Below are 72,089 nucleotides of genomic sequence, written 5' to 3' on the forward strand. Positions count from 1 at the left end.
AACTATTTTAGATTAATAATAAATAAATTAAAAATTTAAATAACTTAAAGTTAACTATTTCACATATTTTACAAGTCCGGAGTAGTCAATAAGTTGAGTCACTACCTCGAAATAACAGTTTTTGAAATTTTAGGTTCCTTTGGGAGTTGTAGCAGTATATTTTATTGGATTTCACGACTGGACCCCAAAACAAGTAAACATTACTGGTATAGGTATCCCTTCAGAATATTAGTGAACTCATATCCATGAGTTTCTTTCTCATAGATATATGGTCACCAAATAGCCAGTTAGGATCATATCACAAAATTATATACAATGGAGAATCATGATAATGATTACAAAATGTGCAATAAACTCACTGAAGCGCATGTAAAAAATTAAAAAAAAAAATGAAAGTTTCATTCGCAGCACAAATATTCAGTGGAAGAGTTGCTGCAGCAATGAAGATGTTAGCAACACACAGTAAGTATATACTACTAGTAAAAGCAAGTCACTTAACGAAAAAATTAGGTATTAAAAGATAATTTACAATAAAATATATCCTTAAATGTTACATTTCCAGTAACATATGGTCTGAATTATTTTTAAAAGATTATTTGAATAGCTCCCTGTGTAAGCGTCAATTTTAAAATTTTTCAGGAAGCAAACAATAATCGTATTTAACAATTGTTTTTGAAAATATCAATTTTCTTTTTTTTTTGTTTTGCACATTTTATGCATTTTCAATATTGTATTAAAAAGAAAATATTTTTAGAACACTATAGGTTAGTGCATTAGAATTATTTTTTTATTATAAGACCACTGGTTAATAAATGGTGTTTGCAACATTCTTTTTATAAACATTAATAAAACATTCATTCTTGTTATACTCTGTAAAAACGTGTTAATTTTGTACTTGTCTATTTTAGGTTCTGATATGCAAAAGGAAGCTCTTCACACTGCAGAGTTTATTTTATTTATGGACAAAGTTTTTGACAGTGTGAATGGAGCAAAAGTGTTACCGGAAGGGGGAAAAGGACTAAGAGTAGCCGTTACTAATAGATCGGAACATGAACATTTTTGGACAGAAGCAATAAAAGTATTTGAAACATTTAAATTTATAAATAGTAATCGTCAACCTCCTTCTGTAAAGAACTGGATTCACACTATCAAAGCTCTAAAATATTTGTGGAACAAATTGAATAAAGATAGATTTAAATTTTTAGCAATAAGAAATTTAAGTCAAGATCCTCTAGAGAACTTCTTTGGATCCATTAGGTCTCATGGTATTAGGAATATCAATCCATCTTGCTTTTCTTTTGTAAATTCTTTTAAATCATTGATAATAAATAATTATGAAGCATCACATTCAACTTCAGCATTCAACTTCATTGTCAAATTTAAAAGCTTTTTTAACAAAAACTCATGAACCAGTTAGTGATGCTAAAAATATAATAATTCTAAATCAAATAAACAATTTTCCAAATTTAAATGACATTGAAAAAGGTAAATTAACATATATATCTGGATATGTAGCAAAAAAATTATTAAAAAAAATCAAAAGATGTAAAATATGCAGGGCAGACCTAGTTGGAAAAAAAGAAGATCTGAGTACATATAGCAGAATCTAGATTTATTGATGCAAGAGCATATTGCTGCAATGCATTGTTATATCCAAACTCTTCATATAATCAGTTAGTCATTAAATCAATACAGATTTTAATGGTAATAATACCTCAGATTTGTACAATTAAAGATATTAAATTTAATTTAGTATATCAATTAACAACTCAATTGGAATTTTGTTATGTCTTTAATTGTACGAATCCCAATATGTTGCAATTGTTTGCTGAATTTTTATGTTCTTTTCATATTTTTACTTGATGTGCAAATATTAACAAAATATTAAAAGGAAAGACAGCAAAAAGAACATATGCAGGCAGTATAAATCAATTGGCGCAAAAAAAATATTTAAAGTTGATTTCATGTAATCGAATGAACTATCTTATATTAAAGTCGTCCCAGGAACGCAACTTACCAATATTGGCAATATCATTTTAAAAGTCTTCTACTCTTAAATGTATAATATGGGTCTGAATTGTCAATATGATTGAGTCAGATAAAATTAAATTATTAGAAGAATTTTTTTCACTAAGTAACAAAAACAAAATTTGTATTTTGAGAACGATTTCCGAAGTGGAAATTGAAACGTCAATAAACTTATTTTTAACTTTATTGTGGCTTATTTCCCAACAAAATATTAATTAGTATTTCAAGTCTCACAAGATTAATTTTTCTATGATAAAATAACAGTGGTTTATTTGTGAGCCTAGATATATGAACTCCCTTACTCCTTCGAAAGTATATTTTCCAACCATTAGATCTTCAGGTTTTTCTACTTGATTATTATTTGTGACCTTCATATACTCTTCATGTATATCATATATCTATTAGTGTTAACATGTAGTCTCTTTCTTTCTGCTGCTGCTTCCAATGCTGTGAACGATTGAACCAGGTCCACCCTTCTTCTTGTTATGATATCAAGGTCGTCTGCATATGCTAGTATTTGTACACTCCCATTAATAATCGTCACTCTTGTTGTTATTCCAGATTCTCTAATAGCTTTCACTAAGAACAATCTTGAATACATGGCATGATAGGCTATCTCTCTGTCAAAGACCTATTTATGTCTGGAAAGTTCTTGATATTCCGTTCTGCACTCTAACCTTACACTCAACTGTTGAGAGGGTTGCTTTCACCAACCTCACTAAGTGTATTGGGATATTAAATTCTACCATGGCTGTGTATAGTGCGTTTCTGTCTACATTTTCCTAGGCACATCTAAAATATACATACAAATGATAAGTATCAATTCCATAATCATATGTTTTTTCTAAAGCTTGTCTTAAAAGGAATATTTGATGGATATTTTCCTGAAACCCACACTAATATTTTCCTATTATGCTTTCACAATATCGCGACAGTCGATTGTAAAGAATGTAGGTCACATTTAGCAGGGTAATGCATCTCTAGTTATCACAAACTGTTTAGTTCCCTTTCTTGTGTATAGGTACAATTATACCTATGTTCCAGTATTCAGGTAGTTTCACCTGCCTCCATATCAGTTTTACTAGTCTATGTATACTATAGGTCAGATTTTTTGTGCCATGTTTTAAAAGTTAAGATGGTATGCCATCTAATCCAGGAGCTTTGTTTTCTTTCAGTTTTTGTATTGCTTTGATGACTTTTTCCTCTGTTAGGATATTATCTTTCTCTCTTTCATCTTCCATTTCTTCTAGCTGTATTTCTGCTTCTTGCAACCTCATCTCACTAATTTGCTTTAAAAGTTGTAAATAAATGGGATGTTAAATAAATAAAAATCATGAGCTATGTAAATTCATGATATGTTATTCAGTTATAGAATTTTATTATTAAATGATCAAAGTATATTATACCAATGTAATAAATATATTTTATATCTATTTTATCAGAAACAGCAAATTAATACACATATATTTAGAAAAAAAAAATTGTATAATTTTTTTATATGTCCTTTTCCTTATAACCACATTTGACAGAAGAAATAATAAAAACTTATATATTTTGCAACTTGAGAATATTATTAATATACTCACATTTCCAGTTTGTCTTGTTGCAAATAATTTATGAGTATTACTTACAAGCTTAGTAAGTTATGATATTTTATTTTAATAATATTATATAGTCAGTGATTTGGCAATATCTCTATTTGCTTTTTCATGAGTTTTGTAGGAGAGACACAAAACTTTTTTTAGGGTCACCTCCTGTTTTTATATGTAAGTTTTGACTTGTTTTGTAGTAAATTCTATGACTTTACTACAAAACAAGTCAAAAAAATATCATATGAAAACAGGAGGTGACTCTAAATAAAGTTTTTCGTCTCCCTACAAAACTTGTGAAAAAGCAGATAGGTATTGTCACATCACTCACAATATGTGAGATTATTCCATTGGAAAATAATAAAATATTTTGAATTTCCCATTAAATTTTAATTAGTACCGAAATGACCCACCAGAGGCGCTAAAGGGATAAAGTTAATACTTGACCATTTGAACAAATTTTCACCTATACATACAGTACACTATATGTACAGTAACTTTTAAATTTTTAGAAATTTTAACACTACTTAATATCTTTAGACCAATGTCATATGAGTCACTACATTCTTGAATGTTTAAAAAATAAAAATATACACTGTCATTCGTCACTTTTTAATTCCACTCATTTAAAGTAATCTTCATGCTGCATTTGTTAATAAAGTTATCAAACGAGTCTATTAAATCTTGTTTGAGAAAGTCTTTTTCCAGTTGTTCCAATTTGTGGTTCTCTTTATCAAAGTTATGTTGTCTTTCACATGGATCACTTCTGTCTATAGGTTTAGGAATAGACATATATGCTGGAAGATTGGGGAAAATCCTATGAATAGCATTTAATTCCAATTTTAGTTTTTCAGACACAACACTCTTTGTCTTTCCATGTATGATGAAGTACTATATCTTCAGAATGAAAATGCTTAGCACACAGAACAGAAGATTTTGTTGGGGTATAATTGTCTTCTTTGATAGCTTTTAATCACTTATTACATAATTGTTTATCTATTCGGAAAGAACATGAGCTTACAGGCCCTTCCAACTTCAGAAGCTTGTGTAATTAGTTTTGCATCGAGGTACACAACAATGTCTTGACATCTGTAACTGAAAAGAACAATATATTTAAGCTTTTGTGGCATTTCAACTATTACGATATTAACCGGAGAATAAACCCACAATTGTCGCAAAAACTGTGATTTCATTGCCCAAAGAGTTAATATAACAAAAGAATTAAAAATTACCTAATAAATACTGAGAATAATGAAATTCCACACCTAACCTAACAACGTTTATACTTACATTTGAGTTTATTTCAACCTGTAGTACAATATCAATAATTAGTCGAATAAACGACTAACTTAAGTAACTGACTAGACACATAAAAGCACTTAATATTAATTTAAAAAATAGAATATACAAATAGTTATGGATTCATTTGTAAACAACTGTTTAAATTCAAACAGGGTCCTGATTCTAATTGAGATTTCGACTCAAAACTAAAACATGTCGAAATTAATATGGCGACGTCGAAATGAGACTTTGCGAACCTTGTGGATTTCAGCTGAACTAACCAAACGACGTCACTAGTTTTTGACTTATCGAAATTAATTTCAACTTCAAGAAAGTGGTTGAAATTTCATTTCGAGTCGAAATTAATCTGACATGACTGACTGGGTGACTGGACTGGGAGAAGTGAACTTAGGTTCAGTTTAAGTAGGCGGTGTTTTGATCCTTGCAAGGAAAACTGAGGCAAAAAGTATCAATATGGCTGTGTTTTACGGACATTTGCTAGTTTTGGAGGAATTAGAGAGGTTAGATATCCGACGTTCATAACGGAGGATAAGAAGAATGTTACGGGATACTCAAAATTCTTTTTCACTAAGTGATGCTCAATTTAGGCAGCAATTCCGGATTAATAAACAAGCTGCGAATTATTTAATAAGGGTATTAGAACCATATTTGGAAGAAGGTATTTATGCCTCTAGGATACCCAAAATGTTTAGGGTTAGTATTACTAAGCTGCAGTAAATTTAAAAATATATTAGAATATAACCACTAAGTCAAATCTTAGTGGTTATAACTTAAGGATCTCCCACATCGCCTTTTTTTTTCTTGCCATCTTTTCTTTCAATTCAAAATATAATTGAGAATGGCCAATATTTATGATTTAACAACTCAAACAAGAAAAAAAAAGACGTTCACGTAACGTAAACAAAACAAACATTCAACAAAACAAGCGTAGTGCAGCCAATAAACAACAGGGCCAACCCAAATTTTCAGCAGTGTCAAAATGATAAAGTAAATATCCCCAGTTGTAACTACAATCGAAATGAATGAGAATGGCTAGCGATTGCGACTGTCATGGCGTAGTCGCTTTTAAATTTCGACATCGAAATGAAATAGAATCAGGGCCCGGGACTACCTTTAGATGTTGCCAAATTTCTACTTCATGGCTTGTAACTTAAGGACTTAAGGTGGGTGTGACCACGGTTCCTAGACTTACTACGGTTGCCTCTTCCGACTAGGGTGGGGATGCTTGAGTTACGTCACCAGAGTACACAAGGGGCCTTATTCTTGAATCGAGAGAAAATTTTACTCCCCACTAAGCTAACTCGCTTTTCTACTCCATCATAATTTCTCTCGATTTTAAAAAGCTGTATTCTTGAATACGGGGAGTAGAAAGGAAAAGGAATGAGAGAAACTATGAACAGTGTTGCCGGGTTTTCGATGAAAATTTTAACCAATCACAAAAGGTAATTATTGACAAAAGACAAGATACTGTCAACCATCAACCTGATCACTATTCAGGGGGGTTCAACTTCAATCCGTAAAATGTAATCATTGAATTACTTACAGAACACACCACCAAGCGCTATTTTCGATAGATTCTGTAGATCACAAAACATTATTAATGTTTTGTGCTAAAATAACTGTCGTCTGTCGACTCGAATGTCGAATATTAATTGATGTTGATGACTAATGATTGTTTAGTATAGGCAAAGAATATAGACGCTTATAGAAGAGCAGTTCAAATGGGCGATTTGGTTACGGTTTATACTTTAAAAGAGGGTGGCTGCATAAACTCACAGCGTGGTGCCGTGGCCGTCGGCTTAAAACTATCATGAAAATTTCATAATGAAATATGTAGTTAGGGGGAAGTGGGAAAGGAGTACGAACGGGTAACTTTGCATCTACGCCTAAACAAATTTCGATGCCATTGATTTGCAAACTGTCTTTTTTTTGTTTTTTCACAATAAAATCTTTATTTTCAATATATTAAATTGTTAAATTTTTAATTTTAAAACTTAAAAATGTATGATATTTACAATATTCAAAGTATTTATTTTTTTAATTGTATAACTTTGAATTAAAAATTGGTTTGTTCCAACACAACGAAAAACCGTCACATAACTTTTTATTATACTGTTTTTCTGCCCAGAAATTAACGAAACAATTTTAAAAAATTTCAATTTAAAAAAAAAGTATTCAATGAAACTTTTTACTAAATTATGAAATTTTCCATTTCGCCAAAACTTCCATTTCATCCATAATTTTTCAATAACAACAAAAAGCATTCCTGATTTATTTTTGAAATAACAAAATAAACTTTAACAGTACATTTTAATGAATAGTACCTATATGTGAAAGTTTTTACGCTGTATGGGTACTATTTAATCTTGTTTTAAAATAACAACTAATAGTATCTAAAACATAATTTTCACAATGAATGAATATTGGTGAAATTATTACAATATAGTCTTAAACTGATTTATACTTAAGATTTGTACATATTTCAATTAAAAATTTGAATTATAATAATTTTTCTAAAAAGATTAATTTATTAAAAGTTAAAATAATATTATTTTCTTTAAACAATTTTATAAAACGCAAAAATTTAATCCTATTCTACGACCACGCGGCATCTACATATAAAAATATCTAAACTTGCATTTATTGCCCCACTCTTTCATATTTTAGAAGCAAACCGCTCCTTAGTGGTACCACGTGCAACACGTGCGTTCCACTCGTCCCACTTTTCTTTATCTATGTCACATCTTTTGCTATGCTCAAAAATAACAGTGAAAAATTCTTCTATAAGCGTCTATATTCTTTGACCTAACCCTCAATTTTAGTACAGAAATGTCATGAATGACATTTCTCTCAACATGTTGGATGACAAGCGTCTATTCATACCTTATTACAATTCGTCTTCGATGCTCGCGCATCCATGTAATGTCAAATATTTTATTAGTTTATGCCTGTCAGAGGTTTGTTGTTCATAAAATTTATTCCTAGATAAGGTTCTGATATATGATTTAATTCGTTTTTGTGTTTTGTAATTATTGTAATTAAAATTTATTGTTAACGTTTAATTTTAATAAACTTTATTGTTAAAGTAAAGTTAATAATTTAGTTTAGAATTTCAGTTTAAAATTTTAACCAAAGGGATAGAATATAGTAGTAATCAGTCTTAATTTAAATTTTAAATATTTGCAACGTACAGAGGGCACAATAAGCCGAGTTCATGTTAGAACAATTGCGATTTTATTTTCATGATTTCCCAAGTCGGCGATAAAAAAATCGAACACAAAACCATAGAAAACATTCATAAAAAAACAACGTAAAAATGTAATATCAAAAATTGCGGAAATCGCAATTGAACTTTTCTAGTAAAATCTAGGCAATATTTTTAATCGCATATTTTCTATCATTATCGTTCTAACTCTGATTTAAACGAATGAAATCATTAAGTAGCCTGTAATTTCAAAATATTAACAAATCAAATCTGGTAAGTATGTATAACCTAATAAAATATTTGACATTACATGGATGCGCGAGCATCGAAGACGAATTGTAACAAGGTATGAATAGACGCTTGTGTTGGATGGAGGTAGCGATCAATGACGTATAATATATAGACTAAGCGGTCCCGTATTCTCGCTATATAATCGGGTGTCCGAAAGATCTCCGCTCAAGGTTGAAGGTATGTTTACCAGAACAGCGGCGTGCTCATTTATATTTTAATGACAATAATTATTTTTTTAATTAAAATTAAATATTTATAATTTTTTTTTGTTCTCGTCTATAAGAGAAAAAATTATTTTTATAATGTTTGTAAAGTACATTACCTGAATTTTAATCATTTTACCAATAGGAAATATTGAAGTTTTGCGTAAAGATTAAAAATTCTAATTTTTTAAATTGTATTAAGGACTATTAATTATTATTTAGTGTGAAGGAAATTTTGATATATAAATCTAATCAGTTTTGCATTTCCATTAAGAGTTGGAGTCTATTTAGAGAGTCGAAAGATGGCTGGAAATCTATAAATAGTAAGGAAAAATTATATCACTTTTAAATCAGCTGTATTAGGAAGTGAATGGCATCTATGGGTGATTTTCTTTTTCTAAAGCCGGGTTGATATTGCTCTAATGTATTTTCGGTAATTTATCTATTTCCCAATATGCTTGACAACATATTGTATATGGTCTATGTGGTGTTCAGTAACATGATTCCTCTGTAGTTACTTATATCTTTCTGTCTCCTGTTTTTAATATCCTTATTAGATGACCCTTTCTCCACTCCATCGGTATATTTTTTGAGTTCCCTATATTCTTACTAGTTTAAGAATCCGGTGCATCAGTTCGTCTCCTCCATTTTTTATTAATTCATATCTCATTTAATTCATGTTTCATCCGTTCCTGGTGTTTTTCACTGTTGCAATAATTTCTTTGTATGTAGCAAATTTTGAAGTTTATATTAGGGAATTAGGAAGGAAATTAATAGGTTACTTGAGTGCAAACAAACAACAAACTTTTGAATTCTAATTTTGTATTTTGTTGTAATGAATTAAATACAAACAAAAAAACATCAAATCGATTATAAATTTTTAACAAAAACCATACAAAAGAAATAATCATAAAACATTTTGCAAAATAATTAGTAGTTTAATTAAGGCATTAATGCATAACTTAATAAATACTGTTTCATTTATTTTCTAAGATACAATATGTTATAAATAAGTTGTATACCAAAGGCATGGATAACTGTAATGGTGGAGTGCATATACAAAATAGGACAAGATAATGTCCTGCCTAAATCGCACAGGCCGATCAGTCTTACATCATTTTTGTTGAAGGCAATAGAAAAAATTCTTGATAGGCATATTAAGGAAAGACACTTGGGGAATCATTTTCTCAATGGCAACCAGCATGCATATATAGAAGGAAATCAACAGAAACATCAGTCGACGAAGTAGTTCAGAAAATCGGTCACTCAATTAATAATGGAGAGAAGATACAGAAGGTACATTTAATAATGCCCTGTCAAATAGATCCACTATCACTGTGTGTAACTGGATCAAAGCAATGCTGGAAAATATATTGTTGAATAGAAGATTCTCACAGAGGTGCAAGGAGAGATTTTGTTCAAAACAGCTAAGGGGTGCCCACAGGGGGAGTGTTTTCTCCCCTCTTCTGGTCACTCCTGGTGGATCACTTGATGTCGCTTCTTGACGCACACGGAGGAAGAAGTACATGCCTAGAGGGATGATCTAGTAATTATGGTAAGTGGAAAATATGGTAATTTTCTATCCAGCACACTCCAAAGAACATTAAATATCCTTAGTAGGTAGCACGACATGGAAAAATTCTCTATCAATCTTAGTAAAACATCTAGGAGTAATATTAGATGTGCAGCTTACATGTAACGCCCAGTTGGAAAGAATAACCAACAAGGCAAAGGTTTCACTTTCCACATGTCAAAGAATATGTGGGAAAACATGGGGTTTGAAACCCAAACCGATGTACTGGCTATATATGACTACAGCCAGACTTATGATTACGTATGACGCACTTATATGGTAGTTTAAATAAAAACAAAAGACCACCAAATAGAAGCTGAATAAGCTTCAACGACAAGCATGCTTAATCATAACACGAGCCATGTTGACTACCCCAACTGCCTCATGGAGGTCATGCTTGATCTCTCTTCATTACATAGGTATATGGATGGAGAAGGATGCGAAGATAAGGTGGATAAGATGTTAGGAAGCAGGGCAAAAGGATACCTGGATCAAATCTGGAGAGATAATTAAAAATTACCTAGATTTGGAAATAGTACCAGATACAATGCAACCTAAATATAATTTCTAAAAGTCGTTTACCATCCTCTTTATAGGGAGGTACAAAAGGGATTTAAATAAAACAAATCTCATAATGGCAGATCAATGCTGGTATACAGACGGCTTTATCCTGACAGTGGTCTTGCGATTTCTCCCACATAGAAATTGTTGCATTCACAGAGTATTTTATAAATGCAGTTCTTTGATCTCCCTTGTACCTTGTTAGGTTTGGTTTTGACAGGATAGATTTCAGTGTATTGGTTGTTTTGATATACTTATTAACTATCTATACTAACTAACTATATTACTAAATCTTGTTCATGAAGAAACATTAGACATCCTTGAAAAAATGGGTGGACCAATTGAACTTTTTATAAGGCGGTATTATAAGAACAAAAAGAAGGCTTAACAATAAAATATGTTGTAGAATTCAAGGCATTTGCTCTTACACTCCATTTTTATTCGCCTTCTGCATATAATTATGTTAGAAGGACATTTTAATAAATGCTTTCCTCATACTAGAACACTCAGTAGGTGGTTTCAGAGTGTTGATGGTGAACCTGGATTCAATAAAGAATTTGATGTTCTTCGTTTAAAATCTATGAACTTTGAAGCACCATTTGTATGTAGTAGAATTATGAATGAAATGCACATCCATCAACAAGAGTGGGTTCCCGAAAGAAACAAATGTTACGGATACATTGATTTTGGCACAGGATCAACTGTATAAACATTAAGGAAAACAGCGCTGGCTTTTTTGCTAAATTTTGTTAATGTTATTAAGGTTGTAAGTTTAACTTTTGATGGTGCTCCAGTGAATTTGAAAATGGGTTAACTAACGGTTAGGTTGTAATTTGAACCATAATACCTTAAAAACTACATTTAAACACCCTTGTACAAATACCAACATTGTCCAGCATCGTAATAATTCTGATATCCATTTGATTAAATTGTTTGGGAATACTATAGGTGAGAAGTATGATCATGTGGATAGTAATAATGACATTTTAGCATGGATATATTTTAAAGAATTAAACAACTTGCAAGAGAATGAACGTTTTCATTTAGCTAATAAATTGCGAAGCCAACATATTCATTTTCATAAACAAAAAATGAAATTAAACTTTGCTTCTCAATTATTTAGTAAAAATGTTTCAACTGCATTTGACAGTACATGTGTCAATGTACAATTGAGACACATAGCAGTCGAGACACATATTTCGAAATAAAAAAAAATCCTATAAAACCTATTGCAACTAGGAAACAAAAAACCATTGGGTTTAAATAATTTTAGAAATAAAGACTTTTAAAAACAGCCAATCACTATAAGTAATTTAAAACTACATATAACTGGTAATTCAATTTTAAATTCTGAGAGATAAAAAGGATTTTTAGATTTTAAAATATATATCGCAAGTTTGAAAATTTTTGTCCAGGCTTTAATTATAAGCGAAATTTTAAAATTCTTGCCATTTTATAAATGCGCTTTTAACATTTTATAATGTACTATTCCGCTTGTCCCGTTCATTAGGGATGGTACAAGCTATAGTTGTACATGTTTGTATTTATATGTGGTTAAAAATAAATAATTAATAAAACATATATTCAATAAATAAATTTAAAAACTCGAACATCGAAGTAAAAAACTTCTGTTGTAAGTGGTATATTTAATTAAAAAATTAAATTAAAAATCCAAATGAATTATAATAAAGTTCAGAACGTTTTCGGATTAATCAGTCCATCTTCAGTGAAGCTAAAAAGCAAATTCCACTCAGTTAAGAAAAACGTTAAGGTAAAATTATATCTGTCAAATGCAAAAATGTGGTTTAGATTACTTACTTGTGGAGTACTTGCGTAACTAAACGCAAAACAAAAACAGTAGATGGGTTTACATTGAAGAAAACATACTTAAAAGTATTAAAATTATACGGCAAAATGCCGACGCAATTGAATTACTAACTGGGAATCATCAGTGTTGATTAACTTCCCGCTATGGGATTTTACTATCGACTTTCGTAGAATTGAATTGACAACTAGGATATAACATGTGTTTTTTGTTTGACTTTCGGATTTACAATACCATGTTTCAACGACTGTTATGAATTAGGCGGACGTACAAACTTCGCATGGGCGGTTGCCACGTCTGTCTTTAAATACAAATAAAACTGTTTTTAACAATAAGTCCCTACCCGAAGTAAAATATTTCTACATCCGAAATTTCGTACGGGAGTTTGCCTACTAACTTGAGATTCCGCAAGTAATAAATTAAAGGTAAAAAGTAAAAAAATAGTTATAAAAGAAACTACAACTACATACATCAACTACATATAGGTTACTGAAACCTAAAAAAACAGATACAACAAAGAAGTGTAACGATACGGAATAGAGCTTTAAATAAGGTGGGCATAAAAATAAACAAGGTAAAATCAATAGTGATTTTACCTTGTGTGGAATGATCTTTTCTATTCATGTCTAAACAGTATCCTTTTAGTCAACAAACTTCTCATACGATTCTGCCTATCTACATCTAATTTTTTTTTGGCTTCATGATGAAGTCTTAGCGTGAAATACTTTTTTAAAATTAAATTTAATAATTGAATGCAATGATTGTTGAGTAGTTCACTGTCATAAATGTGATCACCAAAACTATCCATGATGTCACGAGGCAAATTATTCATTGTGGCGTTTATTAATTTATTTAATAAATTTTTTGAACTACTTTCAATTTTGTTTATATACATTCTAAAATTTTTCTCTGCCTCCTTGCATATTTTTATAACTAAATTCGAAGCATTAGTTAAATTTTTATATTGTTTTACTAACTGTAATTTTGAAAATGTTTCTTCACTTTCTAATATTATTATGCATTTTGTACATTTAATGATTTTTTTAAAATTTCTAACTATAAAGCCAGAAATATATCCAATTACATCTTCTACATAAACACTTAAATTTAAAACATCTTTTTGAAAATAGTCATGCTCATAAAAAATTGTTGTCTTTTGTGTAAAATCTTCTAAATTTTCTTCTATGTTTACTAAACTAGTAATAGGTTGTGCAGATGTTGCGGTTAAAATGCCAACATTATTTATATTTTTAACATTCCCTGTATTAGGTCCTGATATTTCTGTGTGAATAAGCAATCTTTTAAAAGCTGCTTCAAATTGTCGAGCAGTTGGATTATTGTTATAACCCCCTTTACCCCTTACAGCCCCAAAAAATAATTCTAAATGGTCTTGCGACAGTTTGTAAGAAAGTAAATATTTTAAATATTTTTTTTCTTTAACCAAAAGATTAAATAATCCTTTCAAACTTGCGATATTTGAAATGAAACCCAAAAAACCCACTTTTCTTTGTGAAGATATGATACTTATATCATTTAATTTTAAATCACATATATACCTCTCAGCCATTTTTAAATATTCAAAAGTTTCCTTCTCATTATTAATATTTAAAGAATTTTTAAACGAGTATTTAGAATAATATGTCATACTATTAAATATATCAAATAAATTATTAAAAATCATGATAAATTCCGAAGTAGCTTCTGAATTTTTAAATTGACTAAAGTTTTTTTCTTTGTTACAATATGTCAAAGCGTCTGCCACACTTTTACTTAGGGTTTGAACAGCTAAGTTTACCCTCATCTTTTCCTGTCCCCATCTCAAATGGCGATACCTCAATTTATTGGCAGAATGTAATTTTTCATCATATTGCAAGTCAACAAGATTTTTTAAATACTGCCATTCAATTTTTTCATTTTTTACGTTACTCAAAACAAATGTACCCATACAATTACGAACCAACTTAATCATGTGGCACGCATCTAAAAATATAAAAACTTTCTCCTTAGTTATTGGATGTAGAAAAAAAGGCTCAATATTTGTTGCAGATATTTTAGCACCTAAAGCATTGGCCATTGATAAATTGTTGGCAGCACCATCAAAAGTTAATGAATAGACTTTTATGCCTGAATCATAAATAAAATTTAAACAAAGATTTACTAAGGATGCTTTTTCTGATCCACAAAAACTGTCAATTAAAAAATATGCAACTGGCACTTTAAAATTGTCATTTAAGGCTACTAACATAAACACCAGTCACCAGTGCCTCTTTTGCTTCTGGTACATTATCAGATTCTATATCTGTACCAAAATCTACATAGCCAGTAAATTTTTTTCCATCCCATTCCACTTGCTTACGAATAGACATTTCATCCAGCACTAAATTACACACAAGTGTTTTATTTTGCTTCCCTGCTTCTTCAACTTTGTTTTTCAAAGCATTTAAAGCTTCTTTGGAAAATCCAGGTGCACCATCAACAGTTTGGTACCATTTTGTTATGGTTGATGGGTGTGGTAATGAATTATTAAAAGCTCTTCTTACAAAATCATAGGCTTTTGCTGAATAAAAATTTAAAGTCAGTGCAAATGACCTTAATTCTGGAGAATATTTGGCACATTTGGAACCCTTTAAAAATCGTTGAAACAATGCTTTGGCTGATTCTGGTAAAGAGGCCTAAAACAATAAAAAATAAAAAAATAATTATAAAAATAAAATATAATAATAATTTAATTTTATACAGAAGTAAAACACTTAACATTTGTATGTAGGTATAAAACATTTAATTTAAAACTTTTTTAAAAAGTGTTGTATCAAAATTGACACAGGTGCATTACATGACGTTTTCGATCTCATTCAGATAATCCTCAGTGCCTGCTTTTGTAATTGAAAACACTAAAAAAATAGCTGTGACATCAATATATGGTTTTACATGTTTCAAAATTTAAATTCTAATGTGACCATATGTCGATGACATTGGATAAAGATTTAATACTTAAAGAGCAACATGTTTCTTTGCTCGACTTAAACATGTGATTCTTGTCAGTTAAAACGACAAATACCAACTGGCTGAGGTGACAGGAAATATAATTCAAGAAGAATTATATCTTCACAGTGTTAGCTTCAATTACAAAAGAAGGCACTGAGGATGATCTGAACGAGATTGAAAACATCACATTATGCACCTGTGTAAATTTTGATGACACTTTTTAAAAATGTTTTAAATTAAATGTTTTATACCTACATACAAATGTGAAGTGTTTTGCTTCTGTATAAGTTTTTTAAACAATGGTATACAGCCAACTACTGGGAGTTTCCCATTAATTTTTTAATTTAATTTTGTTCTTTATGGAATATGTGAAAGAAAACTTACCAACAACACAGATTCAGCATTTTCTGTAACATACAGTTTTTCTTTTAATGATTTCACCAATGCGTTTAATGTTGTTGCTCGTTGTTTCCATCTTTTGGTAGATTTTCTTAGGGTGTCAATTTGTGTATTTTTTTTTTGTTATATACATGTCTACTGATTCCATGTACCTTTTTCTTTTTCTTGAGCAGTCCAAGTCCGACATGGAAAAATCCCCCACATAATGCTTCCTAAAAATAAAATGATTAATGAAAGAAAAATTGCTTATTCAAGTTTATAATAATGCAAACGAAAAATTAAATGAATTTTACCTCTTGTTAATTTTTTTAGCTACTAATTCTCTATCTGCAGCATGCCCTTCGATATTTTCCTTGCCCAAGAATTCATCAGTTTCTGAGGCAGACAAAGTTCGTTCACTGCTAGCAGTTTGTGTTGTTGAGCTGCTGGATATTTGTCTGAAAAAATATTTAATACACTTTGAATGTAACACATTGCAAATATAAATTTGAATTTGAATAAGCTTAAAATATGATTAACCTGTATACAGTTGGTTTAGAATTATTACATACCTTCCAGTAAGAAATTCTCTAGTTTTGAAATTTAAATTGTGGCTGTCTGATGGACTAGGACAAGCTTTAGTTCCTACCACCTCTTTAACATCTTTAGAAGACCTGTATGCAAAGAGAAAACAATATAGAAGAAACAATAAACAGAAAATTTATATAAATATTAAATACCAATGTAAAAATTTAATAAAAGTATTACCCACCTTGGTATAGCTAATGGTTTTGCATTTTCTTTTAGAGGAACAAAGCCAGATTTCGTGATAAGATCATTTGGATCAAAATGATCACAACAAATACGTGACCATCTGGAAAGCTTGTTTTTATTTAATTGTAATATGTTTATCCAAATTTCTTGTTTTTCTTCCCCAAAAGGAAATCTATGAAAAAAAAATTAGTAAGAAAAATTCTATGCAACGATTTTAATAAAAAAAAAACAAAAAATTTAATGGAAATTGTTAGTATTCAGTATAATGCATAATAATTTATTTATTTATTAAATAAATAACAACTATAACGCCTCCACTGGCTATCACCACATAACCTAATATTTATAAAACATACATATAAAAAATAACTTACTTGAAAAGTGATAACGTTTCGCTCTTCGAACTTCCGCGACCACAGACAAGACACTTAAATGGCATTTTACTAAAATAGTAGGTAAATGACTCTTAAAAATTTAAAATAAAATTTGCTTGTCACATAAAATATTATCTAAACACACAAAATGGCGAAAATGAAAATATTTTCAAACACAACAAGATCAACTTCGTAATGCTTCGTAAGAAATCATGAACTTCGTGCAACTTCGTATCAAAACAATAACAAAGGTATTTCATGTTGCGGACACTTTTTAAAGCGTTCACCGAGTCTATATATTATACGTCATTGGTAGCGATACATTTTTACGTTACGCTACCAAATTTGACAGGCCGCTCCGGAAGTAGCGTATCGGTAGCGGTTTGATTTTGCAGACTTTTACTCAACAGTTGTGGACTGTGGAGCAGCTCCGTCTGCTGAACGCGCCCAATGGTAGAGCCACAGCTGACATGACCGCTCCTTAGTGGTACCACGTGCAACACGTGCGTTCCACTCGTCCCACTTTTCTTTACCTATGTCCCACTTTTTGCTACCTTTCAAAAATAACTGAAAAATTCTTCTATAAGCGTCTATATTCTTTGGTATAGACGTGGGTAGAAAGATATTATTTGTTTTAGTTAAAAGTGGTGTTAGATCAAGGAATATCGTATTTATAATTAGAATATTGAAATATCATATTTGGGATTAGAATATTAATTGTTTAGTTAAGGCGTGGTATAAGGATATTTGTTTTTTTTTTAAGTTAAGTTAGAAGTTATTGTTACATTAGGAAATTTCATTTACTACAGCTGTTTAATATCCAGGTATGTAATATGATTCTAATAATATATAATCAAATATTAAATTACCCTAGTTCGGTTTGGGTTCTTGGATATATTTAAGTGTCCTACCCTGACTTAAAACTGCTGAGCCATCTGGGTTGTTTTGTTCTAATACAGTTTTGTGTCTTAGTCCAAAACTTTGCAACAATCATAGGTAAAACTTGATAGTTCCAGTTCCGAAATATAAAAACTCGTTTAAAAATATTTACTTGAGTAATTGTATCCCACATTAAGTTATAGCTTTAAATGTTTTAGGAAAACATGGGGCCATGGAACAAAAAATGTGCCATAATGGGATGCGAAGATAGGAATTCACCACGGCACAGGTTTCCGTTGCCTAACAAATTTCCTGATCGTTTTAAAATGTGGTTAGAGACCACTGGTAACTCGACTTTGATGACGAAAGACAAACAATTGATTTATAGATCGGAAAGAATCTGTGATGTACATTTTGCAGACCATCACAGAGGGCCTAATAGAACACTTACAGTGTTTGCAATACCCACAAAACGTTGTCCTATAATATCATCATCACCTGTTGAAATACTTACTACTTCTGGTCAAAGTAAAGATGTTAACTTTCCTTCAACATCAGCCAAAGACCATACATATTTGATTCCAACTACAGTTTGCCAAAGTGCAGAGATTCATTTACCGTCAACATCATCTGCAGTGACTTACGAAACACCAAGCACTTGCTTACAAGGGATGACAAGGAAAAAAAATGTAAGTAATATTTAGATGTTAATAGTTACAGAAACTAATTGGTAGTGACCATCTTGGTAACACTGGTAACTAGAAATGTGTGATTGTGAGAGGTTTTATTTTCTAAATATTGTTTATTGAAATCTATGGTCTTTATTTAGTTAAATTACAACACATTTTCATCAATATACTTAAATGTGTTTTATTAATAAACTATTATGGAATGGAATAATGATATATATCCTGCAAAAGTATGTCATAACACAGAATAATATTAAGTACCTACTAAAAGTATAACACAGAATAAAATTAAGTACCTACTAAAAGTTTTTTAATTTTATCTTTTGGTTTATATTAAACATTGAAGAAAAAAACAAAAATTTGCTGCACAAGTGTGTATGGTGAGCATATTGAAGAAGAGGTACAATTTTTATTTTTTGGTAGTTGACATTGAAGTATATTTGTAATAAGTCTATTTGGGTTAGGCATTTTGTCTTTAAAATTTTAAAATGATTTCTGGTGATGCTGTAAGTGTGAAACAAAGTACAAAATTTACAATAATCTCTAAAGACTTATTCATATTTTAGAGAATATTTGCGTGGCTTTTTGGACAAATATAATTCAGAAAAAACCGACCACAGGTGGGATTTGAACCTAAGGATTACCAGGTTCAAATCCGTAGTGGTCAGTTTTTTCTAAATTATCTAAAAAATTATCGAAACAAGAAACCTATGTTGTACTTATTTATATTAGTAATAAAAACATTTTGTTTCAGTTTCATTTACTTTGCTCAAAGAGTTGGGAGTAAACAAAACAAAAAATCTCACAGTTAGGGAAGCAGCCTTATACAATAGAGCGAAAAAAATTAGTAACAGTTTTTCTATGTATAAAAGAAGAAATCAAAGTAAAAAACGTTTCACTATGGAAGAGACTATTAATAACATGACCAAAGACCTGGATCCCCATGTAGCAAATTTTTTAAAGTTGCAAATAAAAGCCTCAAAATTTAAACCAAAAGGGCGACGGTACAATTTGGAAGAGAAAGTTCTTGGATTGATTTTGCAGAGACAAAGTCCCAAGAGCTACAAGTTATTTGGGAAATTATTTGCAACTCCATCCAAAAACACTTTGAATCATATGCTCAATCGTATTCCAATTGATGCAGGAATTAATGAAACTATCTTTAGAAACTTAAAACAGAATGTAGCCAAATTGAGTAAACGAGATAAAGTATGTATTTTAATGTTCGATGAAATGGCTTTACAACCACACTTGGACCTAAATGCCAAAAATAGAGAATTTGATGGATTTGTAGATTGTGGTGATGAAAGAAATAACAAATTTGCTGATCATGCCCAAGTTTTTATGATAAAAGGTGGGTATATGTTTGTAAAATAAAGAGAGTTTATTATTATTATAAACTGTTCAAATTTTGATTGTTATATACAGTCAGACATATTCATATGTTATGATATCAAGAATTGTAACTTTGCATACAAATTCAATATATTTTAAGTTATATCTATTAAATACTACAAATACATTTTTTATGGGTTAATAGGGATTATGGGTGTCTTATATGTCAGATCTTAAAGGATGAATAAATCTTTTATTATTATTATTATTATAGTTGCATCATTTGTTATAGGTATTACAAAAAAATGGAAACAGCCAGTTGCCTACACATTCTCACAAGGAACCACTACTACAATTGATTTAGTTAGGCAAATCAAGGGAATTATAGTAGAGTGTGAAAAAGCTGGTCTTACAGTAGTTGCCACTGTGTCTGATCAAGGATCTACAAATGTAGGAGCCATAAATTATTTAGTAAAATATAATGCCTCCCAAGAGAATACATTAAAAAAAATAAAATTGTATGAAATAAATGGTCACCCAATAGTGCACATATATGATCCTCCACATTTACTAAAAGGCATTAGGAACAATCTTATGACCAAAAAATTGTTTTGGAAAAAAAATAACAATCTTGTAATAGGCGATTGGGCTGACATTGTAATGACCTATGAAATAGATAATGATATCGGAAGATTTATAGCACTGAACAAAATTCATAAGGGGCACGTTTATGCCAAATACATGAAAAAGATGAAAGTTTCTCATGCCGCTCAAGTTTTCAGCCATACGATGGCATCAATTATGAATCTCTTTTTACGAAAAGGTAAGTTTTACACAGTATACAAGAACAACTAAGTACTAACTTCACATTTATTACTGATTGTGCTGCTTTTAAAAGTATTTAAAAATACTTAATTTTCAGTACTTCACATATTGTTACATACTTTCACTTAAATAGTAAAATTTTAACACAATTTATTTATTTGGATCAATATAAAGTTTAGTTGCCAATGGGTTTTTTCCATCTGATTCAACACATCCAATTGAACTACTTTAACTTGAAAATGTAACTTTAAACAGTTACAATTAAATTTTTTATTAGACGCAGACCATTAAACTGACATTTTCAAGCAGACATAGTTCCATAGGATTTGTTTAATGGGATGGAAATGGCGCATTGAAAATATACTCTATAACTAATAGAAAGGTCCGCACGAGGAAGTTTTATGGAAAAATAACATTACCTTATAAAATGTGGTAGATATTTATAAGGTAATGTTATTTTCCAACATAACTTCCTATTTTGCAGACCCTGGCTAATGTAATTATTTTACAAAATAAATTTTGTTGCATATTGAAAACCATTACTTTTTATTGTGACATGGGAAATAAAACAAACATCATTTTTTAGGTGTATCTTCAAATGATGGCAAATTAGTGCTACAGAGAAATTCTCTCGGAACTGTTTCTGTACTACAGTTTTTTGATTCCCTTTTTGATAGTGTTAATGGACACACATTGTATCCAAGTGCAGGGAAAAAACTGAAATGTGCTGTCAAAGAAGGAAGTGGGCATATCAATTTTTGGAATACGGCCAAGCAGCATCTCAGTAAGATGCATTTTTTAAATAAAAAAAACCAACTTGTTAGGGTACCTTCCCTACATAACTGGGAGGTGACAATTAATGGACTGGAACATCTAAGCCGCTATCTGAGAGTAAAGCACGAAATTTCCTTTTATAGACCAAGAGATGTTAATCAGGACCCCCTGGAAAATTTCTTTGGGCAAGTTCGACAGCACGGAGGGAGGAATGTTAACCCTACCGTGCAAAATTTTAAAAACCATTTTAAAACATTGTTGGTCAACAATATGGTTAACCGGCATTCATTGTCTTCCAATTGTGAAAGGGATGGATCAACAGCGGAGTCTTTGATCAATGGTGTGAGACATTTAGTAACACAGGGTGTGGAAGAGGAATGTAATGAAGAAAACCTCAATATTACCGAATTTGAGTTTTTGGTTTTCACCTACCATGAATCTAATTACTTGGATAAGTTCTGAAGCTATTTTCTTGTGGCATTTTAAATTAATTACTATTTAACTGGGAATAAGCCACAATTAAAGGTTAAAATACGTTTATTGACGTTTCAATTTCCACTTCGGAAATCGTTCTCAAAATACAAACATTAGTAAATTAAACAAATTTTGTTTTTGTTACTTAGTGAAAAATTCTTCTAATAATTTAATTTTATCTGACTCATCTATATTGACAATTCAGACATACATTATACATTTTAAAGTAGACGACTTTAAAATGATATTGCCAATATTGTTGAGTTGCGTTCCTGGGACGACTTTACTTATAAGATAGTTCATTCGATTACATGAAATCAACTTTAACTTGAGAATATCCGTCAGAAACGATCATAACATGTAATTCGTCTTTAAAAAGACAAATACATGCCATGATGACAGTAAAATTCTCCTGTTAGTGATTCCATAGTAAATTATGAGGGAAAAACCAGGAAAAAAACCTCATAATACTATCCCAACATGGTAAGTATTTGATCTTGCATTTATTTTACCTTCAATAAATACCAAATTCCGATTTTATATGTTTGTTATTTAAAAAATATAAATGATGTATTCTCCATATGTTACTGACTTACCAATACTGGTATTTTCTTTTTAATAACTTTCTCTTTCAATATGGGTTCTTCTTTATCGTTTATATCATTTAGGAATGTGTCCAACAACTCTGATCCATGAGGCCATATTGAGAATACATCATCTACATATCTCCACCATACTGAGGGTTTTAAATTTTGTTTAGAAATAATATTTGTTTCAAAATCTTCCATAAATATATCGGCTAATAATGGAGATAAACTAGAGCCCATTGCTAGTCCAAAACTTTGTTTATAGAATTCATTATTTAGTTGAAAATATGTATTATCAGTACATACTGTTATTAACTCCATTATAGCTGATATATTTAGTCTTGTTCTAGTTGCCAATGTATCATCACTCTCTAATTTTGTCTTGACTATATTTAAAGTCTTATCTAATGGCACATTCGTAAATAAACTATTTATGTCAAAACTTACTAAAGTATTATTTGAATTAAATTCAATATTTGATAATTTATTTAAAAAATGTTGTGTATTTTTTATAAATGTGTCATTTTTATTTGCAATTGGTTTTAAAATATTTAATAAAAATTTTTGATAGTTCACTACAAGGAGAATTCATGGTACTACAAATATTGAAAGAGGAAGTTATTAAAAAGAAAATACCAGTATTGGTAAGTCAGTAAAATATGGAGAATACATCATTTATATTTTTTAAATAACAAACATATAAAATCGGAATTTGGTATTTATTGAAGGTAAAATAAATGCAAGATCAAATACTTACCATGTCGGGATAGTATTATGAGGTTTTTTTCCTGGTTTTTCCCTCATAATTTACTATGGAATCACTAACAGGAGAATTTTACTGTCATCATGGCATGTATTTGTATTTTTAAAGACGAATTACATGTTATGATCTTTTCTGACGGATATTCTCAAGTTAAAGTTGATTTCATGTAATCGAATGAACTATCTTATAAGTAAAGTCGTCCCAGGAACGCAACTCAACAATATTGGCAATATCATTTTAAAGTCGTCTACTTTAAAATGTATAATGTATGTCTGAATTGTCAATATAGATAAGTCAGATAAAATTAAATTATTAGAAGAATTTTTCACTAAGTAACAAAAACAAAATTTGTTTAATTTACTAATGTTTGTATTTTGAGAACGATTTCCGAAGTGGAAATTGAAACGTCAATAAACGTATTTTAACCTTTAATTGTGGCTTATTCCCAGTTAAATAGTAATTTACTTGGATAAGGCTGCATTAGGACATGTGTGTGGTTTTTTGATAAAAAAGTTTAAGAATACTTTGTCAGATTGTACCATTTGCCGTTATAATTTTATTGCAAAGGAAAAACTGCCTATATGGCATGATATAACAAGTATAAAAGAGTATGAAGGGTCTTCTGATAAATTAATGTACTGCTCTGAAAAGTTTATAACGGGCCTTAGTCAAATTCAGACAATTATAAAGGAAATTTTACCTACATTTTGTTATAAAAAAAATTTAATTTCCATGATACAAGTTTTCATTAAAAAACAAGTGCAATTTAAGTTTGAGAGTTGTGAACACTTGCAAACATTACTAAATGCACTCATTGATAAATTTATTTCATTTCTTGCCTTTAATTGGGCTGAAGGGATAAATAAAGTTTTGAGTGGAAAGGGCGAATCCAATGTAGACCCAATATATCGTAATGCAATGAAATATTACAGTGATAGGGTAAAAAGAAAAAATATTACTTAATAAAAAAACATTGCGTGTTTTATTTCATACCTGAGTCCTTATGTATAAGTGGAACAAAATCGTTTTTATTTTTGAATATTTATATCAAAGCGCATTTCAAACAATTTGCCTTTAGTCTGTTGTTTCACAGATCAAAACCAACTACAGATAGATTAACGGCATGGACAAGTGTACATGCCTTTCAATATTTTAATACCTACATTAAAATTTGGTTAGGTACTCTTTTTTTTTTCACCGAAGAATACCTCTTAGAGATATTCTTTGAGAAGATAAGCGAAGTGCAAAATACACGACGACAAGAGATCAATTTAGATTTGCTTTACAGATTCTGAAACTAAACAGTTTTAGAGTGGGTTTTGCAGTATAAGGTCCGCTTGCCATTATGCTAATTTCAGTACTGAATTTAGCACTAAAAATATTAGTTAGTTGCTCGAGTCGATTTAGTATGAAAAATGTATGTTTGTGTTTGCAACTATCTTAATTTTAATTAGCCTGTAAGCATGCGCTCTACCAATTTTGTATTGACAGTCTAACCTACCTGAAGTTTGTTTTGGTTGTATAATTAGAGTAAAAAAACAAACAGGTAAATAATGATGGTAAAAAAGAAGCTAAAATTATGTGCAGCAGCTTTATTTAATTGTAATAATGATGCTAGCAATTAAGAAAAAAAATCATACACTTCTTAAAAAAAGCGCATATGGAGAAAAAAAATGGATCGAGAGAAGAGGGTTGGGCAAAGGAATATTAAATATGTTGAATGAAGAATTATTAGTAGAAGACCCTTTGACATATAAAAACTTTTTACGAATGAATAATACTGTGTTTATAAAATTATTAGGACTAGTTGAGAATAAGATAAAAAAACAGGATACGCAATTTAGAGAAAGTATTTCAGCAAGATGCAGGTTTGTATAGTATTGTATTTAGATAGATGTATAAATTTGATGCCTCGTTTTTTGTTTAGGTTGGAAACTACATTAAGATTTTTAGCAACTGGGCAAACCTTTAGATCATTAATGTATTCAACTCGTATACATGAAAGTAGCATTTCTAGGTTTGTACCTGAAGTTTGTGAAGCTATATATACCAGTCTAAAGGAAATATATTTGAAGGTAAATATGTATGAGATAAAATTATGAAAACTAACTAACATTATTTTTAGACCCCAACATCTTCTAGAGAGTGGTTAAATGTTGCTAAAGGGTTTCAAGAAATGTGACAGTTTCCCAACTGTATTGGTGCTTTGGATGGAAAACATGTAATGTTTAAACCTCCGATATCTGCTGGTTCATATTATTACAATCATAAAGGGAATCACTCAATAGTTCTATTAGCCATGTGTGATTCAGCTTATAAATTCACTTACCATAATGTAGGAATAAATGGCCGCATAAGTGATGGTGGTGTTTTCCGAGAAAGTAATCTGTGTGGAGCACTAGAAAATAACTCTTTAAATTTACCCCCAAATCAGGCTTTACCCAGTCGTACATCAAAAATTCCATTTGTATTAATTGCAGATGATGCATTTCCGTTAACCAGTCGAATTATGAAACCTTATCCTAATAGGGGATTGTCAGAATCTGAAAAAATATTTAATTATCGACTCTCTAGAGCCCGTCGAATGATTGAAAGCTCATTTGGAATCTTAGCTAACAGATTTAGAGTATTGCTTAATCCAATAAATTTAAATGCAGATAAAGTAGAAAAAATAATATTGGCTTGCTTAGCGTTGCATAATTTATTAGTTTCAGAAAATTTTAAAACATATATAGAACAAGATGAATCACAGGTTGTGTTTTCAAATAGATTAAGTAATCAAGCAGGTAATCGTTCGACAGCTAGAGCTCATAATATAAGAAATGAATTTAAAGAGTATTTCAACAGTGACAGTGGTTCAGTTGACTCACAAAATGCTGCCATACAGAGATGTAACATGTAAAAAATGTATATTATTATTAATAAATGAGTAACTTGAAATTTAAATAAAACGAAACATACATAATTATGAATTTTTATTTTTTTAAATTTTTTTTCTGGCATCCCAAATAATGTTTGTTATTTTTTCTTGAGTCTCTACTAGTGTCTCTTCATCAGACACCAAAAACTCTAATTGACTCTCTACAAATTCTGCAAATATTTTTAAATTTGATTTTGCAGGAAGAGTCTCCACAGGTTTTGGTTGCTCTTCATTGGCCAGAGCATTTGTTAAAGATGACAAAACATCAGCCGCTTTATTCAAAAAAATCCCCTCATCGTCAGGTTTATTTCTTTTTTTTAGCCTCTTTCTAATAATATCTCCTCCAGAGGTGGCATTGTCTCTTAATGAAGGGGTAGGCACATTCTGTGATGCAGAAGGACTCTGTAAAATCAACCATATCAATAAATGATTAATATGTTAATAAATAAATAAGAAGTTATTTATATTTGTATTCATATTTTGACAAGCTTCCGATTTAGAAGTTAAAACGTTAGTAAAAAAAGACTTTTCAGCTTATGTGATTTTAATTCCCAATAAATTTTTTGACACTATTATCTCCTCAAACTAAAATTCTTCATAATTATTTTCCAATTAAAAAATTTCAAAAAAAAAATTGATAAAAGTTTATACTCACAATACAATAATCATGAAAATTTTCATTTTCAATCCCCTCATCGTCAGGTTTATTTCTTTTTTTTAGACTCTTTCTAATAATATCTCCTCCAGAGGGGTGCTGTCTCTTAACGAAGGGGTAGGCAGATTCTGTGATGTAGAAGGACTCTGTAAAATCAACCATATCAATAAATGATTAATATGATAATAAATAAATAAGTTATTTGTATTGATATTTTGACAAGCTTCTGATTTAGAAGTTAAAACATTAGTAAAAAAAGACTTTTCAGCTTATGTGATTTTAATTCCCAATAAATTTTTTGACACTATTATCTCCTCAAACTAAAATTCCTCATAATTATTTTCCAATTAAAAAATTTCAAGAAAATTGATAAATATACTCACAATACAATAATCATAATTTTGAAAATTTTCAATCTCCTCTTCCTGATTCTGACTACTTATCAAATGTATTTCATTTTCTTGAACATAATCCATGGTAGCATTTTCATTGGCTGGTAGGATTGTTAAAGCCGAAAGGCTGTCCTGTGAGCACCTAGGTATGCAATGCTCCGCTACGAATAATATTTTTTCGTAATACCATAGCGTAGGTTTGTCAATCTAATAAAATAAAATAATTATAGAGCAACTATTAGGCTTTATAAAAAACATTACTTATGCTACTTTTTTGATGTCTATTTGTTTGTGTACGCGACTTATCGTAATGGTTTCAGTGTTAACAAAATTCTAATCAAATTAGCCCAACAAATAGACATAAAAAGCCATAATGTAATAGAAATATTACTTACATCATCGCTACCAGCTCCGCTTTTTATAGATGATAAATATCTTCTATGCTGTTGTAAAAAGTTAGTTCTTAAATTGTTAAACTTGGCTTTTATCTCTGCCACACTTACATCTACACCGAGTTTATACAATTCCGCCTTTATTTCTTCCAAAGCTTCTACTCTCGCATTCCTATTTTTATACAATGAATGCTTTGGCACATATAAACAAGGATTTGCTTTATATAGTTCGATTAAATTTTCTATTTGCTTCTGACTCCACATATTTAAAAACAAAGCATAAACATAGAAACATACGTATAACATAACCTCAGTTTAAGTTAATATTGGATCATTTTTAGTACAAGAAATTAGAACATGTTCTAATTTTTAGTACTGAATCGGCGCGCGCACCTATTTTGTAGATACAATATTTTTAGTGCTAAATTAAGCGGACCTAAGAGACGATTTTTGTTTTATATGCTCTTTGTGAAATTTTAATTTCTGTATGAGCCACTCTAGTAAACTGATTAGTTTCAGTAGTTTCAGAGTCTGTAAAGCAAATCTAAATCGATCTCTTGTCGTCGTGTATTTTGCACTTCGACTGTTCGACTATCTTCTTTTACATGGCGTTGTCGGCCTACAGGCACGTTTGATTCGCGAGAATCATTTAAATGTTGGTGATTTGGTTTCCGTATTTTGTCTGTCTGCATAGTTCGTCTGAAGAGCGATAGATTCCGAAACGGCTGTAACGAAATGGCAGATGGACAAAATATAAATCAAACTACCAATATGCCTTTATCTAAAGACTATCTAGTTTTTGCTTTTGCTTACAAATTTTAAAACCGGTTTCTATGATTCCTACTCTCATAGCATATTAATTTAATATTGTGTATTAATTACTAAATGTTTTGAGTTTGATTAAATGAAAATTATTGGTCTAATCTAATGTCTCTGAAAACTTTCAGAACTAATTTGTCACATTTATTCTAATATATAAACAGGATTAGAGTTCTCTCTGTTGATCTATTCTTGAGCATTATTAGCTTTAGTATTAGTAAATATAAAGACAATAAATCAGGTATACTATGAATAATCGTTTAGAGGCGTAAGTTGGTTGAATACCCTATATATGAAATGAACGTTAGGACGAAATTCAAAATTTCCCGCGCTTTATAGCAATTCAATTTTCGCGCGTTTACAATACTACCAACTACACAAGGCGTTTGTCAATTAGCAAGCTCACCAACACGATAAAAATATTGATTAGTACCAGAACACTCCAACGTGGCGCTGATTATCACAACATTTTTTTGTACAGAAGTAGGTTATCTATGTCCAAGGTTGGTAGATGTTAAGTAGGTTGTCTCGTAACTATGTGGGCGAAGCGAGGGGAAGGCAGAATGCTTACGTCACTCATACGACAAAGTCAAATTTGACAGTTGTCTGCACGTCTGAGTTTAAGTTCACGTTTGTTGTTGTCTCTATTCTATAGTATCATTAGTTCGTTTATTTGTTTAGTTATTGTTTAGTTTTTATTTTTAAGTATAGGTATAAGGACAATATTATTTATAGAGACTTATTATTTAGTTATTTGTGTACATAAACACTTGTGAAGTGTGTTTTCGTAGCCGTGATATAAAGGTTTGTCATAACAATTATATGTAGTTTTGTACGTTATAATAATGATATATTTTTTAGATGAGATAAGTATATATAGTTTGAAGATTTGTGCTTGAAGGACTAATCATTTTTTGTATTTTAATCTAATAATAAATTATTTATATTACCTATTGGTTTTTTTTTGCCTACCACTAGATATGATAAAAATGCTGTAAATTCCAGGAAAAAAATAATAAGTAAGTTTCTACATATTTAGTATTTTTGCTTTTGAACTTTTTCTACTGTTTTTTTGGGTTTTTGTGCGAAATAAACTGTTATCTCCATTTAAAACACACAATATTATCACTATAATCAATTCTATTTTTTGTCATCAGACTATTGATTTTAGAAAAAAAAATTGATATAATTACTAATATAAGAACCACTTAACATCCCTATACCCAAGAAAATCCCAAAATATATTGCAAAACCTAAGTTTTTGAACCTTATATTAGCATTGAAGCTTATGGCAATTTTAAAAGTGTCGTATGGGTGACGTATTCCCGCCTTTAAAAAGCGAGCATTTGATTGGTCTATAGTTACGAGACAACCTACTTAAATATCTACTAACCTTGATCTATGTCACTATTTTTGTTTTGGTATTAAACTCCATTCGCTTAGCTCGGACAAATTTTGACAGATTTATTGTCGGAAACCTACAACACAACAATTCCTACTTCTCAGTATTAATAGCTCAAGTATCCTGCTATTACAGACTTCTTTCTTTAAAAAAAGAAGAATTATTCTAAATAGTCGAAGTGTATACTAAACCCATCAAATTTTGGGTAGTATATATTTAAAAAATATATATTTAGTTGTTATAATTTAACATAACTATTTATTATATGGTGCAGATAAATAAATATTGATTGTCGGAAATTTGCAAAGTTCTATTTTATTTACTATTTAGTTTGTTTACTATTAATATTGGCTATGAGTAATGGTGCTTGGTTGTATAGTAATTTCCAGCCACTGTTAGTCTGTCAAAAAGTAACTAACTTCGCAAAAAAATAATTACTAAATTCACTAGACAGTTCGGACTGGGATTAGCGAACCGAGTTTATCAAAGAATATGCGTCTACAGTCCATCTAATTTACTTACTGTTGCAAGTCATTATCATTGGTCAGGTTGCAGGTCACAATGGGGAACTTGCATAAAAATTAAATTCCAGAAATATTACTGATAAACGTTATTTATTACTGTTAAGAGAACCCCAGTTTACAAAAAAACTCATATTTTATTATTATGAAATAAATATAAGCAATTAAAAACTGGAGAATTTAAATGATTCTTTCAACGGGCGGAATCTGTTGTGACGTCATACCGCTCGTTGGTCATCCCTATAAACGGGTAAAAACGATAAGTATTGCAACTGCAACGGTATTGGGTATTGCCTAATCTTCTTCTTACCAATGGATGGAAAACTTGAAGCCTTCGAGATGTGGCTATACAGGCGAATTCTAAGGATATCATGGACAGACAAGATAACCAACGAGACCGTATTACGAAGAGTGGGCAAAGAAAGAGAGGTGATGTATACCATTAAAAGGAGAAAGTTGGAATATCTCGGACATATAATGAGAAACAGCACTAAATACAGATTACTGAAGGTAATCCTACAGGGTAAAGTATTCGGAAAGCGAGGAATTGGGAGAAGGAGAATATCATGGTTGAAGAACCTGAGGAAATGGTTCTCCACAACAACAACGAATCTATTTAAAGCATCAGTCAATAAAATAATTATAGCCAGAATGATTGCCAATATTCGGAACGAATAGGCACTGAAAGAAGAAGAAGATGGATGGGATGGGTATGGACAGTGGAAGTGTGACGTCACAACTGTCAATTACTTTCCAAACAAAAGTTGAAATGTCCAATCTCAAGACTTTTTAATTTCTATAAAGTTAATATTTTGCTTCCTCTGCTGCTTTTTCTTTTAAGTATAGTGTTTTTACGATAATACCATCATAATTCAGTGTTCCATTTTTATGAAATATAGTTTAAAAGTTTAAATTAAAGACATTCTAACCTTACTTTATTGATACATGCATTTTATTGCTATTTTTATAAAACAGCATGCTTTATTATTTACACAACCTTGTAAAATTGTTGTAGTAACTATTAGAATACTTAGATATTGCAAAAAGCGGAAAGATTCTGTAAAAAAATGAAAAAATAACGAAAAATACAAATTATCCACACTAAACAAGGTTTGTTTGGAAAGTGAAACTGACAGATGTCAATAAAATCGCATTTTATGCACATGACACATGACAATGGATTTGATAACGTACCATTGTATCAAACAATATAGACGCTTATAAGCGTCTATATTCTTTGATTGTATTATAGCCTGTTTTAATACTGTTAAAGGTTTTAAGTGTGTGTAAAATAATTTTTTTAAAATGACTGACGCTGGGTTTTTAAAGGGACAGTCTGACAATTTACCCTTAGTGGATATATTTATGGTGGGGACTTACATTAAAAACAGCGAAAGTTTTTCTCTTGCTGAAGTTCGAGGTGTTAAAACTAACAGGTAGGATATAAACCATACTTAATAGTTTTACGTATAATATAAATCGATAAAAGTATTTTTCATACAAGTTAAAACTTATTAAAGTTACGAGGAAAGAAAGAGAATGCAAAATTTTGACGCCTGTCAAAATTTTCGATGTACTGTATATGTAATCATTTTTTCGATACCTGAGAAAACTAATAAGTATTTTTGAAAAATTTAAACACAGAATGAAAGAATACTTTATTATCGAGGGCCGAAAGTCCCTTAGAATGAATCAAAAGTTTCTTTTTAATGAGATATTTGAAATTAAAAATCACACTAAATTTTTTCTTTATTAAAATATTATTTATTATTATTAACTTATTAAAATAAACATTATAGAAGTTTTCAGGGACTCTCGGCACTCGGTAATAACGTAATCTTTCATTCTGCGTTTAAATTTTTCAAAAATACTTATTAATTTTCTCAGGATTAGAAAAAAATGAATGCATGTAAAACACATTTGTGCGAAATTTTGTGCCTACGCCCTTAAAGTATAATCATTATAATACGTTATGTGAATAATATATGGATAATGTGAATAATATGAAGTGTAAAGGGGCCGGGGGATGCGCTCTTCTTCTAATCGGCGTAAAGCTGAGCGGGAAAAGAACAAATCTCAGGGGACAAGTTTTGCACGGAGAGTCTTAGGACTTTGCACCTCCTTAAACTATCCCAAGACCGCTGGGTGCCCCCAACAATGATTGGGGGTGTGTAATCAATCTTTGATTGCACCCTTCACGTGGTGGCCCTGTTGAAACTAAACTCAGCGGATCTAGACTAGATAGTCGATAAACAATCCCCACGCCAAGCCGTGAGACACCGTGGTGAAGGCTGTGAGGCACTGGGGTGACAGTGTAGCAAACGGTTCCTTTGGGGCAACAGGTCACACCCCTTAGTATTTAGACCTTACCCTCGCAAGCGGGGCTCTGCGAGGGGTTGACTGTCTTTCCCTAGCTACTCGTGGGATCAATATGGAATCTCAAAAACAAACAAAAACAAATACAAAAAAAACTCAGGGCCAAAGGGTTCCCGATGCCGAAGGCCCAGGGAACTCCAAAGCCAAAATCACAGTTCCTAAAGCCGAAGGGCAGGGAGCTTCTGGAGAAAATCCGAACGCCGAAAGGCCCGGAATTTCTAAAGAAATCTCCCAAGCTGATAGGCAAGGAAACAAAATGGCTGTCAGAGTAACAGCGTTGGAAGACGTTGATCTCATGACAGACGAAGAAATTAGGGCTGCAAAGCTATCTGGCGTTTCTAAAGCCAAAATCAGTAGGCTGGTGAAACAAGGCCAAGATTACGTTCAAGCCAAAAGGGCTGTAATAAAGGCCAATTTCATCAAGGCGACTGAAAGGGCAAAAGAGATGCAGTCAAAGCCAATAAAGGCCATGACAAAAGTAATACAAACCCAGAAGATCGATGGCCCAAACAGGCTAAGGTCAGACGGAAGCACACCACCCGAAAGCCAACGCAAAGGGAAAAGGCCAAGAACCGAAGGTGTGACTTTCAGCGAAGCTGCCGCTTCTGTTAAGGTTGCAGTGGTACTAACAGGATTCCCGGAAGCCAAGATGGATATAGACAAGCTTAAGGCAGTCGAAATAGCCATCTTGGGTGCGTATGACAAAATTCTGGAAGCAGGACCACAGGTTCGCTCCCTGAAGAGTACATACAGGCCGGGTTTCCTGGAACTTAACTGTGCGGACGACATAAGTGCGGGGTGGCTGAAGGAGGTGATTCCAACCCTGAGGCCTTGGGAGAGTGCATCTCTCAGGGCTGTGGAGGGGGAAGACATACCCAAGCCGCACTCATGCACTGTCTTCGTACAGGACGAGCATGGGGAACGTCTTGAGTCCAAAAGGATTCTTAATAGACTAAGGATAAGTAACCATGGGCTCAGGACACATCTATGGACAGTCTGGGGTAGTAAACCTTTAGAGAAAGGGGTGTTATGGACCTTCTCGATGGATTCTGAATCTCGAGAAGAACTCCAGAAATTAAAAATGTCACCCTTTTTCGGAGTAGGACGGTTAACGTTCCGACCCAAAGAAGGGAAGACAAAAACACGGAATGAAAAGCCAGTAGCAACTCGCTCCAGTGAAACAGGGGAGACCTCCCTACATATGGAGGTTCAGGACGAGGAACAACCTTCTTCGGGTGGAGATGACACACCTATAAGGACTAATGTCCAAGAGTGTGTCGGACCCACGGAAGAAGGAATGTCCACAGATCCAGAACCGGCCATCTCTTCGCAATGAAGAGAGAAATAAGGCTCCTGCAGGCCAATCTTCAACATGCAAAAGCCGCATCGGCAACGCTAGTTAGAAGATTGGAACAAGAAGGCATTGATGTGGCCCTCCTGCAGGAGCCTTGGAGGATAGGTGAGAAGATTTCTGGCCTATCAACCAAACAAGGTAAGGTTTTATACACACCCAAAGCTGTAAGGCCAAGGTCGTGTATAATTCACAGTAATAGAGTAGATTGTACATTAATCCCGGTGCTCTGCACTGATGATATTGTTACAGCTGTTCTAACTATAACCACGGAAGTAGGAGAGAAGAAACTGGTGGTGTGTTCAGCCTACTTTCCAGGTGATGAGGCTCTGTGTCCACCCAGCATTATAAGCGACATAGTTGCATATTGTCTAGGAAAAGGATTACAGCTCATTATAGGATGTGATGCCAACGCACATCACACCGTGTGGGGAAGCACAAACATTAATGCAAGGGGTGAGTATATTTTGAATTTCATCTTATCTGAAGGTTTGGTTATATCCAATATAGGAAACAAGCCAACTTTTGTCACTAAGGCACGCAAAGAAGTGTTAGATTTAACACTCTGCACGAGCAGGATAAGTGATATAATAACAAATTGGGTTGTGTCTGACGAACCCTCATGTTCGGATCACAGACATATACGATTTGACCTTGATATTTTTCCATCGGAAATTAAATACAGGAATCCTAGAGATACAAACTGGGTAGGATATAGGGAGTCCCTCAGTAAAAATCTCGAGGAATGTACGATTTCGTTTAAAAGCCCAGAGGTTATAGATTCGGCGGCAGAAACTATAAGCGAAGCTATTATGGCGGCTTACCAGGAAAATTGTCCAGAAAAAACAAGGAAAAGTACGGGCAGTAATACAGTCTGGTGGAACAACGGCTTAAGGAAGATGAGGTCGGAAGTCCGAAGCCTATTTAATAAAGCCAAAAGTAACCAAGATTGGGATGCCTACAGGTATAAGCTAACGCTATACAATAAAGAAATTCGGAAAGCCAAAAGGAATTCATGGAGAGAGTTTTGCGAGGAGATTACAGATATCCCGGCATGTTCTCGAATTCATAAAGTCCTGGCAAAGGATGGTGCTACAACCAAAGAAGTAGGTTTCCTAAAGAAAGCTAATGGCAAATTTACGGACACCAAAGAGGAAAGTCTTAGAGAACTAATGAACACGCACTTTCCGGGCTCAACAATTCTGGATGATGCAGATAGGCAAACCAACATAGACCAAAGGCTCACTAGACCAAGGTCTACAGATTGGAAAATAGCCACAGCAATCACAAGACCAAACAGAATTAGATGGGCTATAAATAAGTTTCGGCCATATAAGTCTCCAGGGACAGATGGCATATATCCAATACTGTTGCATATGGGATTAGAGGTATTGATACCACACCTATGCAAGCTCCTCAAAGCCACTTTAGCATGGGGGATCGTACCGGAAATATGGCAAAAGGTCAAAGTCATATACTTGCCTAAGGTAGGTAAAGTATCAGACCTAACACCAAAGTCATATAGACCGATAAGCCTATCTTCTTTTCTATTAAAAACGCTGGAAAGGCTTCTTGATAGGTACATCAGAGACGAAGTGCTAAAAGATAATCCTCTAAGCAATCGTCAATATGCATACCAACCTGGTAAATCTACGGACTCCGCGTTGGATGATCTAAATAGGCTTATCTCAAAGTCAATGGAAGACAAAGAGATAGCAATGGCCGCTTTTTTAGATATAGAAGGGGCATTTAATAATGTTACCACCAGCTCTTTGATAGGGGCTATGAGTAGACGAGGTGCACCTGCGGTAATATGCAGATGGATAAGGGCATCCCTGGAGAATAGGACAGTAATATCCACTCTGGGTAAAGCAACCATCAAAGCAAAAGTAGGTGGAGGCTGTCCACAAGGAGGAGTTCTGTCCCCTCTACTTTGGGCAACCTTGGTAGATGATCTCCTCAGAAATCTGTCCACAGAAGGCTTTTATTGTCTAGGATATGCTGACGATATAGCAATCGTTGTCAGGGGCAGGTTTGCTCAGGTAGTTTCTGAGAGAATGCAAGCAGCCCTAAATATAGTTGACGACTGGTGTAAACAAGAGAGACTGATAGTCAATGCTCAGAAAACACAAATTGTCAACTTCACCAAAAAAACAGCACTACAAGGCCTAAAACCACCGGTGCTGGGAAGAACAGAGATTTCAATTGCCAAAGAAACAAAATACCTTGGGGTATATTTTGATCATAGGCTTACATGGAATACTCACATTCTAAAAACCACACAGAAAGCTACTATGTCCTTGGGCAGATGTAGAAGAATGTGCGGTAAGAATTGGGGACTTAACCCCAAAATGACTCTATGGTTATATACAAGGGTTATTAGACCCATGATAACCTATGGCTCGGTGACGTGGTGGACAAAGACGCAGCAAGTGGGAGCAATAAGGCTGCTAGGTAATACACAAAGGCTAGCATGCCTGTGTATTACGGGGGCCTTAAAAACAACTCCTACTGCATCGCTGGAAGTCCTATTGAATCTACCACCACTTCATATCTTTATACAGGGCGAAGCCAGATCCGTGATGCACAGATTAATCCATAGTCAGCGACATATAAGCCAGATGCATGGTACTGACAACAGAAAGCTAATCGAGGAGCTAAAAGCCGATATTGTGATGGGGAAACCTATCGATGCAACAGTTACGAGATATAGCTTTAACAATAAGTTCACAATTAAGATACCAGGCAGGGAAGACTGGAATAAAGGTGTACCCATACAAGCTGCTGCTACCTGGTACACGGATGGCTCAAAAACATCGGAGGGTGTGGGATAGTAGTATCGGCATAGTAGGGACAAATCAAGGGATAGATTTCCCGGTAAGTCTATCTAAGGATGTGACAGTTTTCCAGGCGGAAATAACTGCAATCCATCACTGCGTGGAAGAAATAGAAAGGCAGGAAAGAACGTTCTGTTCAGTTGCTATCTTCACAGATAGTCAGGCAGCGCTTAAGGCACTCAATTCCGTAGAGGTCAATTCTAAGCTAGTATGGGATTGCGTGTGTGCCCTAAATAAACTAGGAGACCGTAGCAAGGTTACGGTAGCCTGGGTACCGGGGCACGAGGGTCATAAGAGCAATGAAAAAGCAGATGAAATGGCCAAACAAGGCTCATCATTGCCATTCATTGGACCGGAACCCTTCTGCGGAGTTGCTAAATCAGTAACAAGAACGGCTACAAGGAAGTGGGTAGCTCGCAAATCTCTGGAATGGTGGAGGAATTCACCAGGACAAAGACAGGCGAAACAGTTCATTACAGAACATTCGCCAAAATTTACGGCAGACCTAATAAGCAAAGACAGGAAAACAGTCAAGGTCATAGTAGGTCTTCTAACAGGGCACTGTAAGCTGAATAGGCACTTGAAGCTGATGGGACTATCAGACGATGACCTGTGCAGATTCTGTCACCTCGAAGAAGAAACAGCAGAGCACATTTTATGTCAGTGTGACAGTCTGGCAAATGTGCGGTTCTTTGCATTAGGAGAAGAAAATCCACCGGCAAATAGCTACATGGAAGGTACAGTCTCGAAGCTACTAGACTTTATAAAAAGGGTCAGGCTAGAGAATGTTATCTAGGACTAGAGGACCACAATAGATCTGAAAAGGTCGCAGTGGAATAGGCCGAAGGGCCACCTCTCTTAATCTAATCTAATCTAATGAAGTGTAAATGACAATATATTTTTAGTTACTTGAAATGAAAATATTAGGCACAAAAATATTTACATCTACATAGGTACCTAGTTGTTAAATATTTCTACTTATTTACAGATCCGCTAGGCCTTCTTATGGGGACTCTGCTGTTGGATGGGTGCAAGTTCGAAGAGATAAAAATGTATGCACAGTTAAAGCTAAAGTGACACCTGAACACAATGTGAGGAAAACACAATATGCTGTAACTTGCAATATTGATGAGGAATATTCAGTGCCATGACTGTGCTGCCTCTTCAGGTAAATATTTTTAAAATGATAAAAAATGTACTAGGTAAATATCAGATTAGTTTTAGTCATGCATAGGTATATTGAGATTCTAGGATTGTAAGACTAAAAAAATGTTTTATATGTCTTTGATGCTATTTAAAAACTGTTTATGTTTATGGAATGTCTTCTTTACATGCCATCTCCGCGATTAAGGTTGGCCATCATCATTGCCTATTCTAACTTTTGGCACTATACAGCCCAAAAGAGTTCATTTGAGCTGCATCCAATCCATTCTTTGAGATTTCTCAGCCAGGACAATTTTTTTCTACCTATGCTGCGTCTTCCTTGAATTTTTCCCCACATTATTAATTTTAGGAGTTCGTATCTATCACCACCTGCTGTTATAAGTATGACCCAAGTATTGCAGTTTTCTTATTTTGGTGGAATCCAGTATCTCCCTGCTTGATCTCTATTTTTCTTAGTGCTTCTTCATAGGTTATTCTGTCTATCCAGGAAATTCTTCAATATGTCCACATTTTAAATGCTTCCAATCTAATTGTAATATGGAACGTAAAGGATAGCAAATACATACTATGAAATGATATTAACTTTGGGTATAATTTATAAGTATAGCATTTACTTTGTTTTAGGTGGGTATAAGCATTCCATAGCACTCTTGATGTGGCTTCACAGAAGGAGTGAAGAACCTTCTCCAACTGAAGTTGCTTGTTACTGGGCAGAGTAAACTTTCCAAAGTTGGAACTTCAGTTAAATACCTAACTTTGAAGGATTTTGGAGCACAAGAAGAACTGAGCTCAGATGAAGAAAGCTTACTTTTTTTACAGGAAGTTGTGAACCAAGGACTAGAACATAATGTTGAGAGTCAGCTATTGAAACACTTCAAGCCTAACAGAATTTTGCAAAATCTTGGACTACATCAATCGATGTTAAATTTTGTTAGCAGAAATGATTTTTCCAAAATGGCACTGAATTTTTCAGAATTTCTAGAATTCTGTTATCAGGAAATGGATCTTCAACTATGTTCTGAAGCTGCAGCAATAACCATTGAACAGTCTAATTCCGGTTTATGGTTTGACCTGCGATATGCAAGAATAACTGCATCAAAATTTTATGATACAGCACACTGCAAAAAATCAGATGGTTCCCTGGTTAACCAAATACTTGGTGTAACCAAACTTCCTGTTACCGAAGCCATGTCTCGAGGAAAAAGGCTTGAGGATGCTGTAATTAAAGCTTTAGAAAAATAATTAAAGATAAAACTCAGTCATATTGGGTTATAATTAAATCACAGGCATCCAATATTTGGGACTTCTCCAGATGCTATATCTGAAGAATTTGTAGTTGAAATAAAATGTCCTCAATCTGAGAAAACTATTTGTAACTATTTAACAAAAAATATGGAAATTACAGCAAAATACAAAGCTCAAGTGCAGCTACGGATGTTTCTATGTAAGAAACAAAAAGCATTATTTTGTGTTGATTCTGATCAAAATTTCCTCAAAATCCTGATTTTGAGGAAAATTTAAAATTTTTTGATATATGGGTACCATATGATGAAGAATACATAAAGATGTTAATGGATGCTGCAGAAAACTTCTGGCAATATAATATATTTACACATTTATGTAACTCATTCAAAAAATGATAATATATTTATATACAGCATGATCAGTTTCACTTTGTATTTAACATTTGGATGCGAACTGGTGTTGACATTCAGTTTTTCCAAATTTTTTAAATTTTATTTTGGTAACGTCTCGCCAAGTAAAATGCCTTCATGGTACCAAAATAAAATTCAGAAAGTTAGGAAAAACCGAACGTCAACTGTGTGTTTGGGTTTACGATTGTCCAAAAATTACTGATTATTTCGTTATTTCAGTAAATATCTCCAATAATAATAGTTATAATATATCTGATGGTAATATATCAAAGTTTAGAAATTTATGTAATCAAAACTTAGATAAAATCAAAACAAATCTTATCTTATATAAGTTGGTGTATTTCTTGATTTAAAAAGAGCTTTTGAAACCATTGACAGGACAATAATGATTTCTAAACTTAAACAGTATGGTATAGGTGGTACACTAATTGCGTGGTTAGAAAATTATTTACAAGATCGCGAACAGACAGTTCGATTTAAAGAGCAATTGTTATGTGAAATGGATAGTAATACAGGGATTCTTCAAGGTAGCGTATTAGGCACTCGTTTATTTATTCTATACATTAACGATATCGATATTTTTGTAATTTGTGAATTTATTGATCTTTTTGCCGATGATACTCTAATCTGTTGTAGTGATGAAAATTTTGATGTAGGTATTCAAAAAATGAACACTATTTTAGATATGGTTAATAAATATTAAAAAATGAATAAACTGAAGTTGAATGTGAAAAAAACGAAGGCAATGGTTTTAACTACCAAAAATATATATATATATATATATATATATATATATATATATATATATATATATATATATATATATTTATATATATATATATATTATATATATATATATATATATATATATATATATATATATATATATATATATATATATATATATATATATATATATATATATATATTGTTATGATGTGTTTTTTGTTTGAATGATGAGCAATGAGTATTTTTAATAATATAATATATAGGGTTTTTATCGCGGTTCTCAAAGAATTAGCTTGTAAGTACTTTTTTAAATTATCTTTATTATAACTATTATGAAACACACATATATATCTAACCTAGTCAATGTAAATTTAAAATAAACTATCTTTAAACTGATATTCTTATAAAACTAATTAAATTCTATAGACAATCTAAAATTTAAACAAAACTATCTTCAAAATTGAAATTGTTATGACACTAACTAAATTATATTAACAAAATTTTGTACCTTTCTTTCACTGAATGCCTAAATGAACTGTTTTCCACTATATATATTCTAATCACCACTGAAAGTCTTCGTACTTCAGTTATCCTTGTTTTTTGTGAAATTACTTTTTTCAATTATCAGCTTCTACCAATTTAAGATATATTTTTCTTCACCAGCATCTATTCACCACCAACCAAACCAGCAAACAGCATTTATATTTATTCTTCTTTTCAATATACCAATATCCAATTATTATAAGTTGATTTATACTAATCTCCAACCATAATATAATTTAATTTCTTCCAATATACCTTTTTTTATCTTCAATAATTATTTGTGTATAATTATAAATGTGCATTAAATTATATGCATAATTTTTAATCTTCATTTAACTCACTATATTAAACTATTGGACTATTTGTACTTGATTCACTGACTCTAACTAACTTTCATAATAAACTGCTTGACTTCTGACTAAAAAACTTAAAAACTGCCATCTTGAATCCAAATCACGGGTATTTATATGTTTTTGAATTTCTAGAACCATCTCGTAAGATATCATGTTCCAATTTGTTCTATTTAATACTTGTCTGAATTTTCTGGAACAAACCATTTCGCAAACATGGCCATCTCCGGAGATCCAGAGAATTCCATTCTTTTCTATTAATAATTTTGTTTACATTTAGGCTTTTCAGATCAGAATATATAATTAAATTAGTAACTTAACATTCTAATTTAATAAAATACACATTTCAAACAATATATTATTATAACCCACTTTATATTCGTAAATATTCTTAAACGTCACTTCAGAGTATAAATATCTGTCAAATTTCGAGAGTATTTTTGGTTGCCTAGGCACATGGCTCACTTAAATCTATCTACCACATTATAATTACTAAAATACAACTTTTTACACTTATTATATGCTAATTTATTAAAAATACCCTCACATAAATATATTTTTATTAAATTCTCTAGTATATAACTTATTTAAAACAACCAAATATCTAATATTATGTAGTATATAACTTATAAATTATTTTCTATAAACCGTAATCGTATCAATACCCCAAAATAATATTTAAAATAAATAATTTACTTATTATTTTTTTAAATATTAATTTTCTCATACCTTATTAAATTTAATAAATCAATTTTTTTTTATTTAAAATGTGTTAAATACATCCCTGTTCGCTGTCTATGTCAAAACAGAGAACAACGGAGCACAGTTCGGCTATTCTATGGTCAAACTGTCATGTCAAATGGAGCAATGGATGCGATATCAGAGAATAAAATATAACCTTAATTAAAAATATAATAGATATGTTGTTCTGTTTATTTATATACAAAATCTAGGAATTATTTCCATTCAAAATAACTTCATCAATATAAATTGGTAAGTTTTTCCACTTTATTATATTAGAAAGACATTTTTATAGCAATTATAGTATCTAACCCCAAATTATGATTTTTAGGGTACCAAACAATTTCCATATGTACAAAATTCAACAAGTATGATGTCAAATTTATTCACAACAAAGAAATCTACCATCTATCTATGAAATGGATTTATCAGTAAGTTATTAGTGTTATTATATTTGTGTTAAAGGTATAGAAATCATTATTCAATCTCTTCATGATATTGAAAAATGTCGTTGATATGAAATATGCCTCTTAGTCTGTTCTCTGCATCTATTAACACATAACTATTTAGTCCATTCTGATTTTCAATTGTATATGGACCTTCAAACATTGGTTGTAATTTCTTACAACGGTTTTCTTTAACATTACTTTTTCTAAGTGAACGAATTAACACTAGGTCTCCTTTTTGAAATGTGATTGGTTTTTTTATATTTCGATTTTGTCTTCTGATATATTTTTCAGCTTTCCTCCTAATTCGGTTATTCACTTTCTGCATTACTTGTTCTAACATATCCTGATTATATTCACTAATCCACTTTCTGTTTCCTATATGGCCAAACATTAAATATTCTGGTACTTCCTCTGTATTCAAATTATGTGTATTATTTAAAAAATATTCCACTTGTGGTATATGTTGCTGCCAAGTTTCGTGTTGATTTTGACACAGTATCCTTAAATATTTTATAACTTCTTTAATATATCTTTCTGCAGGATTTGCCTGAGGATGTCTGATACTTGTAAAATGAATGTTGATTCCCTTTTTCTCACAAAATGTCTGAAATTTTTGGTTGTTAAAATATGTAGCATTATCTATTATGCAATTTCTAAATGGTCCTATTTCTTCGAAAAATTGATTAATATATAATTTTAATGTTTTAACATTTGTTCTAGAGCAGGGATATAGTTTAATAAATTTTGTATATAAATCAACTATCACTAGTATATGCTTTTTTCCTGTTGGACTGAGAACTAAATTTGAAATAAAATCCATGGAAACTGTATTTAGTTTTTCATATACAACATTAGATTTATATGTGTTCTGGTTTTTGAAATTCTTTTCTTTGTTTAGTTGACATATTGGGCATTGGGTAGTAATTTCCTTTGCTATACTTATGTCATTCTTTGCAAAATAATTGTCCCTAAATAGCATCCATAGCTTTCTTGAACCAATATGCATATAATTGTTATGTAAATTTTTCAATATTTTCTTTGCTAAAGTTCTAGTTATTACATATACTTCTATGCCATTTATTATTTTATAATATACCCCATCTTTCCTAAGGACTTTTTGTTTTTCACTCAAATTGATCTGATCTCTTATAATTTCTTCTTTAGAATATAATCCTGTACTTTCTACTAATTGATTTAATCCAATTTTTATTGTGCGCTGCCCTTTTTGTGGTGTATTTTCTAACCTTGATAAAGCATCTGCCACTATATTGGATTTTCCAGAAATGTATTTGATTTCAAAGCAGTATTCACTAAGTATTAGACTCCACCGATGTATTCTACTGTTTCCATATTTGTTATTTAATATAGACGTTAAAGCTTGGTGATCTGTTTCTATTGTAAATTCATTACCCAACAAATAAAATCTTAATTTTGTGACACAGTGTATTATACTTGCTAGTTCTAATTCTGAAACTGAGTAACCCTTTTCATGTGGCTTTGTGATTCTTGAAATGAATTGTATTGGGTATTCGACCCCATCATGTATTTGTAATAATACCCCTGATAATCTCTCTATTGATGCATCTGTTCTTAGTATGAATGGCTGTGTATAGTCAGGATAGTATATTTTCAAATTTGACAGAAAAATGTTTTTAATTTCTTGGAATGCTAGTTCTCTTCTCTGATCCCATCTCCATTTTACACCTTTTCTCAGTAGTTCAAGTAATGGAATTTCTTTTATACTTAGATCTGGTATCATCCTTTTATAATAATTAATTATTCCAATAAATCCTCTTAAAGTTCTTAAATTGTGTGGTGTTTTATATTCCTGAATGACTTGTGTCCGTTCTGGATCCATTTCGATTCCCTTAGTGTTAAGTTTATAACCTAGATATATGACTTCTTTTTGAAAAAATGTACATTTTTCTTGATTTATTTTTAGTCCCACTTTGTCTAATCTATTTATTATAATTTTTAGGTGTTTCTCATGATCTTCAGCCGTTTTAGAAAAAATTAAGATATCATCAATGTAGTGAATTACAAAATGTTCATATTGTTCCAAAATATCATGAAGACATCTACATAGAGCACTGCAAGATGATTGAAGTCCAAATGGTACTACTTTGAATTGATATACTACTCCATCTATCTGAAATCCTGTATACTGTCTACTTTTTCTTTCTAGAGGTATTAACCAGAAACTATGCTGTAAATCGATTTTAGTGAAAAATGACATTCCTGTAATTCTTCCTAATATTCCATCTATACTCATTGGTGCTTCAAATTGCTTTTCAGTAATCTTGTTAATATTCCTTGCATCCAAACATAACCTGATTTCACCTGATCTTTTTCGTACTACTACTATGGGGTTAATAAAACGTGTGTCTGCCTTCTCAATGATCCCATCTTCTAACATATCATTAATTGTTTTGTTTACTTCTTCTCTGTATTTATATGGTATTGGGTATGATTTTGTTTTAAAATCTTTTTCTTCTTTAACTTTTATACTGTTGTGAATTTATTAAAAGGTTCAATATTTATAACACTTACGGATTTAATTTATTTCTTTATTTATATTAACTTATCTGACAATAATTTATTATATCCGTACGTACAAATTCGCGAGCGCGGGTCTTGAGTACTAACTGCCCTCCATATAAAAATGTTGTATTTATATACGAAATCCTGATATACTAGAACAGCATCGAAAGATCGAGAAGCTTAGCCGGCTCATTCACCATAATTTTGGTTCTAGACTTCCACCGAAATTTCTACAATAAAACAGAATAATTAGTCATAAAAGTTAGGCCAGTATATTTATCGTAACATTGCCCCCCTCTTAAAAGATGGTTCCTCCTGGAACCTTGTCGGGACTGGAACCGGAACTGTATGCTGGTATCGGCAACTGGACCCTCTTTTACAACTTCCAGTTGTATAAAAATGACAAGGGACGGTTTTCTCTCCGCACCAGTAACTATGCGGATTGCAACAGACTAACACCTGGACTTCGGTGTCTTTAAAGATCTCCTCCACCATATTTCGGATAACCCTCCAATCTAATTGGCGGCACTCCAACTTTGGCATGGCTAACTTTTGCACGTCGGACTCTAGTACGTGCCCTCTCAATTGAAGTAAGGCTTCCCATACATCTCGGTAGGTAGGTTGGTCACGGGCAGTGTCTTTTGTTACCAGGTAGAAAAGGTAACGTGATGCATCTTGGAGTTTCAAGGTTTTACCGGGAGCTGGCACTTGGCATTGAAGTTCTGCAACTCGACCAAACTTCCTTCGAAAGACGGATGCCAACCCTGGTGCGTCTTTGATACTGGCCGGGATGGTAAGGGCCAGCGAGTAGTCATCGGGGAGCGCGAGTAGATCTTGCTTTTCTTCAGTGGTAACACCATGTCTCGCTTTACCGGTACCTCCATAGGCACCCATGAATTCCTCAAACGTGAGGTCAGACACATCTTGGACTTGGTTTACTTCCACTTCTTCATCTACGTCGTGGTCACCTTCGAAAGATGCCAACCGGTTATGGTGTACTATCATCGGCTTTCCCCTCGGAATCTTGCTTATTCGGTAGATGACATCGTTGATCTTCTCCATGATGAGGTATGGACCTTCCCAAAACTGCTGCAATTTGGGAGAACAACCTTTTCGCTTCTTGGGATTATACAGCCATACTTTGTCGTTCTTCTTAAAGCAACCCTTTTCGGCTTGTGTATCGTACCGTTTCTTCATTCGGTCGCTAGCAATCTGAAGGTGGGAACGGACCAACTCATGTACATCGTCCATTCTTCTTCGTAATTCGATCACATAATCTTCACCTGCTACATCTTCTCCAGGTCGACACCCAAATTCTAGATCACAAGGTAGTCGCATTTCGCGTCCGAATAGGACTCTGGCTGGTGTCTGGCCCGTTGATTCGTTAACAGCAGATCTGTAGGCCATTGTGAAGAACGGAAGGTATTGGTCCCAGTCTCGCTGATGATCGGACACCATCTTTGTCAAATACTTGCCAACTGTCCTATTCATTCGTTCTACCATACCATCCGATTGCGGATGATACGCGGTAGTTCTTGTTTTCTTCATGCCTAGTCTATCACATATTCCTTGGAATAGATCACTTTCGAAGTTCCTGCCTTGGTCACTATGGATCTCCAAAGGCACTCCAAATCGGCTGATATATTCTTGGATCAACTTATCTGCAACGGTGGCGGCCTTCTGGTCTGGAAGTGCGTAAATCTCGACCCACTTAGTGAAGTAATCCATTACTACCAACATGTACTTGCCCCCATTTTCACTTTCTGGAAATGGCCCTGCAATGTCCAAAGCTATTCTTTCAAACGGGCTTCCAACATTATATTGTCTCATAGGAGCTCTCCTTTTCCGGTGAGGCCCGTTACTCGTAGCACAAATAGTACATTTCTTACACCAGTCTTTTACGTCGTCGGAACTGTTCATCCAATAAAACCGTTCCCGAATTCGCTGAAGGGTTTTCCTTACACCAAAATGCCCTCCCGATGGACTGTCGTGTAACTGACGAAGTACTTCGGCTATTCTGCTCTTTGGAATCACCAACTGTCTTCTTTTCTCTGAACCGTCATCATTTTCCAGGACTCGTTTGAGCAAGCCATCTTCGATGATAAATGAGTCCCACTGGGCCCAATACGTCTTAACTACTGAGCATAGGTTTGATATTTCCTGCCAAGGTGGTCGACGGTTTTCCTCTTTCCATTTTCGGATTTTCTGTATAACTGGATCTCTCTCTTGTTCTTCCCTTATCTTAGTGGGCGTCCAGTCGTCGTTGACAATCGTCGTTCTTAGCACTGCTGCTTCCTTGGATTCCGTTTTGTTGCAGTGGGGACACTCTGCTGGGCATGGCCGTCTGGAAAGAGAATCAGCGTTTCTGTGGCTAACTCCGGCTCGGTGCTCAATCTTAAAATCGTATTCTTGGAGTCGTTCGATCCACCTGGCTATCTGACCCTCTGGATTCTTAAACTGCATCAACCACTTAAGGGCGGCATGGTCGGTTCGGATTAAAAACTTCCTTCCATAGAGGTATTGATAGAAGTGCTCTACTGATTTCACTACTGCCAGAAGTTCTCTTCTCGTGACGCAATAATTCCGCTCAGGTTTTGAAAGAACTTTACTAAAATATCCGAGGACTCGTTCCTGTCCTCCTTGAATCTGAGACAGCACTCCTCCAATTCCCACATTACTTGCATCTGTATCTAAGATGAACTCTCCTTCTGGCAGTGGATACCCTAAAATTGGTGCTGTTATTAAATGCTTTTTCAAGGTCTCAAAGGCATTTTGGCAGTCTGTATCCCAGCGGTAATCTCTTGCTTCCTCCGTAAGTCGCGTTAATGGCTTAGCGATATCTGCAAACTTCTTAATAAACCTCCGGTAGTAAGTACATAGTCCAAGAAAACTTCTCACTTGATGTTTGTCAGTTGGTTTTGGCCATTCCTTAATGGAATCGATTTTTCCCTTATCCACGGCCACTCCTTCTTTACTGACTATATGACCCAGATAATTGACTTTACCTTGAAATAGCTGGCACTTCTTGGGGTTTAGCATCAATTGGGCAGCTTTAAGTCGATTAAAAACGTTTTCTAAATTCCTCAAATGATCTTCGAATGTCTCCCCCAAGACGATTATGTCATCTAAATAAACCAGGCATGTTTTCCAAGATAACCCTCTCAACACATTTTCCATAAGCCTCTCAAATGTCGCAGGAGCATTACAAAGTCCAAATGGCATAACGTTGAATTGCCACAATCCAGATCCTGTGGTGAAGGCTGTCTTTTCTTTATCTACTGGGTCCATTTCTACCTGCCAGTATCCAGACTTCAAATCCAAAGTGGAAAACAATTTACTTCCAGCCAATGTGTCCAATGTGTCATCGATCCGAGGCAGAGGATAACTATCTTTCTTGGTAACGTTGTTCAGCAAACGGTAATCCACACAGAACCTCGTCGTTCCGTCTTTCTTCTTAACCAGGACCACCGGAGAGACCCATGGGCTCGTAGAAGGTTCTATCACCCCGTCTTTCTTCATTTCCTGAACAATCGTTTCAGCTTCCTCTCTTTTCGCCTGTGGTAATCGTCGAGCTGTTTGACGAATTGGCTTAGCATTACCAGTATCAATTTTATGCTTAACAACGGTAGTTCTTCCCGTCTTTCCTCCTTTCGGTACGAAAATATCACGATACTGCCGAAGAAATTCCCTTAATTTCCTTTTTTCCATCTGATTTAGAGACTGTCCTGCAACTGCAACCATTTGGTCGAATTTGTCGTTGGAATTATCAGATGTTGTCGCCTGACGGATTATGGATGTCACAGGTACACAAGTTCCTACTTTTGTCTCTTTCTTTATGGTCACTGGGTAGTCGTTGACATTGATAAGTCTCACAGGAATTTCCTTAGCCGAAGTCACCAATTCCTTTCCAATTATGATTCCACGGCCAACCTCATCGTCGTGGTTCCAAGGCTCCATCATAACAGGTCTCCCTTCGTCCACAAATCCCTGTAGCCGCGCTACTATGATCGTTTCGCTTCTCGCAGGCACGACTGTATCTTCTGTAATGGCTGCTTGCACAGTGTTGTCATTATGTGGATGGAGAAATACCTCCTCGTTGCCAACTTTGATTACCTTATTCTTAAAATCCAATTGGAATCCATGCATATTCATTACGTCCATTCCTAATATAACATCCTCTTCGATGTCAGCAACTATAACAGTATGGACGAACTTTTCTGCTCCAATTCCCAATTGTACCTGGATTTCTCCATGAATGTTAGCATTTTCACCTGTAGCGGTCCGAAGTCGCAACCTCGTTGGTAACAGTTTCTTTCGGCTGTTTATAACTGTCGGGCGTATAATGGTTCTGGTCGCTCCGGTATCCACCAACAACGTATGTCTTTTACCATTTATGTCTCCATCTACATATACACTATCTTCACGACATTTCAAAGAAGCTATTAGTATGAGAGGGTCTTTGGAAAAGTTTTGGGTCGAAGCTGCCCCCCTAAGGCTGACCCGTTCTAGTTTTCCTGATGGTGAGTTTCTTGATTTGCGTCGTACCTAGGGTGCTTACAGGAGCTTCGCACGTGTCCTATTTCGCCACAATTCCAGCATCTGATGGTCTTCGTTTTCTTGTATGTCATACTCTTAATCATATTAACGAGCTGGTCAAGTTTATCTTCATCTTCTTCCTCTTTTACAGTCCTAACTTTACTGTACCCTCCAGAGGCCTGCGTAGCTGACTCGTATTCGAGGGCGGCGGATAAGACATCAACCAGCGTCTTGTGACGAGCTAATCGTAGTGTTCTCTGCATTTCATGATCACGAAGACCATCAATAAACGTTTGAACGGCCAACTTTTCCATCATGTCTTCGGGAGCTGTTGGATAAGCATATCGTACTAATCTGGCAATATCTACCTCATATTCTTGAAGAGCCTCATCTTTCTTCTGTCTACGATTTTTAAGCTGCGACTGATATACATGCTCCAAATGTTCGTGGCCATATCGCATATTTAACCTCTTCTTCAGTTGTTCGAAATCATCGGTCTCCTCTACGGCTATGGTCTGAAGCACATCTAAGGCATCTCCTCGAAGAGCGATAGTCAGGTTTACAGCCTTTTCTTTTTCAGACCATCCATTTGCTCTTGCGGCTGATTCGAACTGTTTCATGTAGTTGTTCCATGATGATTTTCCGTCGAAAGTTGGGACTTTAACATGAATAGAACCTCCACTTCCTTCAAATTTCGGCCGTGTCTCCAACTTAAATTTCGTCTCGTCTTCTTTTATCTCCACTGTAATCGGATTGTTACCTCTCTCTGCTGTCCCTGTTTCTTCCATCTTCCTTTCCATCTCTTTAATCTTTTCTTCGAAGGCCAACTTATCGGCAGCAACTTGGTTTTTTAACGAAGATATTCTATCGTCCAGGGCAGACATCTCAGAAGTGACTTTAGAGATTTCTGAAGAGATGTTAGCAGAAACTTTGCTTTCCAGGGAAGAAATCTCGTTAGAAACTTTGCTTTCTAAAGAAGCGATGTCGCCGGAAACTTTCGAAATATCGCCAGAAACTTTGTTCTCTAATGATGCGATATCACCGGAAACTTTGGCTACATCAGAAGAAACTTTCGAAATATCGTCAGAAACTTTGTTCTCCAATTTCGAAATCGACGAGATGACAGCATCTTCAAATATATAAGTCTCTGGATCTAGACCTTCTTCTAGCAAAGCGTTCTTTAGTCGTTGGACTAACTCAGCCTTTTTTCCGGTAGAAGCTAATTCTCTGTCTTCGAGATGTCTTCTTAAATTCGTCACTGTGAGCTCATAAATCGTAGCCATTTTCACAATTTATTTTACGTATTCACTTGTATTATTATTATAAGTCTAATTTATGTTCGATCCCACTTCTGACACCATTTGTTGTGAATTTATTAAAAGGTTCAATATTTATAACACTTACGGATTTAATTTATTTCTTTATTTATATTAACTTATCTGACAATAATTTATTATATCCGTACGTACAAATTCGCGAGCGCGGGTCTTGAGTACTAACTGCCCTCCATATAAAAATGTTGTATTTATATACGAAATCCTGATATACTAGAACAGCATCGAAAGATCGAGAAGCTTAGCCGGCTCATTCACCATAATTTTGGTTCTAGACTTCCACCGAAATTTCTACAATAAAACAGAATAATTAGTCATAAAAGTTAGGCCAGTATATTTATCGTAACAATACTATGGATATAATCTTGTGCAATTCTATTTTCTTTATTGACAAGTCCCTTGTGTTGCTGCAATATGGAAATGACTATTGATTTATATTCTTCAGGGCAATTTAAAACTTTTATCATATCTTCTTCTTTATAAATAAAATTATTCTTCATTATGTACTCATTATTCCTTGCTTCCAATTTTACGCACTCCGCCTCGTAGGCATCCATCTGCTTAAAATTTCCATTCCTTAAATATTCACTACAATAATTATTCTTTACATTCTTTTGGGACATTTCCCTATCATCAAAATACATTTCTTCTTCATAAACATCATTATTTTCTTTTAATAATATCCTATCAACTCTTATTCCTTCTTCTACCTCATCTTTCTGCATAAATTTAATTATTTGCCCTTCCAAAGTTACCATTTTTTCTTCAAAATCTATCTTTACTTTCTTCTTTTCCAATTCATCATTTCCCATTAATATATCAACACATAAATCCTTGACAATAAATCCTTGCATATTAATTTCTTTATTAAGAATATTAATTTTAAAATTGGCTAGTTTATCAATTTCACCCAACTTCTTATTATTTGCACCAATAATTTTAATTTTTGGAATCTTTATTATATCTGATAGTTTTAATGTATTAAAAATAAAATTCTCCGAGACTAAAGTACTTTCTGAACCAGTATCTATCATAATCTTAATCATTTTATTTTTGGCCAAAGCATTTATATAAATTAAATTAATAGATTCAATAATTTTCTCTTCATCTAAAGAAATAAATTCAGAAGGTTTTTCATAATAGCAATGGCCTAACTTGTAATTCAGAAAGTTTACTGCACAAAATTTTGATTATTAGAATTGTCAGATTGTATCTGACCACTTGGATCTGATGTCCTATGTCTTTCCCTACTATGACTTCTACTCACATTTTCTTGCCTTGTACTATTTCGTTCCCTGTCTTCGCAGCTTCTATTCCTTCGAACACAATTTACCTGTCTGTTATAGTTAAGTCGCTCTATATTTCTTCTATTGTTAAAATCTTGTCTATTATTATTAGTACTGTTATTAAAATGTTGTCTATTATAACTAGTATTGTTATTACAATTTTGTCTAATTTGATTACTGTTATTATTATTAAAATTTTGTAAATTATTACCATACCTAGTATTATTGTTATATGATTGTCTATATTGTTGATTATCATTTTTTTTATATTGAAAGTTATTATTGTTTTTTCTGTTGTTAGTATTACTTGTCATATTGCCTCTTTGTATTCTTTGAATAAAATTAATGAAACTATCTATTGTTTGAATATTTTGTACAGTTACGGTTTGCACAACATCAGCATCAAAATGTCTAGATACATTTAAGACTGTTTCATCCTCTCTAAGTGGTGGTTCTAAATATTTTGCAACTGTTATCAATTTCAATGCATAATCTACCATATTTGATTTTAAATTTTGATTATACTTTCCAAAATATAGAATTTCTCTAAACTTGGCTTGCTCTAATTCACCCCAATAATAATTTAAAAATTTATTTTCAAATGTTTGAAAATTATCTAAATCATTCTCAATACTAGCAAACCAAGTTGCTGCATTGTCATTTAATGTCATTCTAATATAATCTTTAATATCATTAATATTATTCACAAATCTTAATTTATGTTTTAAACTATTTATGTATACTCTAGGATGCAAATTTTTTATATTACCAGAGAATTTAATCCCAGTCTCATTTGTTAAATTTAAGTAAGGTCTCCCTATGTCTCTCATTTGTGAAATATCATCTATTCTCTGTTCCACATTTCTTATTTGATTACTATTTATTTGGATATTTTGTTGTATATCGTCTAATTTTTCTTCTGTGTTTCTCCTGTCTTAGTTGATTTTTACTTCTAAGTTACATTTCTGTAACTCTATTTTCTGTTCTATATCTATCTTATTATCTTGAATAATCCTCTTTACTTCTGTCCTCTCATTGTCTATCCTTTTCTTGTAGTCATTCCGTATACTTTTTATTTCATTTGCTACTTTTTTCTCTGCAGCTTCAAGTTTTTTATCCATTTGTTTTACAATTTTATTATTATTATCTTCTATTTTCTTTTCTAATTTTCTATAATTCTCTTCCAATTTCTGTTCCATTTTTTTCATGTCTTCTTTGACTTCTTTTGAATTCTCTTCCAATTTTTTTATGTCTTCTTTGATTTCTTTTGAATTCTCTTCCATTTTTTTCGTATTCTCTTCCATTTTCTGTTCCATTTTTTTCATGTCTTCTTTGATTTCTTTTGAATTCTCTTCCATTGTCTTGTTCATCTGCATCATTAATGACATCAAAGCTGCCATATTGACATTTTCCTCTCTTTCTGGATTCATTTCTGCAGTATCTTGTGGAACTTGAACTAAACTCTCCTCTTGTATAGGTTGTGTTTCTACTTCCACATCTTCTTCATTCTTTTTGCTTCTTGTACCTTTCTTTCCTTGAGACATTTTGAGACTTTACTTGTTCAAATATAATTAAAATTAAAATCTATACTTTTTCTTTCTACTGATAATTAATTTAATTATATGAGAGCACTTATCTTCCCAAACCAATTCTTTTAAATAGAGAGCCACCGCGTTGGGTGCCAAATTGTTATGATGTGTTTTTTGTTTGAATGATGAGCAATGAGTATTTTTAATAATATAATATATAGGGTTTTTATCGCGGTTCTCAAAGAATTAGCTTGTAAGTACTTTTTTAAATTATCTTTATTATAACTATTATGAAACACACATATATATCTAACCTAGTCAATGTAAATTTAAAATAAACTATCTTTAAACTGATATTCTTATAAAACTAATTAAATTCTATAGACAATCTAAAATTTAAACAAAACTATCTTCAAAATTGAAATTGTTATGACACTAACTAAATTATATTAACAAAATTTTGTACCTTTCTTTCACTGAATGCCTAAATGAACTGTTTTCCACTATATATATTCTAATCACCACTGAAAGTCTTCGTACTTCAGTTATCCTTGTTTTTTGTGAAATTACTTTTTTCAATTATCAGCTTCTACCAATTTAAGATATATTTTTCTTCACCAGCATCTATACACCACCAACCAAACCAGCAAACAGCATTTATATTTATTCTTCTTTTCAATATACCAATATCCAATTATTATAAGTTGATTTATACTAATCTCCAACCATAATATAATTTAATTTCTTCCAATATACCTTTTTTTATCTTCAATAATTATTTGTGTATAATTATAAATGTGCATTAAATTATATGCATAATTTTTAATCTTCATTTAACTCACTATATTAAACTATTGGACTATTTGTACTTGATTCACTGACTCTAACTAACTTTCATAATAAACTGCTTGACTTCTGACTAAAAAACTTAAAAACTGCCATCTTGAATCCAAATCACGGGTATTTATATGTTTTTGAATTTCTAGAACCATCTCGTAAGATATCATGTTCCAATTTGTTCTATTTAATACTTGTCTGAATTTTCTGGAACAAACCATTTCGCAAACATGGCCATCTCCGGAGATCCAGAGAATTCCATTCTTTTCTATTAATAATTTTGTTTACATTTAGGCTTTTCAGATCAGAATATATAATTAAATTAGTAACTTAACATTCTAATTTAATAAAATACACATTTCAAACAATATATTATTATAACCCACTTTATATTCGTAAATATTCTTAAACGTCACTTCAGAGTATAAATATCTGTCAAATTTCGAGAGTATTTTTGGTTGCCTAGGCACATGGCTCACTTAAATCTATCTACCACATTATAATTACTAAAATACAACTTTTTACACTTATTATATGCTAATTTATTAAAAATACCCTCACATAAATATATTTTTATTAAATTCTCTAGTATATAACTTATTTAAAACAACCAAATATCTAATATTATGTAGTATATAACTTATAAATTATTTTCTATAAACCGTAATCGTATCAATATATATATATATATATATATATATATATATATATATATATATATATATATATATATATATATATATATATATATATATATATATTATATATATAATATATATATATATATATATATATATATATATATATATATATATATATATATATATATATATATATATATATATATATATATATATCTACGGCATTAAGTGAACTCCGCCCATGTTAAAATTCAGGTTCAATTGAGCTCCGTGGTCAAGTGGATACCGATATACGGAGCTCACTTGACAATTCCGTAATATTGGTTCAGTCGATTCATCAACATGTAGAGTTTAATAATTTATAAAAAATTTTTGGAGCCCGTAAATACCCCTGTATCATAAATGTATATCGCTTAGTTCACGTGTATATATTATAGGGGTCGTTCAGATCTTCTTCATTGTATATTTGAACCATACGTTTATCGGTTTAAGTAAGCTCTGAGAGTTTGGCAACTGTGCGATTATACCGTATATTTTCAACATATACCCTGAACGGTTTATATGGGCTCCTTATTTTTATCTACTGTTTGTAGACAGTGGAATGTCATACGCATTACACTGTGTAACAGAGGATATCATATTACCTGGTATAACTAAGTACTAAAATGTAACTGGTTCTTTAAAAAACAGGTATGTAGATACAAAAGGATTTTAAGCTTATTATTGAATGGAATGTTCGCTTGCATAGAAAATTTTATTTTTTCTGTATTTTTAAAGATGTTGTTTTTTTATTTAATATAATTTTATTAGTTCAATGCCGAACTTGATGTTTTTTTTAATTACAGAAATTTCGTAATATATTTTGTTTACGTGAGTATGTCTTTGTACATTTTATGTAAGCATCTGATTAATAAAAACTACTTTTATTTTATCCAATCTTCTGCGATATATTGTATAAAGCTTTTTTAATATTTTAGTTCTGGTCTTATTTGTGTACTACATATGATATCTCGATAAAAGGCTATCTCAAAATAAATACGGTTAAGTGCTACAATAGATATTTTTGTGTTAAAATGGGTAGTAGTGTGCACAAAAAGAAATAATGGTTAATTTGTCTAACAAGGTATATTCGGCAGCAGAAGCATATAGTACAAGCGTCTATGTTTTAAGGGCGGAAGGACGTGCGCCTCATTTTTAGCTGACAAGCTTGCGAAGAATATTATTTCTGGTCCTCAATTTACCTTTTAGTTTTAAACAATAATTTGTGACTGACCCCGTGTGATACTAACTATTTTCAAGGAATTTATAGGAAGTCTACAGTTCAATGATTTTATGACAAGATTGGATGTTCAGTTTTGTAAAAACGTCTATGTTGAGGAAATTGAAGGAACACCCACGAGTTTTTCAGGGGTTTTGGCTGAAAATTGATTCATAGTTTATTTTTATTGTGCAATATTAGGTGTCTCGTCTATATAATAGAAGTCCTAGTATCTACCGGTATGGATCGTTTGTTTGTGTAAATGTTATACAGTGTAGGTGCCTTTATGCTACCCCAAGCGAGACCGTTCTTCATCTGCTATTCTTACCAGTGAGTGATACAAAAAATATTCTCTTATGTTGGCATACGCAGACAATGTAAGTGAGCTTGTTATCTAAGGGGATATCATATAGTTTTTGGAGAAATATTCTGTAATTTAAGGTGTCGTAAGCGGCATTTAGATTGAAAAATACCACCCCTGATACCGGATATTTTTTGTACCCGGTCTTTTTTTTGCCAGGTTTAAGCAAGGTAACAACTTTGGCTTGTCTCTAAATTTTGGGTATCTCCATAATTTGAATACAGTTGTTCATCATCCGGATAAGCCATTGTAGAGTGTTTTTGGTCCAGGTTTCGTAATAAGCTTTGTGCTCGAATCCTCAATGTCCTTAGTTGTATTATTTTTCATTAAATATGTAGATGGTGGATCCAAGCTCAACATCGTTAAAAGGTTCTCTCGGCTGACTGGTTTTGTCCTTTCTTACTTTAAGTTATTCTTTGCTTCTTTTCCGACAGAAATAGCATGTCTATATCTATGATGTGGTTTTCAGCGATCAGCTATATACCAAATACCCTAGGTTAGGCCCTATATGTGTTTCCTGCACTAGAAGTAAGTTACATTCGTGTTTAGCTCATATGTCTGATAAGTTTAAGTAAAGTAAAGTTTCTTGATCTCTAGATATACCCTTAACAGTTATAGACATATGTTATTAGAATATTTGATCCTAAAAAGGACCAATTTGACAAAATCATATTAAAGGGGTGACTGAAGAATTAGCCGATTAATTAATTTATCATTACCCGGGGTATGCCCGATTGCGGTGATCTTATTAGTACTTCAATCTTCCTTAACGCTCGTTCTTTGAATCCCATAAGTAATGCCTAATCTTTTACTTTTTATTAAAAATTTAAATTTTACATGCCGTGTATTACTTTTTGACGATATTTCGAATCAGATTTGTATAGTAATAATTTTAGGTATTAAAGAGCCTCTTTATGAAAATTAAATAAGTTTGTGATATCGGTCGCAACTCATATCTAGATAATAACAAAATAAACAGTTAAAATAAGTGTAAACAATTTCAACTACATACATATATCCAAAGATTACATTTTAATTCAATGTTCTATTTACGTATTTTCAATATTAAAAACGTAGGAAAAGACATGTTTATGCTTTTATTTTTTTAAATCTATTCTATTTTCTTTTTAGAGTTCCATCTTTTTTGGACGACCTGTGTTCTTTTTTTAATTGGGCACTTGTCCAAAGCTATGACAAATAATCTGTCCTCTACTATTCTACATTAATATGACTGATTCATTATTTTCTCTAAACACTCTGTCCTCTGCTATTCTACATTAATATGACTGATTTATTTTATCTTTCTTGCAGCAATTTTAATGTTTATCCTGTGTCTTCTTCTCCTTCTTCTTCTTTTTATATAGACATGACTGTCATTTTTCAATGTGCCTCCAGTAAGTTGCCGTTCCATCGTTTTCGTGATCTTCCTACTGATCGTCTTCCTATTGGGTAACCTTCTCTTGCCGTCTCTAATACTCTATTTGTTGTCATTCGACTTATATGATCGTTTCATTCTACTCTTCTATTTCTTAACCAGTTCTTGATGTTCTCCACCTTGCATCTACGTCGTATATCTGTACTTCTAGCTCTGTCCCATGGTGTCTTACCATCAATTTTTCTAAGTGTTTTATCTCTGCTGCTTCTATGTGTTCTATGACCTGTGTCAGGTCTTGTTTCTGCTGCGTATGTCATTATTGGTCTGATAACTGTTTTGTAAATTCTGCCTTTGGTTTCTTTCCCGATATTTTTATTTCTTCATATTTTTCATTTAGGCAGCCCGCGTCTCTGTTTGCTCTATTCAGTGGATCTTCCACATCAGTTTCGAGCTTTCCGTAGCTAGATAATGTGATACCTAGATATTTAAACTCCATCACTTGTTCTATTAGCTGACCAATTAAGATCTTAGTAAACTTGCTGTTATAACCATGCATGTTGTCTCTTTTGGAGAAATTAACATGTTAAATTTTCTGGCGGTTATATGAAATTGGTGTAGCATACGTTGTAAATCATCTTCACTTTGAAAGAATAGTATTGCGTCGTCTGCATAGCAGATTATTTTAATTTGTTTTTCTCCCATTTGGTATCCTCTTTTATTTCTTACTTTTTTATTATTTCATCCATAATTTGGTTGAACAATAGCGGACTCAGGGAATCTCCCTGTCTTATCTCATTGCCAGCTTCAATGGGGTCGGTTAGTTCTTCTTCTTCTTTTACTTTTATTGTGTTGTTTTGGTATATATTTTCGATTGTTTTGATTATTCAATAAAATTGACATTAATTTGATAGTTTCCATTTTATTAGTACTGATGGTATATAACTAGCATATGTTGGTACTATATATCAATTTGAACATGTGGAAGTGAGAGCACTCTCTTGTAACCCATAATATTCTCCCCGTGTGATCTTAGTATTTCCGTTGATTCAATAGTATAGGGTATCCAATATTTTAATCAACGGTAAGCCAGAGTTTTATTAGTTTTCATATATATATTTGCAAAATGAAGAAGAAAGTTCAGTACAGGCAGTTAAACAGCTGCTCTGTCAATTTAGAAGTAAGAGCAAGTACCAACTTGCTGAAAAGCATCTTCTTCTTCTTAGCCTTGTGTCGTCCACGTTTGGACTTAGGCCTCTCCCAACTCCTTCCATCGGTCTCTATCCTGAGCAACATATTTCCAATTTGTTCCGGCTATTCTTTTAATATCATCAACCCATCTCATCTGTGGTCTTCCTCTTGGTCGTTTACTTTCGTAAGGTCTCCAATGCTGTATTGTAGTATTCCAACGTTGTTCTTTTTGTCTAGCAGTCTGGCCCGCGAAGCTCCATTTAAGTTTGGCAATTTTTGTTACTATGTTCTCGACTTTTGTTTTTGATCTTACCCAGTCGCTCCTCTTTTTATCTGACAGTCGTATACCTAACATTGCTCTTTCCATTGTTCTTTCTGTTGTGGCTAGTTTATTCATGTTTGCCTTGGTTAGGGTCTAGGTTTGCATTCCATATGTCATGATAGGAAGGATGTATTGGTTGAGCACTTTGCTCCTCAAGTATTGGGGTATTTTGCGGTTCTTAAGCATCCAACTAAGTTTTCCAAATCCTGCCCATGCTAGTCTTGCTCTTCTAGTAATTTCCGCACTTTGGTTCTCTTTGTCAAGTCTCAGGATTTGGCCTAGGTAGATTTACCTTTTGGCCTGAAAAGCATACCAAACACAAAAGGGATAATAAAATGTACTGCACAAACTATTGCGATATAAGATATATATATATATATATATATATATATATATATATATATATATATATATATATATATATATATATATATATATATATAAGCTATATATCTGTTAATTATTAGGATATACAGTATTTTTTCTAATACACCTGGAACGATTGAGTGAATAGGTGAACTATCAAATAGGAGGCTATTAGTGTAGAATTAGAAAAACTAATAAATCGTTGATCAATTATTTACTATTAGGCAGTTAATGAGAATTGTTGGGAATACAAAAAAAACATTAAACTAGTTATTTATAGATTTTAAACAAACACATGATATAATCATAAGAATAAAACTATGAAATACCATTGCAGAACTAGGCTTACCTAAGAAACTAATTAATTTAACAAGGAGTAATCTCCAAGTAAAGACTTCAAGGAAAACTGTCGACTTATTTTCAAATGTACTGCAAAGTGCTTTAAAAAATTTAAACGAATTAGCGTAACATCTGTTTTGAAAACTAAATATTATGAGACGAATTGGGCATATTATATTACACAAACTAAACCGCTTGCCTACAAAAAATATCAGGAAAATATGATGCGGCGAAAACGACTAATGACTTTACAGCTAATTGCCACATAAGTATCAATGTAACTATAGCTCACAAAATGGGTTCAATTACATTGCAATTTTTAAATTTTTCGTGATAAAATGAAGTGATTTATTGTTGTTTTGAAAAGGTAAGTTGTTTTTTATTTTTGTATTCCTATCATCTGATATTGTAATATCAACAACATTTTTCATAATATATTCTGAAATGCGCTTTCTATTACTGATAACGAACAAAAGTTTTTTTAACTTCTCGTTAATATAATTATGTAGGAATTTAAATTTTTATCTTGTTCTTACTATAGTGCTAAAGCACAAATGAATTTATAGTCTACCGTATTTTTTCCTAGTGGTCATAGTTTTTAATTGTAGTATAGCTTATGTGTTTATAATAACTAGCACATAGAAAATAATAAAATTTTGTAGCCTGTGCTTTATGTTTATTATCCTTTATTGTATTGGAACATCTAGAAGTATAGTAATACATTTTAATTGTTGAACAAAAGAGAAAATAAAAACACTTTTTGTGGAGTGCCACTTAACCATACACAAAATCGTACACAAATAGTCAAATGGTAGTAAAAGTTTCCGATATAGGCCGCCAGACGGCAAAGGCATCGCCGCGCTCGATGTCTATACTATGAAATGTTTTTCATATAGTCTTCGGATCAGATTTTTCCAAAACATTAAATTACATCTTTTTGTCTTTCTTTATTTAGGCTAACCGCTACTGTTTTTTTCTTGAGCGTTTCTTCTTAATCTACATTAATGTTATATTTACAATTCTTTCTGGAACGAGCTATAATTTTTCTCAAATAACCATTTTGTGTGGTTTAGTCGCCTTACGGTTTAGCGTGCTTTGGCTCTTTAAAGTCCCTTTTAATATTAATATCGTTTGAGAAATTTTTCCCAGATGACTAAATAAATTTCTTTAACATACAAGAGAGAGGACGTAGAGTAGGGCATAACGTAACTTAGATGTTGAATGAAAACTGCAAATTGCTGCTTAGATTGATAAATACCACTCCTCATACCTAATATCTTTTGTACCCATCTTTGCTGTGTTGGGCAAGATTTAGTATTGGTGACGTACATGATCTTTCCTGTCTATAGCAACTTTTGTCTTTTAATTTAAGTTTTTCTTCTGTTTTACCTCTTGAGCAGTATTTTGTAAAGCTGACAAAATAAATATATTGACCGATAGCTTTTGTGGTCGTTGGAGTTTTTGCCAGGTTTAAGCAAGGCAACAACTTTGTCTTTGCTTTGTTTGTCTGAAGCCTTTGGATATCAGTAACTGTTGTATTTTTGGTCCAAATTTTATAATAAGCTTTGTGCTCAGATCTTCAGTCAGTGCCGTACTATTCTTCATTATATACGTAGATAGTGGATCCAAGCTCAACATCGTTAAACGGTTCCTTCAGCTGACTGGTTTTGTCCTCTCTCATTTTAAGTTTTTCTTTGCTTCTTTGCCGGCAGAGATAGCACTTTTACATTTCTTATGTGATTTTCAGCGATCAGCTTAATACCAAATACACTATTTTTTGCCCTCTATGTATTTTCTGCACTAGAAATACGTCACATTTGTGCTAAGCGCATATGTCTGATAAGGTTAAGTAAAGTAAAGTGTCTTTATCTCTAGATATGCCCTTAATATTTATAGACATTATTAGAATAATTGATCCTAAAAAGGACCGATTTGACAAAAATCATATTGACCGGGTGATTCTGATTAGCCGATTAATTAATTATTCATTACCCAGGGTACAACTGATTACGGTGGTATTATTTGTACTCAAATTTTCGTAAAGGCTTTTCGTTTGAACCCCATAAGAAATGGCTAATTAACTTTTCATTAAAAATAATTTTACACACTGTTACTTTTAAACGATATTTCGAATCAGATTTGTATAGTAATAAGTATAGTTAATATGGAGTCTCTTTGTAAAAAGTAAATGAGTTTGTAATATCGGTCACAACTCATATATGAATGATAAGGACATAAACGGTTAAAATAAGTGCACAGAATTTTAACTAAATATATCGGCGCCATTGTTTAGGAGATGGATTTATCCCAGAGATTAAAGGTTAAATGTATATTCCAGGTTCTATCTACGTATTTTCATTACTAAAAAAGTATATTTAAAATAAAGGCCTTAAGATATATTTAGATTCTATGGAAATTATAATCTATGGAAATTAGCAAATTAAAAAATACATACATAATTATTCTGAATGACAAAATTGAGACAAACAGTTGCCCCAAGTATTGTTTATATTGTAAAGGTTATCGTCATAGTATAGTCAGAACGCAACAAGGTTCTATTGGATTTTCTGCTTTTTGTCTCCTCATTCCTATTGAAAACTTAGCCACGTAAATAACGTTTTAAAAATATATATCAATATTTCTGTAGTGCCTTTCCTAAGATAACTTTTTTTAAGCCTACTTCGTTTGACTACATGTAATGGATTTGATAGTTCCCAACAGATAAGTATTGATTGTAGGTTGGATAGCAGTTGGTTGTACAGGCATGTGTTGATAAATATGATAGGGCGGTAGGTAGTCCCATTGTTCCTAAATCTGACCATATGTTACCTCCCCTGTTGATTCGTGGACGTTCTAAGGGCATTTTTTCTCTCGGGGCATTCTCCCAGTTTAACTTGGCAATGCAGTTATTAGAAAGCCTTTGGATGTAGCCAGCGTAACTTTGGCGTTGAGATTTAGTCTCTTGTATGACGTTGCTATCTTTATATATCTGTTAGACCTTGGCATTAGTTCCGGTTCGGTATTGGTTAGTATTCGGACCTTTGTAAGTTGGAAAATAGATCTGATGGCTTTTCTAGTAATCCTGATCTAATTAATACCTAAGTTTTACTTACATTGTTTTGTCAGCGTTCTCGTCACATTTTCAGTCAATAGCACTGGTTTAATCACTGTTTTATATCTCCTGATTTTAGGGATTTGTATTAGACTTCTGGATTTAAAAGTGTTATGTGGGTTATATTTACATCAGTTAGCTACCTGAATATATACCCTAATTTAATAATAAATATCTGGGAGCTTACATCAACAAAGAATTAGATTCAGACTAAGACTAAATGGCAAGGGCAGCGTTCTTAAAATTCAAGCAATTGTTCTGTGACAAAAATCATAATACTGCGCTGAGACTGAGGTTTGTTGAATGTTACGTCTGGTCTCAACTATTGTACGGAGTAGAAATATGGACAGTAAAAGAGCAAATAGTTAGGAAGCTTCAAGCCTTTGAATTTTAGATATACCTGGAACACATACTAAGGAATATAAAGTCTTCTGCAGGCCATCATGCAGGGTAGAGTCGATGGCAAAAAGGGAATAGGTAGAAAGAGGAAGTCATGGCTGCGAAATATTCGTGACTGGACAAACATGACTGTAGACGAATTATTCCACGTTGCAAAAGACAGAGATACTTTTAGAAATGTGGTCGCCAACCTCCGTTAATGGGGACGGCATAGGAAGAAAAATAATGATACGCTAAACAAAAAAGACAGAGATGAAGATAGGCGCCAAGAAACTCTGTGTTATAAAACAGTTGAATAAAATACAGATTCTCGATTCAAATATTCAAAAATTTAATGAACAGCTTACTAAAATAGAAATAAAGTCTATTTAAAATGCAATTCATTAATGGCTCAAGGTACAAAGCAGTCCTAGCATCTGCTAATGATATTGATCTTATAAGAAACTCTCCGCAAACGACATCTTCAACAAAGTGAAGAGAGCACGAAAAATGTTTTACTTAAAATCAACAAAATAAAAACCAAATACAAGCGCATCAACAGAAGAAAGCAATTCAATACAGAGCATAATTCACTTAAGACCTATTTTAATACATGAATGCGAATCATGGACAATGACTAAAACAAATAAGGAAGAACTCCGAATATTTGAAAAAAAAATAATAAGAAAACTTTTTTAACCTTATTATCATATTGCTACAAATCCGTATAGAATAAGAACACATACTAAATAAAGAAAGCTCTTATAAATATATTGTTTAGGAAAATAAATCGCTTAAGGTAGATCAGACACATGCATAGACGCCAAGATGTCAAACTTGGTTAAAAAACGTAAACTAATTTTTGAAACCAAATTCAGTATTTTGCTTTAATCTGTGCCTTCTAAGAATTGCAAGGAAAAACAGACGTTGATAAAACTGTTTGTTATTAGAGACATGGGGAATCTAAAAATTGCATTCCACAACATATCTCCTCAACTAAGCAAAAATCCTTAACGAATTGGTTTCTAGTACTCGTACAGAGTATATCGGAATAAAAGGAAAAAGACAGTTAAGCAAGAAGAAAAGTGCAAGCATTTACGTTTTAAGGGTGAAAGGATGTGCGCCCCATTTTTAGCTGACAAGCTTGCGGAGCATACTATTTCTGGTCCTTAGTTTGCCTTTTAGTTTTAAACAAGATTCTGTGATTGACAACGTGCGATATAAACTATCTACAAGGTATTTATAGGATATTCAGAGTTCAAGGATTTCATCACACTATTGGATGTTCAGTTTTGTGAAAGCGCCTGTGTTGGGAAAATTGAAGGAGTGTTCCTAAGATTTTCGGGGTTTGGCTTAAAATTAAATCGTAGTTCATTTTTATTATATTTAAGGCATCTACTATTTTTTTTTCCACTCCAGCAACAAAAGTTTTTGGTTGTGAAATGTATGGTCTACATGAAAATCCTAGTATCTACTGGTATCTGTTGATCATTTGTGTAAATGTAATACAGTGTAGGTGCCATTACGCTACCCCAAGCGAGACCGTTTGTCTGCGTTCTCCATATTACCATTGAATGATACGAAAAATCTTCTGTTCTGTAGATATACGCGGATAAAACGATGTTTACAGTATGTCATACAGTTTTTGGAGAAATGTCCTCTAATTTAATGTGTCGTAGGCGGCATTTAGATTGACAAATACCACCCCTGATACCTGATATCTTTCGTACCCGTTGTTGCTTTTTGCAACAACGGGTACGTTATTACGTACGTTATAAGTATTACGAATAAAAATAAATAAGCAAGAAGAATATAAGTGAACCATATTTAAAATAAGTGACAGAAAAAAGAATATTATATATACATTTACTTCTAAATTAAAAATAAAATACTCGTATGCCTGATAACGAAAGATACAAAATTTACAAGCGACAAAGTATTTTTTAAAACAACCGAACATATTATATGTAATAATTGTAATAGATATGTTGGCTATAATCAAATTACCATAAAGTCACCGAAATATTTTATCTGAGTAATGACTCACTACTGATTGCTACGTTACGTTATACGATACATTTATAGTTAAAAGCGAAATTAGGTGTTATGCCTCCTTATTATTTTAGTATCTGTTACAAGTTACATACTAAAGTATTATAGTAAGATATTGAATTCCCTACATTTAAAAATTGAAATATTGAAATTAGACAGTAAAAAATTATAATTTTAAGATTGATTTACAAATTATTATAATTTAAATTTTACTACTTTATGAAACAAATATTGTACATCATAAAACGTAGCAATCGAAACATCGGAACGTACATTTATATAATAAATTTTTCAGTGTCAATGCATTAAAAAAATACTAATACATAAAAATTGCCTTTTCCAAGCTTATAACAGACACTAACTTAAGTTTAAAAATAATTAAAGCAAGTAATATAAATTACCACCATAAAATATTTAACTACATTAACCAAGTATTTGTGAAATTTCGGGATGACTAAATTGATTGATATTTAAATAAATTTCAAGTTCCAAAACGTACCTGCTGTAAAATTTAAAAATCTACGACTAATCAAATTATTGGCAACATCGGAGGAGTTTAGTTGTGTACGGGGAAGAATACATACGGATCCCAAAAGTGTTTTACCCTATTACGGAGTTCATTTAATCCTACGTGATGGTCGGAGTCTACATAAAGCGCTACCCAGATAATAATATACACGGTGTATATTCTCCTGGAGTTAGTATAATACCGTTTTAGTACGGGGCCCACATTAACCGCTAGATCTATATATATATATATATATATATATATATATATATATATATAATATATATATATATATATATATATATATATATATATAATATATATATATATATATAAATATATATATAAATATATATATATATATATATATATATATATATATATATATATATATATATATATATATATTGTTATGCTATTTAAATTGTATTATATTGCTTACTTAGGAAAAATCCTGTCTATATTTATTAAATGAACTAATCTCCAATTAATCACAATAAATCAGCATTAATTAATTACAATCTCAGGCTATTTAAATTGTACGATTTACCTTTGATCGTGGATTCAAAATATTTTCCAATTGGCGTCCTAATCGGGATAGGTAATATGACCTGAATAAAATACATAGAATTTCAACTGAACTATATGTGAGATGTCCTTTATTTTAATGAAATTTTATATAACAATCAATCCTGTAATATTTGCAATATACTAACTTTAAATATATGAGAAGTTGTTTTCTATCATGGACCCAAATGTTATTTTACATTGATTTTTAATATGTGTTATAACTAAGCTCTTTTTATAATTCCTTTTTTTTTTAAGTGATCGCAAAATTAACTGTCTCTATTATTTATTCAATTTATTTAATTAATAAATGAAAATCACACTCCGGCTCTAATGAAAATTGACTGACCTTTCCTTCTCTGCCGTTGCAATTCTATGGCCACGCCACAACAAAAAAATCCTTTCTCTGCTTCTGCTCCTATTGTGGTCCAGATGACGTACACCTTTCTCCTATCTGTTCTTGTATCTCCAAATGTTTCCGGCTTCGTCTGCTATTAATATTCTTATGCCCTTTGGTTTTCTATCTCTCTGTACCCCGTTCCTCACACTGGTCAGCTTTTACACCGCAAATAAACACACCCGGTAAATTACGTCTTCGGGACTTCAAACAAACACAAATCACAAAGCTCCTTCCTTCTTGGACGACGAAAACTGATTAACTCACCTTTTTTTCTCTCTCCTATCTCATAGCCAAAATCAACCTCCTTGCATTCAAAAATTGACCAATAAAAATCATCCACCTCTTGTGACGTATATCGTTATCACCCAACTCTCTCTATAAAACGTCATTCGGGTTATTCCAGAAAACACCTTCTTTAATTATTCTAACTAAATCTATCTGCTTTACAAATATTTCTTACTAATAGCTACAAACGATACCTGTTTCTCAATTCAATGTCTTTTGTTAATAAACTTTTACCGATATAATCTTTCGGGGAGGAAACCACCGCAAATCCCGGTCTATTGTTAAACACTTTCTATATACACTTTTATTCCGGGTAAAACCATTCCACAATACCCGACTTATTTAAATTTCTTATCGATAATATTTGAAAGTCTTGTCTCTGAGGCCTAATGAACAATTCTTCGAACAACTTAAAATACATATTTTGTCTTATACAGGATGTTTGAAAATTCATATGCCCGTGTCTTTATGAAATATCAATAATTTTAATTTTTATTTAAGTAATAAAATTTGTATATCGGTTTTTTATTGCTTATGGACATTCAAAAGTACAACAAATCCCCGCCTTTGTAATCGATAAAATTTATCAATTTATGCAACTAAATTTTCTCGAGGCAAAATAAACGCACTTCCTGTATGCTATCTGTACTTATGCTACGTATTATCCTATCCTACTATCTACTTTATACAAATTTAAATCTTCATTCGTGATATTTATATACATCATGGATATTATAAATACCTCTGATCTTTTCAGAATCCATATGTTTCAACTCATAGCTGTTTACTCCATCTTCGTTGTTTACTATGTATGGCCCTTCGAAAACAGGCATCAATTTTGCGCAAATACCGGTCTGAAGATTTGACACTCTTAATGCTCTTACCATTACTTTGTCACCCTTTTGGAAAGTTACTGGTCTTCGTTTCCTATTATGACCCTGTCTCTGGATGTATTTCTCATTGCTTCTTCTTAATCTCCTCTGAACGGTTTCTATAACCTGTCGATACTCTCTTTGTTCTGGATCTTCCCACGGTCTTATCGGCATGACGCCTTTCATGATGTATTCTGGTGTTTCTTTCGTTACTGTACTTGGCATGGAATTTAGGTACATCTCTATTTCTCCCAATTTTCTGTCCCATCGCCGATGTTGACCATCCGTTGCAATACGAAGAAATTTCGTTACCTCTTGTATAAATCGCTCAGAAGGATTACTTTGGGGATGCCTGATGCTTACAAAGTTCGTCTCGATTCCCCGTTCTCTAAGCTGTCCCTTGAAACGATCATTTCGGAAGTACGTTGCATTGTCTAGTAAAATTTTTCTTGGGGTTCCTACCGTAGCGATGAAATTGTCTATTTTTCTCAATATTTCTTCCCCTTTTGTGGTGCGGCAACTATATAATTTTACGTATTTTGAGAACACATCCACCATCACCAGAATATGCTTGTTCCTTTGCGTGGTCACAATTAGATCGCTTAACATGTCGATGGCTATAATGTCCAGGTTGTTCCGGGATACAATGCTCTTTGCAATATTTTCGTTTTTAAAATTCCTGCTCTTGTATTTCTGGCATACTTCGCATTTCTGTGTGATCTCTTTTGCAATGCGGTAATCTTGTCGACTGATGTAGTTTTCCCTAAATACAAGCCATACCTTTCTACTGCCAATATGTCCATTTTCCTCGTGTAGTTTCTTGATGATTCTTTCTGCCAATGTCGGTGTCACTAAATATAATTCCTTTCCGTCTATTCTCTTAAAAAATATCTCGTTTTCTAGCTCTGCTCTTCTCTTTTCTCTTTCTTCTAGGCCTTCCTGGTCGGTCCTTATCTCATTTAACGAAAATATCCCTTCGTCTTGTGTCAGTATATTCAAACCCACATGTAATGTAATTGTCTCCTTTTTTCCTGTATCTTCGTCCCGTGTTAAAGCGTCAGCTATTATGTTGTCTTTCCCTTTGATGTATCGAAATTGGAAATCATACTCTTGTAAGAGCAGAATGCCTCTGTGTATTCTGTTATTTACCAATCGATTCTTCATGATGTGTATCAATGCTGCATGATCCGTTTCGATGGTGAATTTAGCTCCCAATAAGTAAAACCTTAATTTGTTTACGCAAAATAGTACACTGGCGAATTCCAACTCGGTGACACTGTATTTTCTCTCATGTGTTTTAGTCACTCGAGATATAAAACATATCGGAACCTCTTGGCCGTTTTGTATTTGCGACAACACTCCTGCAAATTTCTGTATCGACGCATCCGTACGGAGTATAAACGGCAAATTGTAAATAGGGTGATATATTTTTGTTCCTTTAGCAAATTCTTGTTTCAATATTTTGAAAGCTTTCTCCTGTTCTTCTTTCCAATTCCATTTTGTCCCTTTCTTTAATAATTTTATTAAAGGAATTTCTTTTTGGCTTAAATCGGGAATTAATTTCTTGAAATAATTTATCGTACCGAGAAACCCTCGCAATGTTTTTAGATTTGTTGGTCTTGGGTATTCGTCGATGAGCTTTACTCTGTCCTCGGCTAGACTTACAGTTTCGGTGTCAAGTTTGAAACCCAAATAAATCACTTCCTTTTGAAAAAATTGACATTTTTCAATGTTTAGTTTTAATCCCGCTGTGTCCAATTCTTTCAAAATTATTTTGATATGTTCCACATGACTCTGCATATCTTGTGAAAAAATTAATAAATCGTCGATGTAATGGACGATGAACTCTTCATGGTGATTCAAAATGGTATGCAAAGCTCGTACAAGTGCTGCACAGGCGCTTTGTAATCCAAACGGAACTACCTTAAATCGGTATACTATACCATCAATTGAAAAGGCAGTGTAGTTTCTACACTTTTCAGCCAAAGGTATTAACCAAAAACTATGCTTTAGATCAATTTTTGAGAAAATATGTGATCCCGTGATCCTTCCAAAAATGGCCTCGATATTTAACGGTGATTCATATTGTGATACTGTGTGTTGGTTGATATTTCGGGCATCTAAACAGAGTCTTAACTCTCCACTGCTCTTCTTCACTATCACAATTGGGTTAATATAGGGTGAGTCACATCTCTCAATGATTTGATCTTCCAACATTTTTTTGATTTCTTGCTTTACTTCTTGCCGATACTTATAAGGAATTGGATAAGTCTTCGATCGAAAATTTCTCAAGTTTTTCACCTCAAATGAGTGCTCGTATTTTGTGGCCACTCGGTTTTCCTCATTTATCAGCGTTTCATAGTCTCTTAAAATTATACGCAAATCATTTTCTTTGCCTTCTCCACATATCAATTTTTTGTCTCTCCCATCAAATTTTTCGCACATATTCACCGTGTACTCCGTGTCTTCTTCAAACACCACTGTCTCCATTGTGTCCTCTTCATTTTCCTTTGTTTTTTTTTTTGTTGGGCTCGTCTCTTCTTTTGAGGAATCCCAAGTTTTGCTTTTATTTCTTGTCAAAATTTTTCCATCTTCTTCTCCTGAGCTCGTCTCATCTTTTGAGGAATCCCAGGTTTTTTTTTCTTTGATCTTTTTCAGACCTTTTCCCCTCTTTCTTCCTTTTCCTTTCTTCGTCGCCAGGTTCATTTCCACCGTTTGTTCTTTCTCTGATTCGTCCGTAATTTGTTTCTCTTGTTCCTTATCCTGTTCTTCTTCTTTTTCCTTGGTTATTTTCATCGTATTGGTTTTGAAGTCGATCACCACATGTTTTTCCGTTAATTCGTCAACGCCTACAATCATGTCATGTGACATATTCGGCATTATTACACATTGAAGTGCATACATATTTTTTTTTAATCGTACCATTACTCGTATACCTTCATTTATTGTTGCCAATGTCCGTTTATTTGCGCCCACTAAATTCACCCTAGGTATTTTATAAATTAGACTTGTTAAATTTACTTCTTCGATTAATTTTCTGTTGACCAGTGTTATTTCAGAGCCTGTGTCTATCATAATTTTAATTGGTTTCTCATTTATAAATCCATCCACAAATTTTAAATTAACTCCATTTCTCTTTTCATTGTTTCCTGCCAGTTTAATAAATTCCTTGGGGTGACAAAAAATTCCTGTTTGTTTCTTCGTTTTTAGTGAGCGCCTTCTTGAAAACACGCCTGTTGTTCTTCTGTGTTTTCTCTCCCGTCATCTTCTCTCTCATATTCATTTTCTTCTC

The 72,089-nt window shown here is 32.5% G+C and overlaps 3 protein-coding genes and 1 long non-coding RNA gene across 5 annotated transcripts; 2 read left to right on the forward strand and 2 right to left on the reverse strand.

The window, feature by feature from the left end:
• Nucleotides 1-9,423: 9,423 nt before the first annotated feature.
• On the reverse strand, nucleotides 9,424-17,322 carry LOC140453010 (uncharacterized). Of its 2 annotated transcripts, XM_072547314.1 has the most exons (6): nucleotides 17,089-17,322; nucleotides 16,713-16,886; nucleotides 16,513-16,614; nucleotides 16,255-16,398; nucleotides 15,947-16,173; nucleotides 9,424-15,249 (listed from the first exon to the last, which is right to left on the reverse strand). In XM_072547314.1, the coding sequence occupies exons 1-5, from the start codon at nucleotides 17,151-17,153 to the stop codon at nucleotides 16,062-16,064; spliced, it is 597 nt and encodes a 198-aa protein (XP_072403415.1). In that variant the 5' UTR covers nucleotides 17,154-17,322; the 3' UTR covers nucleotides 9,424-15,249; nucleotides 15,947-16,061. The 2 variants fall into 2 exon arrangements, with proteins under 2 accessions (XP_072403415.1, XP_072403416.1); XM_072547315.1 differs by lacking the exon at nucleotides 16,713-16,886.
• A 7,305-nt stretch (nucleotides 17,323-24,627) lies between these two features.
• Nucleotides 24,628-26,380, forward strand: LOC140431092 (uncharacterized). Its single transcript, XR_011949602.1, has 3 exons — nucleotides 24,628-25,282; nucleotides 25,342-25,489; nucleotides 25,540-26,380. It is a non-coding gene; the product is annotated as an uncharacterized lncRNA (long non-coding RNA).
• Nucleotides 26,381-26,408: 28 nt separating this feature from the next.
• LOC140431091 (uncharacterized) lies at nucleotides 26,409-28,119 on the reverse strand. Its single transcript, XM_072519014.1, has 4 exons — nucleotides 27,777-28,119; nucleotides 27,373-27,588; nucleotides 26,990-27,135; nucleotides 26,409-26,736 (listed from the first exon to the last, which is right to left on the reverse strand). Exons 1-3 carry the CDS (start codon nucleotides 28,077-28,079, stop codon nucleotides 27,052-27,054), a joined length of 603 nt encoding a protein of 200 aa, XP_072375115.1. The 5' UTR covers nucleotides 28,080-28,119; the 3' UTR covers nucleotides 26,409-26,736; nucleotides 26,990-27,051.
• A 6,104-nt stretch (nucleotides 28,120-34,223) lies between these two features.
• On the forward strand, nucleotides 34,224-35,217 carry LOC140431099 (uncharacterized). The gene is made up of 2 exons (XM_072519017.1): nucleotides 34,224-35,106; nucleotides 35,207-35,217. The coding sequence occupies exons 1-2, from the start codon at nucleotides 34,224-34,226 to the stop codon at nucleotides 35,215-35,217; spliced, it is 894 nt and encodes a 297-aa protein (XP_072375118.1).
• The last annotated feature ends 36,872 nt before the right edge of the window (nucleotides 35,218-72,089 follow it).

This window comes from Diabrotica undecimpunctata, unplaced genomic scaffold (assembly GCF_040954645.1).
Source record: "Diabrotica undecimpunctata isolate CICGRU unplaced genomic scaffold, icDiaUnde3 ctg00000568.1, whole genome shotgun sequence".
Taxonomy (NCBI): domain Eukaryota; kingdom Metazoa; phylum Arthropoda; class Insecta; order Coleoptera; family Chrysomelidae; genus Diabrotica; species Diabrotica undecimpunctata.

What these genes read in the sequence shown, in the direction of transcription:
- LOC140453010 (XM_072547314.1), bottom strand. Translation starts at nt 17,153, where the DNA reads ATGCCATTTAAGTGTCTTGTCTGTGGTCGCGGAAGTTCGAAGAGCGAA. An exon ending in AAACCATTAGCTATACCAAG is followed by an intron (nt 16,615 to 16,712) that starts GTGGGTAATACT and finishes CTTTGCATACAG; the next exon opens with GTCTTCTAAAGATGTTAAAG. An exon ending in AGAGAATTTCTTACTGGAAG is followed by an intron (nt 16,399 to 16,512) that starts GTATGTAATAAT and finishes ATATTTTTTCAG; the next exon opens with ACAAATATCCAGCAGCTCAA.
- LOC140431091 (XM_072519014.1), bottom strand. Translation starts at nt 28,079, where the DNA reads ATGTTATACGTATGTTTCTATGTTTATGCTTTGTTTTTAAATATGTGG. An exon ending in GCGGAGCTGGTAGCGATGAT is followed by an intron (nt 27,589 to 27,776) that starts GTAAGTAATATT and finishes TTATTTTATTAG; the next exon opens with ATTGACAAACCTACGCTATG. An exon ending in AAAATTATGATTATTGTATT is followed by an intron (nt 27,136 to 27,372) that starts GTGAGTATATTT and finishes TTGATTTTACAG; the next exon opens with AGTCCTTCTACATCACAGAA.
- LOC140431099 (XM_072519017.1), top strand. Translation starts at nt 34,224, where the DNA reads ATGAAGAGAGAAATAAGGCTCCTGCAGGCCAATCTTCAACATGCAAAA.